This window comes from Saccopteryx bilineata, chromosome 5, assembly GCF_036850765.1.
Source record: "Saccopteryx bilineata isolate mSacBil1 chromosome 5, mSacBil1_pri_phased_curated, whole genome shotgun sequence".
NCBI classification, from domain to species: domain Eukaryota; kingdom Metazoa; phylum Chordata; class Mammalia; order Chiroptera; family Emballonuridae; genus Saccopteryx; species Saccopteryx bilineata.
The window spans coordinates 211,397,802-211,469,890 of NC_089494.1; the positions used below are offsets into that span (position 1 = coordinate 211,397,802).

Consider the following 72,089-nt stretch of genomic DNA (forward strand, 5'->3'; position numbering starts at 1 on the left):
ATATTCTCATTCAGCTCTTCACGTAGTAGTCACCCTATGTTTGGCTACTGTTTCCTTATTCGACCCAATTTTAATAAGTCTACTCAAAAGTCCCTTGAGGCTTTAGTTTAATATTGGAAAAGATATTTCATTAAATGTTCCCTGATATAGCCAATCATCTTATTACTTTATCTTTTATAAATTTGTCAAGTTATGAGGACTCATGAATAATTTTCAAACAGCAACATTGCCATTTCCGTTTACTCTCAACACTATTTATTCCTCTTCGTACCTCATATTTTCTCTAAGTAAATACTAATTGCTGTTTCCCCCTAGAGTTGGTTAACAACTTAGCTGCATATCAGACTCACCTGGGGAATTTCAAGAGGTAGTGAGGGGAGGAGGAAAGGGAAGGGAAGAGACCCAAACCCAGTGAATTTAGAATGAACTTCATGTGACAAATGATGCTGTATTCTTACCTGAGAGCCAGTTATTATTTATCTTGAAAACATCTACATAAGGGTATGAGATTTCTTTCTGTGTTTGCAAACTCTAGCAGATTGCTTATGATGGGATTGCATTCTTGTCTAATGCTTATTTAATGATACAATTGGTTTCTTTCTCTTCTACTTCTGTGGAGAGATTTTCTGGGCTGTTCATACCCTCTTCTCTAGCCCTTCTTTCATCCCGATACCAAGAACATGGATAGTGCCAATGTGCATTATGAAGGAAAGCCACACACAGCAGAGTTAAAAGATAGCATGAATTTAGACCTGACACTCAGGAGCCACAGATTATCTACAGAAATTTCAAGTGAGATAGCAACTGTTAGTTGGGATTTTCTGTCAACTGTTGCCGAACCTAATATTAACCAGAATGGGAAGAAAACTGAAGCAATAGTGTGAACAAAAGTCCTGAGGCAGTGTTTCCAGAATCAAAAGACAAGTTTGGCTAAAAAATTAGTGAACAAGGGAAGAAATACTACAGGGTGGCTATACATTGATGATCTACACTGGGGACAGAAACTGAGTCCAGAAAAGCAATGAGAAGTCCCTGAAATACAAGGTATGGGATGAAACCCAAAGTACTTTCTAGAAATTCACTCTGGTTGTCCTGTGGGAAATGAAGAGGAGGCAGGCAAGAGGGTACAGAAAGCCATTAGGAGGCTGTTGCATCAAAGAAAGAAATTACTTGTCCCAGATGAAGGTGGTGGCAAAGGATATAAAGGAGGAATGAATGGATTAGAGATAGGAAAGTTTCTCTCAGAGCCTCAAATGTTCTCTTCTACAACAGAAAAATGGAATATTAACATGCTCTTTCTCATTACATTTCTATTAGAATTAAATGAGATAATAATGCACGTAAAGTGATTAGATGCATCCTTGGCACAGAGAAAGACCTCCATAAAGTTTAGCTATTGTCATCACTATATATTGATCTTGGAAGTAGAAATGTCAAAACTTGGTAATAAATTTTTTTTAAATATCTGCTCTGTTCTGTGCTGGGCCCTGTAATCAGAGGTTGTGCCAATCTGACCAATTAGCTTCAGTCCTCAGTGGAAAAATGCCCACTAGTTTCAGAGTGCATATTCAGCTTTTTATTGACATACTTATTACATTTATTCTTTTCAACTACAGCAGCTATGAGATTTATGACTCAGCTCTCAGAGATAAAGGGAGTATATATTTCTTTATATCTTTAAATCTAATTAAATCTGTTCTGAATCTCCACACTCTTGACCAGCAAAAAATTCAGTCTCATAGCTGGAAGGAACTTCTGTAAGATAATATAAGTGCTCCTAGATATTATTTGTTCTAAAACACTCCACAAGGGCCTTTCCTCAGTCCACACTCTAAAAGCCCTATGGTCACTATAAAGCAGGGAACACCGTTTTCTCATTGGAAGGTTGGGCATCTTGGGTACCACGATCCCTGCCAGTTAGGGGAGTGAGGTCCTTGGTAAGCAGTTTTTGATTCTATCTGAGGTCCTGCTACCTCCCAGGCTGCTGCATGGAAACAGATTGCTGAATCTCACATGTCAAGTGTCCAGATCATCTGAGAACCTTTCTTAGTGTTTGAGGGGAAAGTATCTACTGATGACTCTTCCTAGCTCCCTTCCTATAGGCACTGCAATCTATTTTCCTCTCCCCCTCCTCCTCCTTACTGTTCAAAATGTGCTACTGTTCTGTTTTACTCATATTTAGCCCGGATGTAAAAAGAACAACAAACTCATAAGTGCCCAGGGACTCAGAATAATATTGTGGTGGAGAAAGTGGAGGTTTCTTGGCCATTCGCTATGTGACAAATGGCTTCACCTAAGGATGCATGGCCTTGGTAGACAGAGTGCTGGTTCTAGAAAGTTTTAGGTTCTTTCACTCCCAGGAGATTAATTATGTAACATTATCAGTTACACAGAGTTGTAGAGTTTTACACTTTGAAAATGTATAGTTGGGCTAACCATGTCAACCTAATAAATTTAAAAAAAAGAAAGAAAGAGAAAAACACAACATATTCTCCAATATTTATATAATTCACTATAGTATGGGAATACCTCCATATTTGCTCCATTTTCAGATACATTATTGAACAAATGAAGTTCACTTATCAGTGTCCCAAGTAAGTAAAAGATAAGTTGTAGCAGAAGTCATTCCTACCAAGGTGTGTATAAAACATGAAGACTGCTCACTTCTCACTGAGAAGCACTGACCAGGCTATGTCCACAAAGTTTGATGAAATACAAACCTAATTTATTTCTATTCTTCCATCCTAAGATGAGGAGAGGGGGATAGAAATGTCTATTTAGGTTCAAATCATTGAAACAATTCAAACAGTGAGACTTACAAGAGATCCCTGACAACCCAATGGAAGTGATATTGGATGTTTATTTAATGATATCTGGAACGGAAAGTAAAACACTGTTACAAACGCCTCTAACAGATGGCTCTTAGAGTTAGAACCTTTAATACAGTCTGTGCCTTATGAAAACTAAGTAGAAGGAAGCATCTCTGATGTCTGGGCGAGCATTCTTTTAAATCATGCTTTCATTTTCAAACCCCACAAGTCAGTTAATTCAGAGACTTCTAGTGGTTCTATCAGGCCGTCCTCTCCCTCACCTCCTGCTCACTCAGATTCCAGCAGCAGTCGGCCCCTGAGCCAGCGGTCACAGAAGCAGCTCTCCCCAAGGGAGATAGTTTAATCCTCCTGCATGGGCTTCACCACAAAGCTTTCTACTCTCCCCAGAGAGCAGGAAAACTGCTCAGGCCTTTGGCTCAACTCTGTAAACAATCTAACTGTTGACAGGAGAATGGATAGATAAAATACGGCATATCTATGTCATTGTTACAGAGCTGTGAAAATGAAGTAGAGTTACTGGTATGGACCTAAGTAAATCTCAGAACCATTGTTTTTGAGGGAAGAAGAGGCACGTTGCAAAGAGTAGCCTCCAGTGTTGACAGCACACAAGTATAGAAGTAAATGAATCATTTGTTTAGAATAAAATATGAAGACATTGATGAGGTGAAAAATGCAAAAGGAAAAACAAAGTGATACTGGTTGTCTCAGAATGTGATCAGCAAACAGGGCTTCCATGGTATTTCATGTGACATGTACATGGATTTTAATTAGGTGATTTTCTGTACCTTTCAACACATTTGGAATAACTCATACATTAAACAAAATTTAGGCTTCTCTTTCCTGGAGATGAGAATAAGGGAGGGGAGAGGAGATATTAGTGCTGTTATGTTTGTTCTTTTTACTACACGATTTTACTCATGGTCATTTAAACCATAACCAGCCAGAATAGGCTAGACTACGCTTCACTAACAAACCAGAAAATGTCCGTGTCATAACTGAAGTTCGATTTCACTCTTGCAAAGCAGCTGGCTTCCTTGTGGTGGCTCCACATTTCATTTGGCCTCATATCAACACAAGTTTATACAATTACCGTGACTAAAAAAGAGAGCAGGAATAATTAATTGCACAAGGGATCTCCAGTGTTCCCAAGCATGACAAATGTGTCACATAACCATGCCTCACCCCAAGGGGTCCTGTCTCAGCCTGCATATCCTCCCCTAGAAACAGCAGAACTGGAGTCAAGTGCATACCTTTAAGTAATTATTTTGTAAAGTAAACCTGGAAGCAGGAGGAGACTGGGAAGAACAGCACAAGGAGGGGGGGAAATGGCAGTCCTGGGGTTTGTTAGCAAGCCGATTGTCCCTGGGAGGCTCAGGCATGCTGGGGAGCCAAAAGGAACCATGTAAACTGTATCTCAGAATTGCCTGTCTGAGCGCATTGGAAAAACAAAACAAGTGTTTACCCACTTGCCTCCATCCTCATCAGCCAAGAGGAGCCCCATGGTAATAGTGCTCATGTTTCCTGCTTAGTGTATGCATCAGAATGGCTAAGTTCTTCTGCAGACGTTCTACACTGGTCTGTCGACAAAAGCAAGAGATAAGCAGTGCCCCTGAGGTAAGCTGCTGTTGAGTTGCATGGCTCAGCAGTGGATTGCTACTGCAGTAGTTGGAATAGAAAGGTGGACAGAGAGCCCCTGGAGTGGAGAGGGTACGGGAGTCATTCAGCACAGTTCACCACTTGCCCTGCTCAGACCTACTTGTGCCCTACATTATATTCAACATGTCACAGAGAAACAAGAGACAGTCCCCACTGTTGCAACTCAGCCACTACACATTTTAGATTTCCCTAATCCTTGGGCAGCAGTTCAGTAGTTCCTGATTTCTTGCCTAGGGAGATAATATATAGCTCCATGCAAAGCCAAAGCCTTCAGTTACTCCACTGGGGTTTAACCATGGTTACTGCAATTACCTGTCTATAGATGACCGGGCATAGGAGTACCTAGATACTTTCCTGGATGCAGGATGTACTCCTCTCATCCCCATTGTGTAATAGCTCCATAATGATTGATGATCAGAATCAATCATTCCCACCCACACAGAAACTCCTTATATGGATTCGGCAGCATTACGAGTTAATACAGTAGTTGCAGAGCTTCAGGCCATCTGACTCCTTACCTCTGGTAGAAGTATTCCCCTGAGAGGATCCAGGACCTCTATTCCAGCAGTGCCAAGAACCAGGAAGCACACATTCCAACAGAGGTCATTTGGAATAACGGTGAGAAGAGCCAATCTTCCCTTTGATTGCCATTCCTATGTGACCTAGTTATTGAAGACACAGCCCCATATATGACAGTCCATAAACCACTGTGCCACTGATGTACTGCATCCTGAAGGACAACCGCCAAACCAGGGGTATACTAGTAAGCGGGCTTCATGGCGAAGATGTCACTTGCTCTTGGCCCCATTCAAATCTAGCCAACTATCAAATCACTAATAAATGGGTCAGAGATGTATTCCTAATTACATTATGTGCCTCCCCCAAAATCCAAAGAGGCTTACCCAGCGCAGCGTCTCTTTTTCATAGGACTTCTAAACATTTTATCTATATGACAGGCCCCTGAATCTTCCTGGAGTTTATCCCTCATGCTCTGCCTCTCCTGTGTCCTGTTGGCACATCAGAGGACATGATAATTCCTATTCAATATGTCCAACTAGCCTGACATCATCAATAGACTGAAGCAGCATGATATTCTGCACAATGTCAAGAAGCTCACAGTCTTCAGACTATGCTGTTACAAAGAAGAGAGGAGTTAACATACCCTGGGACAAGACAGGGATTGTGCCACAACTGCAGGAGATACGCTCTCTGACACCCCACACAGGCTTTCGGAATCTCGCAGTGTGGTTTGAAGAGAGGAGTTAACATACCCTGGGACAAGACAGGGATTGTGCCCCGACTACAGGAGATACGCTCTCTGACACCCCACAGAGGCTTTCGGAACCTCGCAGCGTGGTTTGAAGAACTGAGCCCATCATTTTCTTTTTCAAAGTTTCTAAAGCAATTAAAAATCAGCCGATCCCACAATCATCATTGCCATGATATTATTTAGTGCTACTGCCAGTGTATAAGCCAGTGGCCTATTACCTCCTGTACCTCTTCCCAACCCCTCATCAGATTCTTACTTATACTGCTGCTACTGCATGCCAAAGCTCACGTCACCCTCCCTCCAGCAGCGGGGTCTGATCACTGTGTGACCAGTGAACCACTACTTCCAGAATCCCATGAGTTCTGTCAGAAAAACATTGCGGCGCCCACTCTCCTAGCTGGGTTTCCCCTAGAAGTGGAGACTGGCAGGGCTTGCATACATGTGCTTAATTTGTGATGTGCTCACCCACTTCAATGTTCCCTCAGAAGAACCACTTAGAACCTCCGAATTCTCTGCCTATGGAAGGAAGAGAGCAGTACTTATCTACCAACTCCATCCCCCTTTTCCAGGCCTATCTCATGGGTGAGAACTTTCATTTCCTTTCAGCTTTGAATATTCATCAGAACAACAGGTGTCTCTGTCACACGCAAGTATGGCAGAGGAGCCTCGAAGTAGAAAATGAGAGATCCCCAATGTAGCTGAAATAGGGTGCTGTCAGGTTATACCTGTTCACCCAAATTTCGACGGCAGTGGATTTTCAGGGGGCGGGGCTGAAAGGATGTGAGCTAAGGCACAAGCAGTGTCCAGCACAGGTCATGTTCCTGAAAGGGAAGGAAGTCTGAAAATACTAGTGAGCACTCAATGAGTGTACCACATACCCCATTAAATACACAGCAGAATCAGTCTGTACACTCTTTGAGGCCAAGGACAGGGTATGTTTAATCATAGTAGGTGCTCAGCAAATATCTGTTGAATTAAAGGGTAAAGAAATAAATTAGTAGGCTCTGGCCAGTTGGCTCAGTGGTAGAGCGTCGGCCTGGCGTGCAGGGGACCCGGGTTCGATTCCCGGCCAGGGCACATAGGAGAAGCACCCATTTGCTTCTCCACCCCCCCCCCTTCCTCTCTGTCTCTCTCTTCCCCTCCCGCAGCCAAGGCTCCATTGGAGCAAAGATGGACCGAGCGCTGGGGATGGCTCCTTGGCCTCTGCCCCAGGCGCTAGAGTGGCTCTGGTTGCGACAGAGTGATGCCCCGGAGGGGCAGAGCATCGCCCCCTGGTGGGCAGAGCATCGCCCCTGGTGGTCGTGCGGGTGGATCCCGGTCGGGCGCATGCGGGAGTCTGTCTGACTGTCTCTCCCCGTTTCCAGCTGCAGAAAAATACAAAAAAAAAAGAAAGAAATTAGTAAGTGAGCAATACTGCTTGTAATTGAATTCTTAATGGAATAAAATTTAAAAGTATATCATCTTACCTACTAAACACGCAGATATAAAATCTCACTATCAAATAGAAATGAGCTGAAACACTTTATCATGCTTTATGAAACACACATTATGCAAGCTGTCAATCTCTATTATGTCTCAATAGCAGACAGACATTTGAGACAAAAGGCAGACTCAAATATGGTTCAATCAACCTATATTTACAGAACAAACATGGAAAATTTAAATAATGACTCAGTGATTGTTCTTTAACACACATTAACCTGAAGTACATTTGAAATGGATTTTAAGGTAGCTCAGAAATCTTTGCAGAGGTAGTCAGTTTTTTATTCTGGTTTTGAAAACTATTATGTTCTGTTCTACCCAGTACAAAAGCAAAGTGATGCAATGCACAGGTATAGCATAATCACAAAGCTTCGTTGCTTCTCCAGATCCCTATCTAATAATGCATAGTTTTATGTACTTTGTATATGTATTTACAGAATGAATAACAGACAGACGGACAGAATGAAGGCAACCACAAAATAAGAAAATAAGTTTTCAGCTTACTCTCAACCAATTATAAAGCATTGCTCTATTACATGGAAAGATTTCAAAATTAACTCATTTCATTTACAAATGCCTGTAAGTCATCATTTGGTAAGGTAATACTAGAAGCATTAGTGAATGGCATGTAGAAAAGATTGGAATAAGAGAAATCCACTGCAGGGCATACCTTCCCCCTTGATGTAACTGTGAGACCAGCTGGTCAATATTTGCAGTTCACAAAAGAGATCAAGGGCTTACAGAAATATTCTCAGCTACTGAATTAGGTGGCGGGCGAGTGAATATGGAGTAAGCGTGTAAACGTGTGTGTACGGGTGTGTTATGAAAAGCTAAGTCAGAATGAAGTTGAACTCAGACAGGTGACGGAAAGAGGAGCCGAGTTCCAGCAGGAGACTGGAAAGAATTAGGAGTCAAGATAGCAAACGTCCACATGTCCTACTTTTCCCACTCAATTCGCAATGGGGAAGGTAAGCCACACCCTGAGTAGCTGGTAAAAGTGCTCTAATTTTCCATTCCTTTTAAGACAAAGAGCTTGCATATCTAAGATGGACAGTTATGCTGCACCTATAGCCATATAGTGTTTATTTGTTTTGTTTTTAATGAGAATAGTGCTAATTGGCTTAACTTGGAGCCAATGACCCAAAGATCAATATTGTCGACTTCTAATTTTAAGGCTCCTAAGTTTTTCAAATATGCATCCCCCTTTTTTTATTATCAAAAAGCTTATCAGCATCTCTCACCCATCATAGATGCTATTAGTTCAGTTCTTTTAAAGGAGCTTACATTTCAAAAATCAGAAGAGTATGAAATATAAATGAAAACAGTCTTATGAAAAATCTGTCACATTTACAGTCATTGCTTACTTGCTGATAGAGCACTGGTTACAAAATACTTGATTTTAAATTTAGATTCTACTTATTAAAAAGCTCAAAGGCTCAGTTTTTTTCATCTATAAAAAAGATATTACATATCTCATGTGCTATTAAAAAGATTAAATGAAGAAGTCTATAAAGTGTTAGCATAGTATACAGCATATATTAAGCTCCCACTCCATGTTAATGTGTTTAAGCAGTATATATATATATGCATCTACTGCTTAGTTACATGGCTTTGATTCTCTCTCACCCCAAAATGGGAAAAAATAGTTGCATTAATTAATCTAGACAGTCCAGGCTACTGAGCAAGGAATGAATGTTCAGACCAAAATAGCTATAGTGTAAAAACAGAGATGTTACTACTAATGTGTCTAGGCAGTATTAGAAATTTTTTGGCTAGTTCATTGGGAATTATTATTAAATGGCAACTGATTTTCTTGAAATTTGACAACCTTGGAGTAAATCTTTAAATTTTTTTTCTTTTTCTTCTGTTTCCATGTCAGAGGAGGGGAGATAGAAAGACAGACTCCCTCATGCACCCCAACCAGGATCTACCTGGCAACCCCACATCTGGGGCCAATGTTCTATCCATCTGGGTCTATTCTCACAACCAAGCTATTTTTAGCAACTGAGGCAGAGGCTCCACAGAGCCATCCTCAGCACTCAGGGCCAATGTGCTCAAACCAATTGAGCCATGATTGGAGGAGGAGAAGAGAGAGAGTGTGAGAGAGAGAAAGAAGGGGGAGGGAAGGGGTGGAGAAGCAGATGGTCACTTCTCCTGTGTGTCCTGACTGAGAATCTAACCAGGGATGTCCACATGTCAGGCCAACACTCTACTACTGAGCCAACCAGCCAGGGTTAGAGTAAATTTAATAATGACCCAAAACATGAGTTGATAATTAATGAAAAATTATTTTTGAAAATAATCCTCACTACTTCTCTGGTTATACTATAAATCAGAAAACTTCTTAGCAGGAATTCTAAATTCCTTATCTGTAAACTTTATAATGCATATATAAGAACAACAATAATCTTTCTTATAGGTAAACTTTGAAAAGCTCATTTAAATTCTTAAGCATTATATACATCTTAGGTAATATATCAAGGAGGTAATACAAGAGTTGAAAGAGCAGAAAGGTGATAACAAGGAAAAATGGTAATTGTCCTTTTTTTATTTTTAGCCAAAAACCCCACCATAAATAAATAAATAAATAAATAAATAAATAAATAAATAAATAAAAAGTTGCATCATCTAACATTTATCCACGATTATGTGGCCATTCCTATTGTTCTGCATACTGCTAAATCCATACTGTGTGCTCTTGTTTTTCTTCATTGCCCACCACTGTTCTACTTTTGAATTTTTGATTTAGAAATAATTTTATACTAGAAGAGTAAAATTAGGTACAGCAGAATCAGAAGTCTAATTTTCTTTTGTACTTGTGACTTTTTTTAAATAAAAATAGTGCAAAACTTTAAAAAACAAATTGTTTTGGGATAGGCTGCTCATTATGAAATAATTTTCCTTTGGTCAACAGTGCCTCAATTATCCTTAAAATTAAAAATTATAATAATATTAACTAGAGGATTGGTAGTGCCTGAATAAATATGCCTACACAATTTAACAGCACATGAGTTTATCAGGTTTCTCCCTGATAAAGACTTTTTTCTAAGAGCTATAAATTGATGACATATTTCTTTTGTGGCTTTGCAACAGAGTTCCAGTTATTTACAGTAAAATGACAAAAAAAAGTATATAAATAGAATAACAGACTATTTAACTGGACTCCATTTTCAGAGTGCAACCTCATAGAATTTAAATTTTAGTAACATGAATAAAGCAGAAAAGGGAGACATACTTAGTTATCTATTGATTATGCACTCACCTCCTCCACATATGAAGTAAAAATCAGGAGTAAACTATTAACAATCATTAGATTCCACTTTTTAAGGAAACTAAGTTAGAAATAGAATGAGAATAAAACTTTTTCTGTTAGCAGAAAACAACTTTTATTGTTCTTATTATCCCAACCAGATTAGAGTTTCGATATGTCCTAAAACTGAATTCATAGTATTCCTTTCTATCTTAGTCACATGTTTGAGTATTTCTAATGGCTTGACTAAACTGAGTAGAAAGTTGACTGCTATTCAATCTATTCAAAAGGATGTCTGAATAGTACTAATTATACAACAACTTGTTATGTTATAGGGAATTTAAAAAAATGAAACTATATAAAACTTTTAAGTTGTTTTCACATTGCTTATCCAGTATATAGTGAAAAAATTATTAAGTATGAAAAAAAAATCCCAAAAGTGCCACCCATAATTCAGATGAAAATAAGTCAATAAAAGCAACTCTGAGATGGCCCAGATATAGTATGGGGTAACCAAAGACTGCAAAGAAGTATTTATTAACATGGAAAAAAGATTTAAAGAATAATATGTTTGAAAAATTCAAAGCAAACACAGTCTTAATGAATAAACAATCTCATCCACAAAACAGAACTATAAAATAATATCAATTTTAGAAATTCTAAAATTGAATAATGCTAAACTTATTGAATGAGATTAGAGATAGAAGAATAATAAACTGTGGTTTAATGACAAGGAATTATCCAAACTGAATAACAAAGAGAACAAAGATTAAAGAAACTGAATAGAACCTCAGAAACATGTGAGATAACATCGAATAGTCTAACACACTATTGGGAGCATATGTAATTAAAGTCCCAATGAGAGGAGAGTGAGAATGAGGGAGAAAAGTCCTTCAAAACTAACCGCTGACTATTTTACAAATTTGGTGAAAAACACTGAATTAGATAAAAGTTCAATGAACTCTTATTAAGACAGATACAAAAAAAAATGTCCCACTATATACTGCACGTATCTATTGAAAAGCAAAAGTAAAGTGATAAAATCACAGTAAAAAAACATACCACATACAGGATAGCAATATTGTAATGCAAGGGTTTCTAAGCAGTCTTGGCAGAAAGAAAAGAATGTGATTTTAAAAAAAATCTAAAAATGAGTTTTGTTTCATGATTTTGCCTAGAACTTTCCTTGTTTAGGAAAAAAACCTAAATTTCTTCTGAAGCCAATGGCAAGATAGATAAAAAAGAAGGAGACTACTCCAAATCAGTTCTTCATGCACAAAACAATGCCTGTAAAATTCTACAGCTTAAATATTTAATGATTCTTTAAAAACCTATTTTCGTAAAATTTCTGAGGTGCTGCAACTACGGCTAAAATGGTTGTAATAGAGTGCCTAGAGATTTGACTGGGTCTTTTTTTACCCGTTTTGGTCCCCACCCCACCCCCACCCCTGAATTACTAGAGTATTAGTCATTGCAACATAAGAATTTTCATTTAGGCCAACTGAAATTTTTTTTTCCCAGTTTTAGATTCAATGTAAGCAATCAACATTTGAAAGATTAAAGAGATTTGCATAAATAAGACAGAAAAGGTTCGTGTATTTAATTATTAACATGTGAGTGCCAATTTTCAGTCAGAAAAAAGAGAATGCATGGGACAGCTAGACTAGAGATTTCTCAAGAGGACACCTAAATGAGATGTTGCAATTCTTGCTACATGTAGTTTATCATTAAACAAAAGTGCTAGATGTTGCAAAAGCAGTGGAAAGTTATAATTCTTTTTTAAGTAAAAAACAAAACAAAACAGGCTGGACTTAAACTTTTTAGCAATATCATAGGACACAATTAGCTCTGTGTGTTTGAACGAATAAACCATCAGAAGATGACCTATGTTAACTTAACCTGATTTAAGTTAAATAATAACTTTTAAAAGTGCATACATTGAATTATCTTATATAAAAATAAAAACTATAATGTGTTGACAGTTATTCTCTGACTTCTGGGTTTTTCAATTATTTTTAAACTCTGATAGTTGTTTAGAATTTGTTGCCAAATAATTTATAATAAGACTAAAACATTTTTAAAATAACTAGTTTAGCAAAAGGAAAAGTTTAGAGGATTTGTACTGGGCAAGGAGTTGATCTTTGAACAGCAAAACTATTACCCCTTTTTGTCTTTCAGCAAGATTTTCTTTGCCAGAAGGAATTCTGTTGACCTTTCAAAGATTGCTTTACTTAGTTCTCTTTTTCCAACTAAATTAACTCTATTTTCTGAATGGAACACCATGTATTTTTAAGAGAGGTGGCAGATCTGAAAAAAAATGTAACTGCTCAGTGCAATTTGTTGAGGTTTTGATAAAATCTGCCTATGTAGTTAATTCTTAGCTCCTAGGTTGACTAATCACTTAAATCGGTAATGTTTCTAAGCCTCAATATTTCCAATGATCTCAGAGATAAATTTGGAAAGCCAATGAAGAAAATGGTAATAATTAGAATAAGACTAACAGACAACATCAATGCATATTATCATGTGCTTGATGTTATGATAAATCTACACATGGATTATCTTGAATTTACAACAACCTGTGACAAAGGGACTAGGAGTTATCACCACTTTACATGTGAGAGAAATGAGGCTTAGAAAGAAAAAAAAATTTCCCAAGGTTACACAGCCAATAAAAACTGAGTAGGGATTTTACTCTAGAGCCTGTATACCCAACCATTACCTGACTGTTTTTTGAAAAGAGGGCCCCCACAAAGACCAGGAGCTGACTTCATTTCAATGAGTGATTGGACTACACCTGTGCCTCTCTGGGCAAGTCACAGAATCTATCCAGGGCTTTCTTCTCTCTTTTGTAGAACAAGAATATTGAATTCCACATTCTATACGCCTACTGTGAGCTCTCAGATTATACTATCCTAAAACATACTAGTTGTATAGTATTAGTAGAAAGAACTTTAGCTGTGGAAGTTCAAAATTCACCATAAACTTTTGTGATTTGAGGCCAGTCATTTAACCTCTTCAGTTATTATTTGCCTTGCTTCAGGGTTTTTTGTTGTTGTTTTTTTAAATATGTCAGTAGCCTTAAAATTGTAATATAGCACATAAATATAAAATACTATCCCATTATCTTCAATAAATTTTATAGCATTGAAATAATGAATTTGAGCTTTATGATAAATTCGTTTCTCACTCTTTTTTTCCTCGTTATTACTTATGACCCCTAGTCTGCAATATTTTAAGGTGATCTTTAATTGTAGTAGGTTTAAACAGAGAAGGCTAGATGGAGAGAGGGAGAGAGGGAGAGGGAGAGAAAGAGAAATAACTTCCAAGTTCCCATTTACACATGAGAAGGATACAAAATGTCCAACAATACCAACAACAAACACGCATCCCTATAAAGAAGGGGTAAAATGTACCCACCAATACATTAACTAAATTCTAGTAAGAGGCAGCAGTGGAAAATAACCTATGTATACCCTGACTCTTTTGCTGTTTGACAAAGTTAATGATTAAAATCTCCTCGATTTGTTACATTTTCCCCAGGATGTCTGTTTACCTTGATTGATATAATTTTATCTCTGTGGGCCAAGGATGACTGCCCCCTCTTCTGTATAGAGATTAATGATTGATTAGTTCATAGTCAGGAAGCTCAGTAAAAGGGAACCGATGACTTTTGGCTGCACTTTTTCCTAGGTGACTGGCAGGAAACAGGGGTGCTGCGAGACTTGCCGGCAGAAACATGAAGAGGGCTCTGGTTCTCCTGCTTGCTGTAGCGTTTGCGCATGCTCTAGAGAGAGGTAAGACCTCCAGCAGTGTGACCGCTTACAAGAACTCTTACTAGCCTAATTTCCTGTCACCGTTTTAAAAAATTATTCAAAAGGTGAAAAACAGAATAATTAGGGAATATCTTAAAGAGTGAAGAAAGATTCAAAGAGGGATTAATCTGAGCTGAACTGTCACATGTAGTTTTCAACTGGAACAGCTAAGAAATCAAGAAACTCTCATGAAAGAAAGAAAAATTATATAATTTGTCAATTATCCTTCCCTTCTTTTTTGATAACCAAGACCTGGGGAGAATGTTTTGAAATTGAAAATTTTTCAGTTGTTAGAAGATAATGTAAATGGAGGTTGTGATCCACCACTGAGAATTTTTTATTTTAGACTTCAAATTTATAGCCACTGAAAGCATAATATACCATATCAATAACACATGAGGTCCACTGAGATTTTGTTGAGTCTCTTAAAGAAATCCTGTACCTGTAACATTTGAAAATGTGTTGTAGTTTCTAGAATATCACATATAAAAGAATTTAATAATTATGAAACATGATTATTAAAAGATAATTGAGCCCTGGCCAGTTGACTCAGTGGTAGAGCACTGACCCAGCGTGTGGATGTCCTGGGTTCAATTTCTAGTTAGGGCACACAAGGGAAGTGATCTTCTTCACCCCTCCCTCTCCCCCTACTCTCACTCTCTCTCTCTTCCTCTCCCATGGCCATGGCTCAATTGGTCCAAGCACATCAGCCCCAAGCACTGAGAATGGCTCCATGGAGCCTCCACCTCAAGCACTAAAAATAGTTGGTTACAAGCATGGCCCCAGATAGATAGAACATTGGCCCCACACGTGGGTTGCCAGGTGGATCCCAGCTGGGGTGCATGCGGGAGTCTATCTCTCTATTTCCCCTCCTTTCACTTGAAAAAAAAGGGGAAAAAAAGATAATTGAGCTATGTTTTATTAAAATTATTCTTCAAATAGTGTCTTTATCTTTTAGCAATGTTTAAAAATCTTTTTAAATGAAACAAGTTGAAATTATACATAGTAAACAGATTTACGGGAATTTCCCAAGCTTAAAATTTATAATCAGTTTCTATTCACATTTCTGAATAATGTGCTAATGCTTCTAAGGGAGTCTGCGTTCATTCTGCTCTGAGAAATTATTTTCATTTAGTGTCTCCCAAGTAATACATTAGTATTCATATTAGTAAGTTATTTAACCTATGGAATAAAATGTGTATAGCCCAAGAATTATTAGTATTAAATGTGAAATGAATAATCTTACTCCTACTTTATTCTTTCTATATCCACTTTTTTTTTAATTTTACTTTTGTCATTCAAAGTATTTAAAATTTTGTCTCATTCACCAATAGATTCTTAAGTAAACTATGGATCTTTATGTAAGACTATAAAGTCTGAGCTATGTTGGGGTATAAATAAGTAAAATACATTGTATCCCTTATGAGACCTCTGAATAGGCCTCAACCCAAGAAACTCCTAAAGCTTACTCATTTGCCCAAGAATTTTTCTGGGGTAGATCTGAACCTGATCAGTCCTACTGTAGCAGGTTTCTATCGGGATGTTCAAACCAGGAAATCCAATAATGGCTTGGTACAAGAATTAAAGAATTATATGTTATAATGTGGGACATGAGTCACCCCTTTGGACTGCTGATTCAGTAAGTACACATTGCCCGCACCTCAAAAAGTTACAGTGTCCTCTGAGGAATAACAGTGCTCTGCAACCTCTACTTTAACACCCTTCAGCATTCTCTGTCTCTGACAAAATGAATGCTTAAGAAACTCCAGTGAGCTCACTTGAAGGTCTAAACTTCACAATGAACTCTAAGTTACCCAATATGTCTGATGATATTCCTTGAGCATATAAAATACCTTTGTAAGTAATAAACTTTCAGTATTTGAGAATAGTGGTCCTGACCCATCAGTCCTCTATTCTGTAATAGCTGAGTATAACCCAAATACCGAGTCAGTGATGTACCTGGAAGCAGTGCATGTGCCCTCTGGCCAGGAAGTTACAAAGTGTAGGGATTAAAGGAGTTGAGAGAACCTGGGATGGTGGGGATTGGTTAGAGCTGCAGTTCTCCCTGCCTGTTACAGTCCAGACGGCTAACAGACCACCTATAGCATTTGTCTTTTCTAAAGTATATCTCACTCAAGACTCATCTTGGAAAAGAAGGTTTTATGGCCAAACACATTTAAGATATAAGACATACATTAGTCCTTGGTTGGTTCATACAACCAACACAGTTGTTTCCCTAAAGGTTCTGAGAAGTCCTACAAAAAAGAAATCTTACTTAACCCAGAGTTTCCCAAACATATTAGTTTTTTCCTAAATTGCCTATTTACCTTATGGAAGTGTTCTTTGGACAAGGTCAAGTCTCAAATGGATACTGCTGAAGCTCAGCTGAACAGCAGCTCCAGTTGGGCCAGTCCTCTCCTGTCAAACAGCACTGGGGATATCGTTCTCAAACCCTTTAGTACATCTGGGGAGAGAATGCTAAATCTAGATGGTGCCATAAGAAAACACCCACTTTACCCATTGAAAGACAAAATGTTAGTATTTGCCAATTACCTTCACTTGGCTTCTTGCCCCAGGACTGAGATGAACAGAACAATAATCTATAATATATCTTCTTCTCTCCCCCCAAAACAGCAACAAAGGCTGATGATACAGCTATACAGTTGCCAAGAAAATAACACTAATAAGAAATAAATCATTGCAGTTTATAAGAGCCGTTGGCAAGAACAGGGTATTTACTATGAACATTTTTATTTTTGCTTTAAGCATTTCATTCAATATATATATAGTATGAATATATATATTGTAGTAATATATATAGTATTAATATATATTGTAAAAAATATATTGTAGTAATATATATATTGAATGAATATATATATCACTAATATATATACTATATAGATAAATGTATATATATTATATATATATTACTAAATACAATACCAAAAAGCAAGAAAGTCTCCTTTGGGTTTGTGAGTGAGCTAATTTTCCTTCCATTTGCCTTTCAAAACATGCCTAGACAGTGTGGGTTAACCCAGTCTCCCAAGCCACCACCAAAACACCCAGTTTCTCTTTTCTAAGAGTTGCCCACTCCTACATCAGAAACCACTTGAAATATCAAGTTGCCCTAGTTTGATTCAGGACCATAGCTATACTAATGCCAGAAAGAAGTAATTTAGAACAAGTAGATTGCCTCTCCATTTTCCAAAATACTTTTATAAACTTTCTGCAAAACCTACATAATGGTTATTGAGGAGGTGCATAGAATGTGAGAACCACATGGCAAAAAGAAGACAGCCAATGTAAAGATCTATAAGTGAGTTTCAAGCAGAAGAACCTCAGGTGCTAAAGTCCTGAGCTGGGAACAAGCATGGCTTGATCCATGTTCACAAAAAAACTGGGGTAAAAGCATGTAAGAGGCTTAGACAAGAGCCGGCAGGAAAAAGAGCTGAAGCCAGAGAGGTAGTTAACTTTACCATCAAAGACAACATTAACGTCCCTGGAAATCAATAACAATGTCACACATCATTGTTGGGAGGTGCGATGCCAGGCATGCACTCATCATCATGTGTGTGGAATAGGGGTTAGTGTGCATATTCTTTAAAAAGCCACAAGATTAATCTCTATAGGAAGGAGATGGAGAAATCCTTAAAAAGAATTGATTATGCTTTCCACCAGTATTTACAGTCACCTAACTTTATTCTGCCCACTGCTATCCTTTCTTTTCTCCAATTTTCCCCCGTTCACTGCTCCAGCCACACTGGCCACCACACTCTATGTACTCTGCACTGTGGGGCTTTGCATGAGCTCCTCCCTCCTCTTAGACCACTGCCAACATCCAATTGGCTCCCTTCTTCACTTGCTTCAGGTGTCTGCTTCAAGTTCACATATAGAGAAGGAGTCCTTACTTAATTTATCTCAAATAACACCTACTATTCCATGTTTTCTTCTATCCCCTTACTATGCTTTTATTATTTTTTTAGCATTCATCATCTTACCTTATCACAAGCTGTTCATTTGTTTTTTATAACAAATTAAAATTTAGAATGTGGCCCTGGCAGGCTGGCTCAGTGGTAGAGCATCGGCCCAGCATGTGGACGTCCCAGGTTCAATTCCCAGTCAGGGCACATAAGAGAACTGACCATCTACTTCTCCAGCCCTCCCCTTCTCCCTTCTCTCTCTCCCTTTCTCTTTCTCTCTCTTCTCCTCCCACAGCCATGGTTCAAATGCTTCAAGCAAGTTGGCCCTGGCTGCTGAGGATGGCCCCATTGAGCCTCTACCTCAAGTGCTAAAAATAGCTCCATTGCAAGCATGGCCCCAGATGGGCAGAGCATCAGCCCCAAATGGGAGTTGCTAGGTGGATTCCAGTTGGGGCATATGCAAGAGTCTGTCTCTCTATCTCCCCTACTCTCACTTGCAAAAGAAGAATAAATAAGTAATAAATAAATAAATAAATAAATAAATAAATAAATGTAGAATTTTGGCAGAACCAGAGTTTTATGCCAATGACTTAGGTTTACAAAGACAATGTTATCACTGCTTTGCTGCCTCTTTTTGAGATACCTCAAATAAGAATCTTTCACTCAAGACCAAGTATAAGAGAAATAACCAGTCACTAGCACCGATGAAGTGGGGACTGAGTGAAATTCATGCTGCCTACCATGGATTATCCATAGCTGGTCCATACACCAGTTCATTGCTATCCCACAAAAATGGCTCTATATTGTAACTTCTCTTTTTACCTGATACCATACAGATGAATCATTTATGCTCAAATATGTAGAGCACTTTTGAATTTTTAAATTTATTTTTATTATCCATATTCAATCATTTCCACATTTTATAAATTTCAACCTTGAACCAGATCAGCTTTGTGCATAGCATTCTACTGTAAAAACCTCCTCAAACCCTTTTGCTTCTCCCTTTCACCTCCTGCACATGCCTGGTGCTCCAGGACTGCGAGCACCACCTCTCAAACCTGTTTCCACTGACATTTTCATACATGGTCCTCATCCAAGCCCTGTTCCTCGTTACCTGGATATTATAATGGCTTTCTAACCTAATCCCTTTCTCCCATCTCTTGCCCAACCAATCCACATTATTAAAATACAATTTAAAAATTGAAATAATATGACAAATGGAGTCCATAAATGAATCGATTACATTTTTAAAATCAAGAGTACCCTTGTGAGATTACTGAAATGCAGGTTCAGCCTGTGCAGCTGGCTGGTGGGATTCCAGGGAGCAGGCTGTCTGATACGAATTCATCCCACTTCTAATCTGTGTTCAGAGTCACCTGATTTTGGGTGTGACCTTTGTCTTAAATATTAATGAGTGCGTGGTAGGCAGAATGAGGTTCCTCCAAAAATGTCTACATCCTAATGTCCAGAAACTATGAATAGGTTAGGACACATTGCAAAAGTGAGTTAAGGTTGCAGCTGGAATAAAGGTGGCTAATAAACTGACCATAAAGTAGAAAAATAGCCAGTTTATCTGGATGGGACCAATGTAGTCACAACAGTCTTTGAGGCGAAAGACGAAAGTGGAGGAGGGTCAGAGGGAGCAAGTTGTGACTGAAGAGAAAGGGCACAGAGAAACGTAAAGTTGCCAGCTTAGAAGATGAAAGAAGAGGCCTGGAGCCAAGGAGCGTAGGCCACTTCTAGAAGGTAAAAAAGGCAAGAAAATTGATTTTCCCTTAGAGTTCTCAGGAGGAACACAGCCTGGCTGACACATTGATTTTAGCCCATCAAGACCTGTGCCTGACTACCCAATAGAACAGTAAGGTACTAAAATCTATTTGGTTTAAGCCACTAAACTTGTTACAGTAGCAATAGAAATGTGATACAATATGTTTCTAGGTCTTGTGGCTGGCAGGGACTTCCTGAAGAAAAGGAGCATTGACACAAGGCATCTCACTGTAGACAGACAACCATTTTATCAGCCAGATCCAGGGAGAGTTGTCCAGGAGATGATGGGATTACATATCAACTAATTTCCCTGCTACCTAGAAGTTTTCTATTTTTACTTCTGTTTCAAATTCTTCTGAACAGGAATAATGTAACCCACCACCAGAGATGAAGACTGGAAGAAATAATACATCCATACCACAATGATATATAAAAATCTGATACTACATTTTATGACTGGATTTTACTATAAGAAGAGCTGTTAATATTTATTACATGTTTACCAGATGTTAGGCAGGAAATGTACTAAGAATTTTTTTATATATATTAACATATAGCACAGAACAGTCTTATTAAACCCAAGATTACTCTTCTGTGATACAGCTGTGAGCTGGTCATTCCCCTATATGAATATAGTTCAACAGATAACCCATTACCTTAAAAAATAAGAGAAAATTTGACTATCAAGTTTCTCTGAGTTTAAGTGCCGTACTCTAGTTTCTTTATTGGTCTAGTCATTATCCTCTAGATATGACTTGTGATTTTCCAACTTCAGATGTATCTTCCTGCTGTCCTTCCACTTAAAATTCCTCTCCTAATTAATTTACTCCTGTTGAAACCCTACCCATAATTCATGGTCCACTTCAAGTATAGCTCCTTTCATGAAAGCCGTCTTCCATTCTAAAATTTCATAGTGCTTTGTTTCCTTCTTTTCTACGGCAATGATCAATATTGGTGTTGTACACTTATCTCTGCTCTCAGACTTCCTTTCCTTAAGTATTTGTGCAGTGGTGGGACAAAAATAATTTAGCAACCAGTTCTCTGCCCTAATGATGCTTTTAAGTATAAAAAAAGATATACTGAGAAGTAGTTTATTATTTCATGCATATAACACTTAAATGATACACAAAACTAGATTATGTTATAGAAAGAGTTGTAAAATATTAATGAAAAAATATTAAATAATACTTGTCCAAAAACAATAAAATCGTTATTTAAGATATTTCCAATGACAACTTGTCACCCCTTGGTTGTTTGGTACTTTTTCTCTTTATGTTATATGTTTGTTTACTGAAGTAACAAATGTGAGGGAATTAAAATGTAGTATTTCATAAAAGGTATAATGAGTTTTATGAAATGAATAAATATTAGAAGCATAGTTCCATCAAATTTTTTTCACCCATGGACAGAATGAACATTACTATGGGTGCTTAGAATACACTGTTGCACAGATGAATGTTAAAAAAGAGTAAGGAATGTAAATTTGTGATTTACACATTGGGGGGCTGCCCAGGCGCCCACCTTAAAGTGAACCCTGATTACAAGTGCCACTTTAATAACTGGTTTGCTGTACTCAACAAAAAATTAGGTATTGGTTCTGCCAAACCAGTGCAAACTGGCTGAATCCCACCACTGTATCCATGGCTTTAGAGTTTTCTTTTGTATGGGACCTTGTTCCTGGCATATGGTCAATAGGAATTTATCCCATGTATATGTGCAACAATAGTCACAAACCCACTTGACTTAGCTAATAGTAATAATTGACAAATATTTGCTGTTTGCTGTGGAAGGGGCAGGCATTGTTCTAAGCATTTTACATATACTAACCAATTTAATCCTCACAACAATCATACAAGATACAATTGTATCCATTTTACAAATGAGAAGACCAAGGAGGAACAGAGAAGATAAGAAACTTGCCCTTGGTCTCACTACTAGCAGGGATTCAAAACTAAGTAGCCCGGATCCAGGATCTCATTATTAAATCATAAAACACAGCCTCCCAGGGTATGTTTTCTTTGGCCTTCATAGTTAAGGACCAGCAAAGTGCCTTTGAAGTTTAACTTCATCTGTCGTCAACATTTAAAATCTGAAGAATTCATACAAAAACCTAGATTTTTAGGTTCACCAGAGTAGATGAGACAATTGGGCCAGATTTTAACAAGGCAACAACAATGGCCTGGAGATAATTATGATTGCCCATTTTTGACTAGAACCATGGAAACAACGCTGGGCATTTTTCTTTCTTCACATGGATCAAATGTTAAGTTATGCAGTTCCTAGATCCAAGGACATGAGAGTTTGCCGTCCTTAGTGTCTTGGATATTGTCCAATAATGAGTCTTCTGTTTCTCTCTGGGACTTAGTAATTATAAAATTATATTCCATTAAGGAAAAAAGGTTGTTAGCACTTCAGCATAACAATTACGCACTAAAGAATTGTTTTGGCCTTGTAAAATGTTTATACAAATAGTATTATTAATAATACAGAAGAATGATCACTAACATTTAAAAAGAAGATTCCATTTACAAAATAATGCCATTGTGGTAAACTGTTGGACTTAAAAATGCATTTAAATGTCTTAAGAGATCTTGACAAAGATCATGTATAATAATGGAGACAGATAGTGATAAATGTATATAATACATCCTTGCCATTGGGTTAACTGTATAGATGGAAATCATGCAATTTTAATAGCCATTTTGTGTAGATTGATAGGAAAAGAAAATTATCTGTGTACAATATTTTCTGAATATTTTAATTAAGAGCTAGAGTGCATAACTAGCCAATGACACCGCTGGTGTGGTGGTATCGTGCAAGATCCCCATAACTAGCCAAGGAAGCAGAATTATCACTACTTCCTGTTTATATCACCTCAAATGTGTACACTATGGAATTAGGACTTTGCCTTTCATTATCTCTTCAGATTTTATAATAAATGTTTAATAAATTGGCTGTTTGAAAATTCATGTGTATCCTGAATTCTACCAGGCATGCAGGACCTAAAAATATGATCTTTGCACTAACAGAATTTTTATAGAAAGTAAGACAATTTTGCTTAAAAGAAACAATTAGCATTGGCCTCCTTTCTAAGCAAATGCCTAGTGGGTATGACTATATGTCCCTGTCTATATAAAGACCAAAGCACTGGACTGAGACTTTGGGCCAACCTGGTCACCTTTTGATTTGCAAGGTTTAACAATCCCTGAAAGCTTATTTTAAAAGGGGAGGGGGGATATAAAGAGGAAATAAACTTTTCCAAAACTAGTAATTATAAATTAAAATTTCAGAAGGACAGGAATAATAAAGTACCTTTCAATACCATAAACAGAATAATACTAATTCTCAAACTCAGAGACAAAATATGCTTAAAAAGTTAATGTTGTTTGCTTATTTGGAAGTTAACACAATTATTCCATAGAAACAATTTAAATGCAGAGATGAAGTTCTTAAAGTGACATACAAAATTGTGAATTAAATACTATAGTAAAAACAATGTAACTACGGATCTTATAAAATTTTTGTGATTGAGATGATATGTATTGATACAATATTTGGAATAGCACCTGCCTAGTTGTTGGTACTCAAATGTGAACCATTATCATGATATTACTTATTTTTATATTGCTTTAAAAACTAAGCCCTGCAATGCATTCTAAGCTTCCAAGTAAGGATTCAGGGGACATCACCTGCACCCATCTCAAGGGTGAAAGAAGGACACTTGCTCCCTTATTTTCACCCCTGCAAATGCACTTATTGGTGACAAAGAGTCCAATTTATGAAGGGAACAGGAGGGAATGAGATGCATGGAAGAAGACTGCCTCCTTTAGGACTTGGGTGATTGTATCGTCTCTGTAGACAACTACCCATGGCAGACCCACAGACATTAGTTTGAGTGACAACTAGGCCATTATTGCAACTGTAATTTCTGGGCATCTGACTCATTTGCCCTGTATTTCTTATTATTTAAAAAAAAATCAAGTTCTAAAAAAAAAGCCTAATTTGTTTCACTGATTGCATATTAAGAGGTCGTTTAATTTCTTCTAGATTAATTTGCAGATGTCATCTAGATCTCTAGATTTAGTATATAAAGTATTTCATTTCTTCCCATTGATGCAAACTCAGAAAATTCCACCCCTGCCTGCAAACATCAATATCCATATGAAAAACCAGATTAATGTTTCATATTAGGATTTAAAACATCAATAAAGATGAAACAAAAAAAAGCCTCAAAATAGAATAAATGTTCATTTGATTGCCACTTTTTCTTTGACAGTGTTTTCAGTGATACAGTCATAATTTTCATTATCTCCAATAATCAGGTCAGCTTCATAAACCAGCCCATCAGTGTTTAATTTCGCAAGTAAAACCATTACTCTGAAGCCACCAAAATGTAGTCTGAGTATCTGAATAAGCACTGAGACAATAATCTTAAAAGATAGTTTTTTAAAAGAAGCAAAAACAAATCTTCTGACCTTTTGTGATGTAGCTGAACCTGTCTGTGTAGGATAGAAATAAAAATGCCAAAGAAATTAAATTGCAAAAATACAAAATGCCCAACAGAGCTTTAAAACCCCAGATTCTTCAGAACACAATTGGAAAACAGTAATTTAAGACAACTACTAGCATTCTGTATAGACATGTATTCAATTCAATGTTATTTAGGGTTCATCAGTTGCTCTTGGTATACAAACAGCTTTTCTAGGGGACTGTGTTGGTATTAGAATGACAATAGTTAAAGCATTCAAAATACCTTTGTAAAGTTTGTACCAAAACAGTAAGTATCTTATTGTCTATCCCCAACAAATAGGAAGTTTCATGATGGCAGGGATGTGTCATTTTGCTCCCCATTTACATAGTCACTACTGAGCCCAAGGCCTAACACAGAGTAAGTCTTCTAGAAATGCCTGCTGCGTGTACAAATGGACACTGTCAGCTGTGTTGGGAGAGGTGAGTTACATGAAACACTAAAGGTTTTCCAAAAGTAAACCAATTGTTTTTTTAAATCCAGACCTAGATGCCACTTACCAGAATGTTTTGCAATACGGATAGAAATGAGACATGCTATTGCAAAAAGCAAAAAGTCTGTTCATGAAACTTGTAAACATTTAGTGCTCAGAGGTCACCGTGTCACTAAGATTATGCCAATATTTACTAGGGCCATGTCAAAGTCCAGATCACCCTCTTCATAACCACATGGCCCATTAAAGAACAGAGTATGTCATTTATAATGCACTCAAGATGGAATTTAATTGTATAAACCAAAGTAGGCTCAACTGGAATGAAAAAAAATGTATTAAGCAGTATTCTATGGAGAGAGAAATCAATTTATAATAATCACACTGCAAATTAACTTCAGCATTTATTGGCTGTTGGAAGGTGAGGAAATGATTATTAATACATTTGTCTAGGCTTGTAAGCTGTATATGTTCTCTTTGAATAAATGAATAAATGAATTTTTTAAAAATCAGAAAGACATTTCAAGTAGTCCATCTGCAAGTTGCACGGTGCAACAGCCTCCTCTGCAGGTCAGCTTTGCAAGCGCAGTTTTACCCTCCTATTCACATTCTGAATTTTCTCAAAGCCATCTTTTCAGTTTCTTCCTTGCTTCTGTCATGCTCAAGGTTAATTGTTCCAGTAAAAACGGTTTCAAAACCATTTTAAGTTTTACGTAGTCAATCAAGCTTTCCGTTTTTCTCTAATAACTTTGCATTCTCGCTAAAGCACTACATAACACCTGTGGATTCTAACATATCGGTGCAAACACAAGTATAGGTGTAGTTGATTTAATTAAAGCTGTTGAACAAGGGATAATCTGTAGTGGCCATTTACACTATTTCAAATGTACTCACACATTTCTGTAACACGTGGAATGAAACCACCTTTTTTGCTGAAGTGAGAAATCTGAATCTGAAAGGCTAGAAACAAATTAGTTCTTAAAATGTTCATCTGAAGTCCCTCATATGAATACACGCTTCTAACTCTGAATGTCATCGAGTAATCACCATAAACAGTATTAACAAAAATAACCTCTGCAGTTTTATAGGGAGATTTTGTTAAACAAAGTTAGCTCCTGTGTATTAAAAAGAGAAAAGGCATTTCTATTACAGCAATGTTTTGTAAACATAGTAAGCTTTGGGGAGGGGGGAGAAGGTTCTATATAATTTCTTACTACTTCTAAAAGGGATTATTTTGTAATCCTTTGGAAGTGGTCATAAAGGGTAGGGGATAGAATCTTGTACTAAAATCAGGACTCTTTCATATATATGGCTATTTAATCTCCATTTGAATATTTCCAGTGACAAAACAAATTCACTTCTCCAAGAAGCTGTTCATCATTTTAGTTAATATTTAGACAGGATGACAGTCAAGTTCTTGCATTGAACCAAGATCTCCTCCCAGCAGTTTTCCCTAGCTCTCCCTCAGGAGCAACGTAAAACACCTCCGTAGACATCCTAAGGTTACAGCTCTTTACCCCCCCCCCCCATAGTCTAATCTCCAGTCTCACAAAATACCATTAATGATTAGTGGAAATTTTCTACCTTATTTTGACCTTTTGAAACTGAGACAATATCCAATCATATAAACTAGTCAATAAATTCCAGGAAGTGTGCTAGATTTGAAAGTTCTCAGATATAACAGAGGTTTGCTGTGAGTGGTTTTTTGTACTCTACTGACTGTTAACTTTATCAGTCCTACTGTGTTTGTCCTAGTTTCCAGGATAAGGTGAGATCTGAACTCTTCTATGGGCTCTTCTTTGTAATTTTAATGGTATTTGAATTGGTCCCTTATTACAAAGTGCTGCTTAAAAATGTCTTTGCCCTTAATTCTGACTCTGCATCTTAGTGCTATACTTTGAGTTGTCTCCCTGAAAGACATAAGGTGCAGCGGCTTCCTCTACAGGTAGTTTTCCCCAGCAAAACGAACAAATCCTACTGAGGATCTATTTTATAAGAAGAAAAAATAAAGCCTCTCTAGCCTGAATCCAACCACCAGCATCCTTTACTCCAAACCACAGAACAACAATTTCTCCCCTCATTGCTGTAAAATCACTCTTCCACAGCACTGTAACTGTTAGGGAGGCGAGGGCATTTTGGGTGTTAAAAGGCATGACAGCAATTGCCACCACCTGAGATGAATTTTCTAATATTCAAAGCCAGGCAGATAAGTCACTCAAGGTTAAAACCACTTATCTCAGAACAGAAACTGAGCCATTTATATACTTCTTACATTTTTTTTTGAAAGATAGAGCACTGTACAGTGTTGGAAAATTTTCTAAACTTATTTGCATAGATGACACATGAGGGAAGAAAGAAGACTGGCTCCCTTCCGGGTGTCCAGCCCACCGCATACATAACAGGTGTCTGGAACGAGTGGGTCTCACGAGCAATAGAAAACCGCCCTCCTCCTGAGCAAACTAGCTCTTCCCAGTCTCTTGAGTGGACTGAAGAGAAAGGTCTGTGATTTTTCTGGTCACTCTCAAATTAAAGGCCTCTGGTCCCTTTGAGCCTCAAAATGACCAACTCATAACAGTCATGGGAATATCGATTTGTGTTTAACAGTCAAAAATTTGTAAATGCTCTTAAAGGTGAAGCTATTCCCCAGGATCAAGCCACATCAGTCCTGTTACCTGCGGGGTGAAAGGGAATATGTACACTTCCCTCTCTTTTTCTCTGCCCTCTCTCTTCTCCTTCCACCCTGTCTGTGGGCCCAGGGAAGGAAGAATCCTGCTGAAGGGGAAAGCGGCAGCAAAACCTAAGTTAGTGGGCAGCTTAGTGAGCTAGTGCCGTTTCCTCTGGTTTTGAAAGATGCTCAGTGCCGATTCTTTTTTAATGTGGCTTCTTTGGAGATCTCTTTCTCAGCATTCCTAGAGGTCTCTCACATCTAGCCGGCACCTTAAGGCTTTCCTCTGGCCCTCTGATTTTCACACATCCCGCCTCTGCACAGGGGCGTCCCGCTGTTGGCGGCCCACCGCCCTCTGGGGAACCGTCGCGGGTGGGGGAAGCGCGTAAGACGACTCCAGGCCAGCTGGTTCTCCTGCCTGAGCCATGGCAGGTCCACAAGCCACAGCACAGCTTCCTGTCACAGCCCTCTCCTCTGTTGCCTCAGACCACAGACCACGGAGTCCACCCCTTAACCCATTAGAATTCTCTAGTCTGAGTCAAACACCTCTCCACTGTACCCCAGACTCCAAGGGTCACCTATCAAAGTCTCTGAGTGTTTTCCTTGATGTCGCTTTCACTACACTTGAAATGAGGGGAAGTGCTCCCCCCGTTTCCCAAATCCACCACAGTGCCAATCTCCAAAACATTTTGCTTAATTTTCATCTTTTTCACCAGCTGAATTCATAGCTTTCCGATAGCGTCCAGAGATGGGTAAAAGAACAGTCCGCACACACTCCCTTTAGAGACCTGCATAAGTGGATCCAGCTCTTCACTTCACAAGGTAGACATACTTTCTGTTTAGTTTTTTGTTCTTGTTCCTTTCACGGCTTTATGTAAAACCAAGATAAAGAAATGAGGGACAAAATGTCCCATGTTAACGTTATTATAAAGGTGGGACCCAAGAGAATGACTATCACATCAACAAGGTTCTAAACCACCAGTTGGGATAGATCATTTGATTTGTTTACTTTCAGTATCAGTTCACTTTTTTTCTGCTGTCCATTAACATTTATAGCACACCATAAAATTCGGATCCATTTTTATAAAACAGCTAGGAAGGCACCAAAAAATGGAATTGCATACAGAAAATGTTAGTTTCACCATAGATAAGTCCTGTGAAGAACCCTTTATACCTGCGCCTTTAATGCAACATTCATTAAAAGATAATAGGTACAAAATTTCCTATTTATTGGTTCCTAGGCCGAGATTATGAGAAGGATAAAGTCTGCAAGGAACTCGCCAATCTCGGAACAGATGACTTCACATCTTTGTAAGTATAAGGTAGAAGCACCCTCTTGGTTACTTGACCTTGAATGATACTGCATATAAGGTAACTTCAGTTCAGCCTGAAGGGCTAAACAGATTTCTGCTAAGATTCACAGGATAGAGCCCAGGGTCAATGTAGGCAGAAGAGTCAGGCAAATGGAGGACACCCAAAGATTCTCACTGAACTATATAGTTATTTTGGTCTAAGAATTTGTTGCTGGGCCCTGGCCAGTTTGCTCAGGGGATAGAGCATTGGCTCAGTGTATGAATGTCCCAGGTTTTTCTTTTTTTAATTTTTATTTATTCATTTTAGAGAGGAGAGAGAGAGAGACAGAGAGAGAGAGAGGAGAGAGAGACAGGGGGGAGGAGCTGGAAGCATCAACTCCCATATGTGCCTTGACCAGGCAAGCCCAGGGTTTCAAACCGGCGACCTCAGCATTTCCAGGTCTACGCTTTATCCACTGCGCCACCACAGGTCAGGCTGAATGTCCCAGGTTTGATTCCCAGTCAGGGCACACAAAAGAAATGACCATCTGCTGCTCTCCCCTTCCCACTCCCTCTTCTCTCCCTCTTCCCCTCCCTCAGCCAGTGGCCCCAGGAACTGAGGATAGCTCACTTGGTCAGACACTAAAAATAACTCAGTTTATTTGAGCAATGGCCCCAGACGGTAGTTGCTGGGAGGATCACAGTTAGGGCATATACAGGAGTCTGTCTCTCTATCTCCCCTTTCCTCACTTAAAGAAAAATAATTAATTAAAAACATTTTGTTACTGGTATGTTTATTAATGAGTCAAAAGAGAATAAGCATAGTTTTCTAAGGTAAATTAAAATGCAAATAGTACATGCAAGGACTGGCAGAGGCAACAGTACAGAGCAGATTCATTTAGGGAGGAGAGGAAAGAACAGGAGGCTGGTCTGATGGAACCCTCAAGTCCAAATCTATTCTTTACCAGATCGATTTGCCTCAAGCAAAAACTAAACAGCAACCTCATATTCCTTTCATTAGTCAAGAAAACATGGGCAATATTCCTTTAAAAAAAACTAAACAGATTTTTATATTTTAAATGAACAACTATGGGAAAAGATAAATTCTAATTCATATATTGACTTTATTTCTCCTTCAGAGCAATGGTCCTATACAGCAGAAAATTTCCCAGTGGAACATTTGAACAGATCAGCCATCTTGTGAAGGAAGTTGTCTCCTTGACAAAAACCTGCTGTGCTGAAGGGGCCGACCCTGACTGCTATGACAACAGGGTAGGTTTGCGTGGCCTAGCCATGTCTACAGTGGCCCACAGAAGGAAGCCAAGATAGGCCTTCATGCCGCATCTCAGGGAAATCCGAGACAGCAACTCCACCTAGTACAATTTGGGGAGAAATGTGAAGCACATTATCCTAGAGTCCAGGTTTATTCTAGCATAACAAATCAATTTTGTCCATTAGTCCTACAGGTTCAAATGAAAAAACTGAAAAGCAGTTTTATTTATTTTTTCCTAAGTGAGAAGTGGGAGGCAGAAAGACAGATTCCAGCAAGCGCCCTGACCGGGATCCACCCAGCAAGCCCCCATGGGGTGATGCTCTGCCCATCTGGGGCCGTTGTACTATTGCTCCTCAACCAAGCTATGTTAGCGCCTGAGGCTGGGCCCTGGAGCCATCCTCAGCACCTGGGGCCATCTTGCTTCAACTGAGCCTTGGGTGCAGGAGAGGAAGAGAGAGGGATAGAAGGGAGAGGGGGAAGGGTGGAGAAGCTGATGGGTGCTTCTCCTGTGTGCCCTGACCAGAAATCAAACACAGGACATCCAAACACCATGCCAATGTTCTACCACTAAGCCAACCAGCCAGTGACTTTAAAAATAAAATTCTAATCTATTTTAGATATCTTAAAAGTTTACCTATACCTTTATCATGCCAAGCCTGGTACTGACTGACCCAGAACAATTTAGTGATGGCCTCAAATTAATTTAAAAAGTTGCCCTACACACACAGGACAAGCACTCATCTGCTTCTCCACCATTCCCTCTCTCCTTTCTCTCTCTTTTTCTTCCCCTCCTGCAGCCAAGGCTCCTTTGGAACAAAATTGGCCCTGGGAGCTGAGGATGGCTCCATGGCCTCAGCCTCAGGCACTAGAATGGCTCTGGCTGAAACAGAGCAATGCCCCAGATGGGCAGAGCATCGCCCCCTGGTGGGCTTGCCGGGTGGATCCCAGTCGGGCGCATGCAGGAGTCTGTCTCTGCCTCCCCGTTTCTCACTTCAGAAAAATACAAAAAAAAAAAAAAAAAAAAAAGACAAGGAAGGCTCTTCGCAGCCTGGCCCCACTACTCCCAATTCTCACTCTTCTCTCCCTCTAAGAGAGTATTTGCCAACCATATCAAAATTCTTTTCCTTGCATGTTTCATAGTCACCGTACTTTCACACAGGAGATTCTGTCTGATTACCATTTCTGCTTAAATGTTGTAATAGTTTCATGAAACACATTTTGATTTTGGAGATTTTAAAATGTGAAAAAGAATGCTTAGTGTTTATTATATTCCAGTTTCAGAGGTATTAAGGTCTTAGAATTGATTAAATATGCTGTGTCTGGGGGGAAAACAAAAGTTGCCCCATATACATAAAATATTAGTTTGGGGTTTTCTTTCCTGAAGTATATATGCAGAAATTGAAATGCTGAAATGACAGGGCTCAAAATATAGATGGTAGCTGAAAAAGGTGAAACCACACATTTTTAGCAATTTTCTAATGTAGTCATCAGGCCTGATGCAAACAGCATTCAGATGCATCTTGATAAAGGACTCTAAGATAAGTATTTCCCTGTTTAAGCCTGGAGCAATTAGCCTGCAGAAACATTGCTCCAAAGATCTTATTAGACCAGCGATTTTTTTCAGCTGCAAGAATTTTTAATGCCTGACTATTTAGTTAGGGGCACTGACTTCTTTGCTGTTAGACTGTTAAACTTAAAAAAAAAATGACAAAAGCTAACACAATAATAGCTGTCTGGTGTGAATGAATCAAAATTATACCTTTTTTTTTTTGTCAGATCGGCAAAAAGTGTATCTTTTGGTGTGCTGCAGAATTTTAATAATTAGTTTATGTGTGTCATGAGATAAAAAAAGGTTGAAAATCTTTGCCTTAGACTATAATCTGTATAACTATTACTCTTACCATGAATTGCTTTATGTGGCCTTTATCTATCTTTTAAGAATTTTATCATCATTTTCTCCCATCACTAAGTTCATAAACAACCATCATTTCAAGCTGACCTCCTGAACCACCTTAAGACAAACAAGCATCAAACTACCAACCATGATCAGAGTAACAGAACACATTTTATGTGACATATTGGCCAACCTCGTGCCCTGATCAGAGAGGAGCTGCAGGGTTGGACTGACAGGTCACAGGAGAACAGAGATAGCACTGACAGTTTTTTACATACCACCTTCCTCTTTCCCCGGCTTAATCGAAGCATTCTTTAGAAAATGTGTTGACTCTTTTTCTTTTTAAATTTCTTTTTTTGATAGCAAGTAAAAATAATAATAAACAACCAGGAGAGTTGACAGAGAAAGAACTGGAATGGGAGAGGAGAGTCACTGAAAAGAGAGGGTTCTTAAGGACGCCTCGGTTCTGAGTCTGACAGAGGTAGACGCAGAGAGGGTGTGAGATGCTGACTTTTACATGACTAAGTCTTCATGTTGCTTTTCTTCACTGATAGGAAAGATCTTCAAAAGTTTTCCCTTGATAAGATGACTAACCTGTAATATAAGTGTAAGGATTTCAAAATACCTTTTCCCATGTGAATCCCCCAATACTATTTTCCATGATGACCGTTTCTATGCCACATTATCATTCCCAATTCTTTCTCAAAAAAGCATTTTGTTACTGCAATTGCATTGGCGGTCCTCTTACCCTGGGCTCAGCCTGCCCACCTGTGTCAGTGTGTCGGTGTTGAGGCAGTAGGTTAAGTTGTATCAGTGGTTTTCAACTCGTGCTACACAGGAGAGTAAGTTTCAGGGATAAAAACAGGTCCAAAGGCCTCATCTCTGACCTACTGTTTCACAATTTCTGTGTCGGGCAGCCCAGGTGTTTTTTATTTTTATCTAGTGTTAGATTCTGATGCGAAAGTGGGCTCAAGAACTGCTAGGTGAGAGAATGCAAACCAGTGGAGAAGGCTGACGCAGGTAACAAGTCTGCTCACGTAACAAAGGGAGGGGAGGAAGGCAGGGGCCCTCACTCTCTATGGGGTGTTTGCAGCAGAGGTCAACTAGGAGGTCATTTCAGAGCTTTTCGAAATGGCCTCCCTTATCCTCAGAGATGTTAATATCCCCGTGGAGAAACACTGGGCCAGAGGATGAAGCATTCAGTGCCTGCAATCAAACACAGCCCATTTACTAATGAAGGTTCAGTTTGCACCCCAGTCTGAGGAAAGTCATTTACTAACATAAATAAGACTGTGGACTCATCCATAGCTGCTTGCCCTGTTGACAAATCACCTCATGGCACCTTTGGCATGAACAATTCGTCATTGAGGAGAATTTTAAATTTTAAGACTAAAGCCGTGACGCTGAATGGAGAACTACAAGCCGGGAAACGTGTACGTACTTGAGTTTAGTTGTTTTTGTTCTCTCTTTCCAGACGTCAGCATTGTCTGCTCGGTCCTGTGAAAGCGACTCTCCGTTCCCAGCACACCCCGGGACGGCCGAGTGCTGTGCCAGAGAGGGCCTCGAGCGGAAGCTCTGCATGGCCGCCCTGAAGCACCAGCCACAGGAATTTCCTACCTACGTGGAGCCCAGTAACGATGAAATCTGCGAGGCTTTCAGGAAAGATCCCAAAGAATTTGCAGACCAGTAAGTTGCTTTCATCACGAGTAGAACTTTAAGGCAGAAAATACCAGAAATGCATCTAATCTAACCCCCTGCTCGATACAGACACCTCTTCTACAGCAACCTGGACCACTTCCAATAACGAGAACTTGACTTTTGTCCAGGACAGCCCATCTCTCTCACCGTCTGTGGTAGTCAATGCCTTTCTCAGAGCTAAGAATCTCCTTCCCCAAACTCCCTCCCAGTTTGTCCTACATGGATCCCCCTGTCCTGTGATAGATTTTCAAATATTTGACAGTAGCTATCATGATTCCCCTGGAGCTAGTGATTTTTGCATAGGCCATCTGATAAAATTTTGTTGTTAAGCACATTTTTAGTACTTAATTTCCACTAAAGTATAAGAAATAAACAGTTTTTTTCTTTACATTTTAAGAAACAGTTGTGAATACAACACATGTTATACTATATAAGTAAAAATATTACTTTGATCCTCTTATTGTTTAACATTCATAAGAAGCCAGATTATACATAGATTCTTTTTTTAATAAAATGATTTTAGAGCATTGAATGGAGGCTTCTTTTTTTAACTAAATTTATTGGAGTGACACTGGTTAATAAAATTGTATGTTTCAGGTGTACTAGTCTATAACACCGCATCTGAATATTGCACTGTATGCTCACCCCCCGAAGTCAAGTCTCCTTGCATCACCATCTATCCCCCTTTACCTTCTTCTACCTCTTCTTACCCCTCTTTCCCTCCGGTAATCCCCATACTGTTGTCTGTGTCTATGAGTTTCTTTTTTTCTGTGCTTAATCCCTTCACCTTTTTCACTCAGCCCCCTACACACCTTCCCCTCTGACAGCTAGCTCTCAGTCTGTTATCTGTGTCTGTCAGGCTGTTTCTGTTATTGTTGTTAGTTTATTTTGTTCATTAGATTCCACATATAAGTGAAATCATATGGTACTAGTCTTTCTCCAACTGGCTTATTTCACTTAGCGTAATATTCTCCAGGTCCATCCATGCTGTCATGAAAGGTAAGATTCCTTCTTTTTTACTGAGTAATATTCCATTGTGTAAATGTGCCATAACTTTTTTATTTAAGTGCCCATCAGTAGATGAGTAAATAAAAAAAAGCTATGGTACATTTATATAGAGAGTCTTTTTTTCTCTCTCTCTCTCTTAAATTTAATGGGGTGGCATTGATCAATAAGAGCACATAGATTGCAAGTAAACATTTCCATATAGCATTTGAAATATTGATTATATAGAGTCTTTAGTCTTGGAAGATTATAAAAATGACAAAAATGGAGAAAATAAATTATAATGGAAAATATATATATACAAAAAGTCAAAAGCAATGGCAGTCAAATAGACTTTAAATGTATGAAATCAAGGTTACAATTTTATAATAATTGATTGACCTGCCTGTCTCTGTAAATTTTCAGAGAGGATTTTATCCAAGATTTCAGAGTCTATTTTAGGCCCATAAGGGCTTATGCTCCTAAAAATTAAAAAGACTTCAATAATGAAGTAAAATTATTTGTAAAAATCATATAGACTAGTAAACAGAGATAGATAATGAAAGGTAAATCCATAATTACATTCATTTCAATTAATTAACATTAATAAGCATCTACCATGGACCTGCAAACACTAAGTGAATAAAGCAGACGGTCCCTCCTCTCAAGCAATCCACATGGAAATTTAGGAAAGAACTTATTTTTTGTTTAAAGAAGATGTTGATTGGATGTGACTGGTATTATAACCCGTTCTGTAAATCCTTAGTGTTTTTTGGATACTAAAACTATAAACTATCTTAACATGTATTCTCCATCAAAATGCTCATAGAGATAATTTTTTTTTCTCACAAATCTTTTGACCCATGCTTTTTCCCCCACAGATTTATGTATGAATATTCTATTAATTATGGACAAGCTCCTTTGTCGCTTTTAGTCAGTTATACCAAGAGTTATCTCTCTATGGTAGGGTCCTGCTGTACCTCATCAAGCCCCACCATGTGCTTTTTGAAAGAGGTAGGTGTCATTTATTACATAGTTATGTTCTTTTCTGTTTTGTTTGTTTTGTTTTGTTTTTCTTCTTTTCCAAATGAGAGGAGGGGAGTTAGAGAAACAAACTCCCACATGTGCCTTGACAGGGATCCACGCAGCAACCCCCATCTGGGGCTGATGCTCTGCCATCTGGTCATGCTTGCAACTGAACTATTTTTAGTGCCTGAGGTGGAGGCGCCACAGAGCCATCCTCAGTGGTGCCTGGCCGATGCTTTCAAACCAATTGAGCTATGGCTGCGGGAGAGGAAGAGAAAGAAAGAGAGAGGAGAGGGAGGGGTGGAGAAGCAGATGGTCACTTCTCCTGTGTGCCCTGACTGGGAATCAAACCCAGGACATCCACACGTCAGGCGGACACTCTACCACTGAACCAACTGGCCAGGACATATATTCTTTTTTGTTTCTTTTATTAACGCTATCCCTTCTTTTTAAATGGTAGAAGTTCAGATTCTGAAATCAGTACAAGGTTCTAACATGCCTCTTTTGCATTTTGTTCATTGGAAAAAACAAACATACCACTACTTCTGGAAAAGAAATATCAATAAGTTTCTTCGGTCAGAATTCAGTTTTGTAGTTATCAAAAAAAAAGTCATGATATTGATAGTCTCTTCTTTCATTCCTGCAGACTACTTTCAATGTACCTTAACTGTTTAATGAGATTCTTTCATTTATTTTCTAGAGACTGCAGATTAAACATTTATCACTTCTCACCAGCATGTCAAATAGAATCTGTTCACAATATGCTGCTTATGGCAAGGAGAAATCAAGACTCAGGTAAAGGTTAAGCACCATCAGTTTGCTAAGCTGTTTGATTCTGAACTACTCATAATATTAGGATTCTCTAAGATAGTGTTTGTGTTAGAAGATATGAACTATATATAGTCTTAGCTCCAATAATCCTCAAAAGTTTGGTCCAGTTCTTTTTTTCTACGCAGGATATGAACAATAAGAAACAAAGCTATGTTGTGAAACATGAGATTTGCTTTTTATCAACCTTTTCCATATATTCATGCGGGAAAACTGGGAGACTACTAGAATTTTTTTTTTCACCATGCATATTAGCATGCACTATAAATACAAAAGCAAAAACAAAAAAATTTTAAATAAACTATTATTTTCTTTGCTCATTTTTTTCTTGGGATGAGACATTGTATTTTATTTGTTATGTGAAGCTTTGTGCTGTATAATACGTCTCTCTTAAGTTTTATGAATTTACACTAATTACTTAGTTACTTTATTTGTAACCTTTACTGGGATTTTTATGTTAACTTAATTTTTCAGTTTTGACTTTTCCTGTGTTTAAACTTCTCTCATATCTCCTCGATGTACAGATTTGCTACTCTATTTTATCATTTCAGCATTTACAATCTCTTTAATTCCTTCTACTCTGATCCACAGACTTTTTTTTCTTTAATGAAAATAAAAGTATTTATCTTGTATTGGCATCAGATCAGAGTCCCTGGGAATAGAAACTGCTTTCATTAATTCTTTAAAAGTAATTTTCCATTAGAACCACTCAAATACTAAATGGCATATTCTCTAGACTTTCACTTTAGTTTTCCTTCTGCATTAAGATTAGGTAGTTGGCAAGTAGAGCACAGAAATTTATAATATAAACTACCTATATGATATATCTATCTTAATCATTAATTTATACTTGCATTAGTGTCTAGGAAGTTATCCCCAGGAAAGAGCATTGAATGTGAACAAAGATTTAGCTACAGAGATTGCAATCTCATTTTTTAAATTTGAAAAATACAGAGACTTTTTAAATGTCCCTGGAGTAGAGACGTAGTTAAACCAGTTATAATATGACCATCTAAAAGAGGCCAAGAGTTTGTTATAGTTATATTATAGAAGAATATTAATGGAAATTACAAAACATTACTAAAAGAAATTGAAGATGATACAAAATATATAGGAAGACATCCCATGCTCATGGATTGGAAGAGCTAATACGTTAAAAAATGTCCATACTATCCAAAGCTATCTATAGATTTAATACAATTTCTATCAAACTCTCAATATCAACTTTTTTCAGAAATAGAAAAAAAAGACATCTTAAATTTAAATGGAGTCCTAAGAGACTCCATACAAAAAAAAAAAAAAAACAACCCTGAAAAAGTAAAACAAACTTGGAGTCTTCATATTTTCTGATTTCAAAACATATGAGAAAGCAACAATAATCAAGACGCAGCACTACTAGCACATAGGATATATAGACCAACAGAAGAGAACAGAGAACAAACCCTTATGTATTTGGACAAATGATTTTTGACAAGGGAGCCAAGAGTACAGACAGATAAAGGACAGTCTCTTCAACAAATACTGCTGGAAAGATGGGATATCCACTTGCAAAAGAATGAAGGTGAACCCCTACCTTTTACCATATGTTAAAATTAACTTAAAATGAATTAAAGACCTAAACATAATAACTAAAACTATAAAAGTCCTAGAAAAAAATAATGGAGGAAAACTTCAGGATATTGGATTTGAAAATAATTTCTTGGAATTAACTCTTAAACATAGTCAACAAAAGCAAAAATAGACAAATGAGATTACATCAAACAAACTCCTGAGCACTAAAGTAAATAATAAACAGAGTAAATAGGCAAGCTATAGAATGGGAAAAAATATTTCCAAATCATATATCTAAAAAGGGTTTAATATCTAGTATGCATAAGAAACTGCTACAACCCGACAACAAAATACCAAATAACCCAATTAAAAAGAACTGAATAGAGAATTCTCCAAAGGAGATATAAAAGTGGCCAGCTAGTATATGAAAAGATGCTCAACATCACTAATCATAGGAGAAACACAAAGCAAAACCACAATGCTGCTTCGCACCCATTATGATTGTCACTACCAAAAGAACAAAAAGTGTCAGGAGGAATGTGAGAAAATTGGAATTATTGTGTACTGTTGGTAGAACACTAAATTGTGCAGTCATGGAAAACAATGCAGTTTCCTCAAAAAAATTAATAGAATTACCATATGATCCAGTAATCCCACTTCTGCAAACATGGTGGAACAAAAGTAGTTTACAGTTGTTCAGATGGAAAATAAAACAATAATCAATAAATAATAATACAATAATAAATTCTGTGTTTTATGTACCAGCAACTGTAAACCTTCTTTTGCTCTATCTTGTTTATATTCCTGAGAATTCAAAGCAGGATCTCAAGAGATATTTGCATATTCGTGTTTATTACAGCATTATTCACAATCGCCAAGAGGCAAAAGCAATCCAATGTCCTCTGACAGGTGAATGGATAAAGAATGTGGTACTGGATTTACATACAATGAAATATTATGCTGCCTTTAAAAATCCTGTCACATGCTATATAATATGTACGAATAAACCTTGAGGACATTATGCGAAGCAAAATAAGCAGTCACAGAGCCACAAATACTGTATGACTCCACTCATATGGAGTACCTAAAGTATTCAAAATTGTAAAATCCTGGTTACCAAGGGAGTAAGAGTGCAATCAATGTTTAATGAATACAGAGGTTCAGTTTTACAAGACAAAAATGTTCTAGAGATCTGTTACAACAAAGTAAACTTACTAAACATTATTGAACTATACACTTAGAAAATGGTTAAGGTGGAGGCCCTGGCTGTATAGGTCAGTTGGTTAGAGCAGTGGTACCCATCCCCAGGCCGCAGACCTGTACCAATCCATAGGCCATTTGGTACTGGTTCGCAGAGAAAGAATAAATAACTTACATTATTTCCATTTTATTTATATTTAACTCTGAATAATGTTTTATTTTTTAAAAATGACCACATTCCCTCTGTTACATCTGTCTAAGACTCACTCTTGACGCTTGTCTTGGTCACGTGATACATTTATCCGTTCCACCCTAAATGCCGGTCCATGAAAATATTTTCTGACATTAAACCGGTCCGTGGCCCAAAAAAGGTTGGGGACCACTGGGTTAGAGCATCATCCAGATATGCAGAGGTTACTGCTTCAATCCTCAATCAGGGCACATACAGAAACAGGTTGTTTCTGTCTGCCTCTCTCTCTCTCTCTCTCTCTCCCTTCTTCTCTCTCTAAAATCAATACATAAAAATTAAAAAAATAGTTAAGGTAGAAAAGTAAATGCTATGCTTTTTTAATACAATGAAAAATATTTAACGGTATAGAATATATTCCTGACCCATTAAGTGAAAAGGTAAATTTGTCAATAATATAGCATAATCACTTAAAAAATAATTAACACCCTGTAAACCTTATAAAATACTTAAGGGTTTCATGCCAAAACATCAACATCTATTAACCCTGTGGTATAGGGCTACAGGTCCTCATTACTTCATTTGTACTATAGTTTGTAAGCAAATATATATATATATATATATATCAAAACACTTAAGAAGATTGTGAGGAGCCCCCATAATACCACATTGGTATATATACCAAAACATTTAAGAAGATTGTGAGGAGCCCCCATAATACCACATTGGTCTTACGAATAGAGAGATGTTAGTGCTCTCTGTATTGCCACTATAGATTTCACATTTTAAAGACATCCCTCAGCTATGTAGATCTGGCCAAAAGAGAAGCCGAATGTGAGTAATGAAAATTTGAAAAGCTTCACTGGGATGACGGAATGCTGAGTAGTAACCTCAGCACACAGGAACCATTGCACAGCAGATGTGTTCCACGCAGCTGTTGAACACAAGAGTTGAAACTATGATATTATTTTTCCAGTGTGTGTGTTCAGAATGAAACCAAAGAAACTGAGGTATGGAGTAAGCTAACAAATTCTTCTAAAACTGTTTAGCCATCTCATAAAATTAGCCCAAAAAGCACCAATGGCTGCTTTGGAGGATGTTGTGCCACTCGCTGGAGATGTTACCACAATCCTCTCCAAGTGTTGTGAGTCTATCTCTGAGGACTGCATGGCCAAGGAGGTAAGAGAAGCATCATCATCATCATCATGTGCCACACACTAAACTGCTTTTTACATGCATCATCCCAATGATCCTCACATGCATGCTATGAAACTCAAATACATTAATTCCATTTTGCAGATGAGAAAAAGTATAAGAAAGGGTTAAAAATTAAAGTCACACAACTAGTAAATAGCAAAGTCCACACACAAAGACAAGGTTGTCTGATTCCCAAGAACTTAGTACACTTGCAGAACCCAGTATAGTAGCCACAGGCCACATATGGTTAGTTAAGTTAAATATAACTAAACATAAATGAAATTTAAACTTCAGTTTTTAAATCATACAAGCCCTATTTCAAATACTCACTAGTATTTATATTAAACAGAACAGATACAGATAATTTTCCTTATCATGTAGTAAAGTCCTATTAGACAACACTGCAACCATTATACTATTGGAGGTTATGATTTTTCTGATCGTTCTGATTATACTTGTCATAATTTGATGGTCATTTCATTTTTTCCCATCATTTCTTGTTTACACAATACTTTCAAGTAGATACAAATCTGTACAGCTACTTTAGATAAAGGTCACACTCCAAGTCTGTGGATCCCTTTAGGAATAGTAACATTGTGCTGCCTGGTCTTTTTTCCATGAAGAATACATGTCTGTGTTAATAGGTATTTTTCTGTAACCACTTATAATGGCTAGTAGGACTCTTTTTCTCTCTCCATATATAATATATTATATATTTCATATATATGTATATATATAATTCCATCTATATATACATATATATATATTACTACATTGCCCTCCTAGATATACCTTATTTTATTTAACCAGTCCTCTATTACTCTATTATTGGGTTTAATAGCCTTATAGTTAAGTCTTCTCTTTACCATAATTATTTTCTGATGATAAATTCTTAGAAGTCAAATTGTATATTTTAAGGCTGTTAGCACATATTAGCAAATTTCCCTCCAAAAATATTCTACCAATTTACTTTCTAAGAGCATTCCCACTGACTTCTTTTTCCCTTCTTTTCCAAGTGAGAGGAGGGGAGATAGAGGGACAGACTCCTGCATGTGCACTGACTAGGATTCACCCAAGCAACCTCCATTTGGGGCTGATGCTCTGCCCATCTGGGGCCATGCTCATAACCAAGCTATTTTTAGCACCTGAGGTGGAGGCTTCACAGAGCCATCCTCAGTGACCATGGCCAATGTACTCAAATCAATTGAGCCATGGCTTCAGGAGAGAAAGAGAGAGAGAAGGGGGAGAGGGAGGAAGAGGAGTGGAAAAGCAGATGGTCGCTTCTCCTGTGTGCCCCTGACTGGGAATCACACCTACATACCAGGCCAATGCTCTACCACTGAGCCAATGGGCCAGGGCCCCACTGACTTTTATATATACCATGCTAGAACTGGTAAAGCTATGTAAACCTTCCTTATTTTTAATTGGACCTGCCAGAAAACTAACAACACATAAAATCGCAATTACTTTTGTAGCTGCCTGAATACACAGTAAAAATCTGTGACAACTTATCCACAAAGAATGCTAAATTTAAGGACTGTTGTCAAGAAAAAACACCCATGGACATTTTTATGTGTGCTTACTTCATGCCAGCTGCTCAACCGCTAGAGCTACCAGCCATTGAGTTGCCCACAAGTAAAGATGTGTGTGGTGCAGGAAACACCAAAGCCATGGATAAGTAAGTAGCTGATCTAATTATTATATTGACAGCATTGACATTCACTAGCATTAAATGACAAAAAAAAATAGATGGGGAAGAAATGGTAAACCTTTAACTGGTTTCACTAAGAAAAGAATTAAGATAAATACACCATGAGTTGCATACACTATGAATAGTATATGCATTCATATCATAGTCACAAAATTATTTCACAAACAGGTTGAATTTACAGCTCAGAAAATCATTTCTTAATATCAGAGAGCAGATTTAGACTGTTTACTAAAACTCTATATTTTTCTAAATACTTATTGTTTTTATGAATACATAGACAGCAATGGGATTAAGATAATCAAAGAATTTACACAAATCTATTTTCACAGAAAAGCATGCATTCATGGGTATGCCTGTGTATATGTGTCATATTTTGAAAATTGACGTCTATAACAAAGACAAAATATCCAGTTTCTGTGTCTTTAATGAAAAGTAAAAGATTTAGCTACAACAAAATCCAAATCGAAAGGTGTAGGATTGTAAACAATAATCTCATTGAAAGGCAAGTTATTAATAGTTGCTTTGAAGTTATTGTGACTAGTTAACACTGAACTAAGGCTCCAGTTTCTGTGAAACTGAACTAACTAGTGTGACTAGTTAACACTGAACTAACTAGTGTGACTAGTTAACACTGAACTCAGATTCCAGAAGTTTTTCTCAGTAAAATACTTGAGCCAACCCTGAAAAACCTTGAAGAATGCTGTGCCTCTGAAGATACTACTGCCTGCTTTAACGCTAAGGTACAATTTGCTAGATTTCTTCATCAATGTTGATTTAAAGTACCTACTTGATGCTTTATATATAGAGTTAATTGTGTTATGGTGACACAAAGGACAGTTTCAAAGCATTTGAAGTAGATGCATATATATAATATAGTGTGTAACTGGATATGTAATACAAACAGAGCCTTAGTTCAGTGTTAACTAGTCACAATAACTTCAAAGCAACTATTAATAACTTGCCTTTCAATGAGATTATTGTTTACAATCCTACACCTTTTGATTTGGATTTTGTTGTAGCTAAATCTTTTACTTTTCATTAAAGACACAGAAACTGGATGTTTTGTCTTTGTTATAGACGTCAATTTTCAAAATATGACACATATACACAGGCATACCCATGAATGCATAAGTGTATCCTTTCCTTTCTCTCTCATACCAGGTATACATTTGAACTAGCTAGGAGAACTCAGATTCCAGAAGTTTTTCTCAGTAAAATACTTGAGCCAACCCTGAAAAACCTTGAAGAATGCTGTGCCTCTGAAGATACTACTGCCTGCTTTAACGCTAAGGTACAATTTGCTAGATTTCTTCATCAATGTTGATTTAGATCAAGGGCTGGCAAACTGTAGCTTATAGGCCGCATCTGGACTGGTGCCTGTTTTTGTATGGTCTATATGCTAAAATGGCCTTACATTTTTAAATAGTTTTTTGGGTTTTTTTTTGTTTTTTTGTATTTTTCTGAAGCTGGAAACGGGGAGAGACAGTCAGACAGACTCCCGCATGCGCCCGACCGGGATCCACCCGGCACGCCCACCAGGGGCGACGCTCTGCCCACCAGGGGGCGATGCTCTGCCGCGACCAGAGCCACTCTAGCACCTGGGGCAGAGGCCAAGGAGCCATCCCCAGCGCCCGGGCCATCTTTGCTCCAATGGAGCCTTGGCTGCGGGAGGGGAAGAGAGAGACAGAGAGGAAGGGGGGGGGGTGGAGAAGCAAATGGGCGCTTCTCCTGTGTGCCCTGGCCGGGAATCAATACCGGGTCCCCCGCACGCCAGACCGACGCTCTACTGCTGAGCCAACCGGCCAGGGCCTTTAAATAGTTTTTTGAAAAAAGACTTGCATTTCATGATTTTAAAATTTGATGAAATTCAAATTTCAATGTTCATACATAAACCATGTCACTGTTCATGCATTGTTTGTGGCTGCTTTTGGGTCATAACGCAGAATTGAGCAGTTACCACAGAAACTAGCTATGGCCTACAAGCCTGAAACTTCTACTAGCTGGCCTTATACAGAAAATGTTCACCACTATGTGGTGTAGATTAAACACTCATACCAACATGTTTCATGGAATTATGAATTACTGCTTCTTGGCACGGTGTCAGGATAAATATTTTTATGTAATTATTACTTTCTTACAGGTCCCTCAGCTGAAGCCAGAGCTATCTTCTTTCATTGACAAGGGGCAAGAACTATGTGCAGATTATTCAGAAAATACCTTCACTGAGTACAAGAAAAAGTAAGGAACTTTCTCTAGCCGTGTCCTTCAAATTTATCAATATTAGTCTGGTATTATGATTTGAAATCATAGTTGAAGACTTAAGATGTGCTAAATGAGCAATAAAAAGAGTAAGTTCAATTAAAAGTTTTAAAAAGTAGTTAGAATCTGTAATCTGTATAAGAAAGAATTCTTTTTGTGGGGAAAATGGTTATGTATATTAGTTATGTGTATCAGGTTAGAACAGAGCCAAAAATATGTAAATTATAAGATCTGTAGGGACTTGATTAAGAAAACATAATTAATATATAGTTTATCCACATTCTTGTCTTAAAGCTATCTGTAGATGTAGCTATATATAATTAAGAAACTATAGCTCAGTTGGTTAGAGCATCGTCCTGATACACTGCAGCTGCAGATTCAATCCAGGGTCAGGGCACATACAAGAATCAATGAGTGCATAAATAAATGGAACAACAAATTGATGTTTCTTTCACTCTCTCTCTAAAATCAATAAAATAAACTATAAAATTTCTGGAAAATGTTATCTAAATTAAGAATATGTTGTCTAACAAAAGGACCTAAACTTTCAATTAAGTATAGTATCACCAGCTAATGTATTCACGATAAATTATAAATACAAATGTTAATTGATCACTCATATGTACAAAAGGCATTTTTCGCAACTAGGAGAAGAAGTCGTTTCTTTACAAATTGGTGTTAACAATAAAATAAGGATACATAAAAATGAAAGTAGTTTTATTGGGTTCCTGGAAAATGTCTCTGTTGAGACCATATCATTCTCAATTTCATTAAGTAGATTGCTAAAGTCTATTTCAAATCATCTTGAACAACACAGGCCTCAAGTAAGCACAAATAAAACTCCACATAAAGACCTTTCTAAAGATGTTCCCCAAAGTGGAACATCTCCTTCAATGACTTGAGTGAAATCAACCTTAGCAAAGCTGTAAAAAAAAATGAAAAATGGTGAAAGCCTTAGCTTCAAAATTATTTAACAGTTATTAGAAAGTTATATAACTAATAGAATAGTTTGAAGGTAGTATAGAATAATGTTAATAAGGTAATGCAAGACTAAATTCTCTTCCAACAGTTTTCAACTCCAGGATTGCGTGGGGCAAGTGAGTGATAATTTATATAACCTATTCCAGTTGAACACATAGTCGAATTGACATGTAAAGTCATGACATGAGAGAAGACTGAGGCCATTCAATCTAGGTATTAGAGATCCCACCCTGCTCCTGTTTTCTCCCATCCTCTGAGTTCCTTCTGGCCTCACTTGCCTCTCCTTTCAGCTGAAGTGAACTCATTTCAATAATGCTTTTAGGGGCAAACTAGTCCCCCCAACCATCTTATTTCTTCCCAGCATTCACCCTGCCAACTCCAATTCTAGATAAATTTGTATCTCTTCAACCTCCCCTTGCCTGCTACTGGGCTGGTAAGTACTCTTGGAGGAAGTCATAAAACCAGGCTGAGTTCTCCGCCATGAGGAGTTATCAAGAACGTAGACAGTTCAAACTGAGGAAGAAACAACAGAATTCAAGTGCTAGCACCACCTTGCCAGTGAGACAGAGAGCTGGTTAACACTAGAGCTAAAAACAAGAGCCAAAAGTCTCTGATCTTGTTTCAGTGTTTTCCAGCATTGCTGAGTAGGCAGGTTATACAAAATATGAGAGAAGAGAAAAAGCATTAAGCATTACAGTGGCATGAATTTCATGATCCTTTAAGGAGCTTGAAACTTACAACAGGAGCAAAGATGAAAGATTAAGGAAAACAGAAAAGGAAGTTATCCAAGATGACACAATGAGGTAAATAAAAGGGGAAAGGTTGGAATTCAATTCAACAGCAATTTGTATATTTACTTTTATGATCTTAAAAGCATAGATTTCACTTCTTAATCTCAAATTGAGTTCATAAAAATAGTTTTTCAGATATAGATAATGTTCTTTTGAAGGACAAGTATTTCCATTTTCACTTTTTTTTGTAACATCTGAAATGGCTATCTTTTGCGTTTAAAATGTTTCTAGAAACATCCAGTAAAATCTTACAAAAACATGGTCTTTCAGACTGGCAGAGCGATTAAGGGTGAAATTGCCTGATGCCACAGCCACCGAACTTGAAGAGCTGGTTGCCAAGCGCTCAGACTTTGCCTCCAAGTGCTGCTCCATTAACTCACCGCCTCTCTACTGTGACTCTGAGGTGAGGATAATCCATTTATCGCCACACAGCATTTTAAAGACTTATGCACTCAGATTTGCTTATTTCTTTTTGTTATTGAAATGTTATTATGGCCTTAGTTGGGTATCTCAGTTGGTTAGAACGCCATTCCCTGATATGCCAAGGTCTTATGTTCGATCCCCAGTCAGGGCACATGCAAGAATCAACCAATGAATGCATAAATAAGTGAAACAACAAATTGATGATTCTCTCTCTCTCTCTCTCAAATTAATAAATAAAAATTTAAAAATGAATAAATAAATAAAAGAAATGACATTATGTCCTTTCCTGGTGCTATATTTGTTGTCTTTACAATGCAAGTTAGAAAAATTACTGTTTTCATGGTATACTAATTTAAAAGCAAATTGAGGCAACTGTAAACGTTAGGAAATTTTACTTTTAAAGAAAACAGGGAATACAGGCAGCAAAGTATAGTACAGTGTTTTTCAAATTGTAGGTTGTACCTAATTAACAGCTTTTTTAAATGAAAGCAGAGAAAAAAAGACAGAAATATAGTCCATCTAACAGAGTGTGGTTACATATTTTGTGAAAATTTTATTTCACATATATGTATATATACGCATATATATGTATACGCATAGGTATCAGTAGGTAGATGGATTTAAAAAAGAGCCACTTTTAGGGAAAAAAAAAAAATTATACCATACCTCCTCTTAACTATAAAATTTTATTTTTAATGTAACAATAAAAAGAAATACAGTTTAATTACTAAAGGTTACATAAATATTTATTTACCAATAGTTATTTTCTAAAAATTAAAAAATACATTAATATTAAAATATTGGATTCATTTTTAACCACAAGTTTTTTTTTAAACACCATCAGTTGGTTTCCAACTGAATGATAAAGACATTTGATATCATATTTTCTCATTTCCTTCCTCATTTCTTGGAATTTGTTCTTGGGGTCATCTTACTTTAAATGTGATTCTCCCACCTCTAGCCCCTAAATCCCGCCCCTTCCTGTCTCCCTCCTCCCTTCGCCTCCTCTCTATATTCCCTTTTCTCCCATAAATGTAGTTGCATAGTTGCCATATTTTACCTTGTGAAGTTCCAGCCAGACCTTTTATTTTCACTGATAAGTGAATTGGTGTGTCCTTTTCACTGCGTTGGAGATGATCAGTTTTCTCCTATAAAACTAATGCGAGGTTGGTATTTGGCATCTTATCTTTATATCGACTGAAGGTGTGAAGGAAGGGAGGGTAGCCCACTTTAGGCTGTGTGGACCCGTTGTTTGTAGACCTGACCTGTGTTTTCTTTAACATTTTGTTACATATCTTTCTCTAGGGTTTTCTCCACCAAGTCAGTTTTTATCCTATTCCATGAGGAAAGGTTTGTTAGCCTGTTCATATACATTCAGCCCTTTTGTTCAGAGCACCCATTTGATCTGAAACTCTCCAGCAGTCAATTCAATTAGAAGAGTCAAAAGATAAGGCCGACACTTTCTTTCCCCACTGCCATCCTGGAGATATTAGTGGCAATTCCAAGAATTCTGTTGTCTCCCCCATTCCATTTCTAGAGTATAGATTGAGGGTTAAGACTAACTCTATGTCATATCAAAATATTTGCTTCCTCTCTCTACCTCTTCTTTCTAAAGTTCATGATATTCACTTGCATCCTTTCCCCACTTGATGGTAGCTGAGATTTATTTTTTTAATGTATTTTATTATTGTTTGTCATGTGTTGGAGAAGAGCCTTTATGATACATTTTTAACTCATTTTTACACATAAAATAAGTTACCAATAATTTAAAAGTAAATACACTTGGGCTAATGATTTAATGCTAATTAGAAGTCTTTCAGGATAGGTTAAAGAATGTTTTCCCTCCAAGAAGTCATCGGAATTTTTATTCATTTATTAAAACATGAAAACAACAGCCCTGGCCGATTGGCTCAGCAGTAGAGCATCAGCCCAGTGTGTGGAGGTCCTGGTTCGATTCCTGGTCTTGGCACACAGGAGAAGCACCCATTGGCTTTTCCACCATTCCCCCTTCTTCCACTCCCACAACCATGACTCGGATGAACAAGTTGGCCCTAGGTGCTGAAGATGGCTCCATGGCCTCCCCTTAAGGGCTAAAAGAGCTTGGTTGCCAAGCAACAGAGCAGTGGCCACAAATGGGCAGAACATCAGTCCCAGACTGGGGTTGCCAGATGGATCCTGGTTGGAGCACATGCTGGAGTCTATCTCTTTGCCTCCCTGCCTCTCACCTGATTAAAAACAAACAAACAAACATGAAAGTGGCAAAGCCTGGTTTGATTTTAGTATACTATTTTTATTGTTTTTTTTATTTATTGTTCTATCAGAATATATTGAATAATCAATCCAAGAACCTAATTTTAAAAATCACAGAAGTTTAAATGTGGAAAGAAGACTATAAAGTTCATCTAGTATAATTTTCCACTTAGTAATTCCTTCCAGAGATCATTCATCCTCCATTTAAATACCTATCCCCAATTAATTTTCCCCTAGAGGTAGCCAATTTCACTGACAGCTTCACTTATGAGTATATTTTCCTACAAATAAAGCCATGATAGTCTTATCATTTCTGCTGAGCCTAGTCTGGCTTTCTCTATCAACCAGAAAAAGTCTATTCTCTGTCCTCAATAGCGGCTTTATTATAATTGAAGTGACTTTTAAAAATTAAGCTGTGTATAGGGTTTTTTAAAGTCTTGAGCTATGCATACCAATTCTCTAAATATTTTAGTGAGTTTTTGTTTTGTTATTCACTGGATAGTGCCTTACAAACTTAATCTGTTTGACAAACTGAGGTACATCATCTTGTTCATTTCTCTGTATACTCTTGAAGATTCTGATTTCTGTTCCAATTTCTATATTTATTCTCTAGCCCAAATGTAGCTGCTAATCTTATTTGTAACAATTTATAGTCAGAATTTCAAATGAGTACAGTAGAAAAAAATGCCTATTCTTTCAATACTGCTGAGAAATATATATTTAGATATATTAAAAATTCATACCAAGTAAAGTTCTAAACAAAACTAAAAGTTAGAGTGTTGGGATATTTTGGTCATTATCAACATTAGAAATTTAGCATTAAACAATGAAACTGAGCAGTTCCCTCCTTTACTACTGGTTACTACCAGTTGCCTTTTCCTAATATAACAGGTAAATTTAGGTTGCCTTCTCACAGAAAAATTTATCTTACCAGCAGAATGTGCTCTGAGGGTCTAATTCAGTTATTGAAAAAAGAGGAGAAATATAAATATCTTTTTAGATTCTATCAAATTTGGTAACTCTTCCTCAGTCCTTGTTATCTCGACCTAAGCACACCTTCCTTTTTGACATCATACAAAACAAACATCTTTATGTATAAAATTCATGCTTGCTTCCTTCCTTCAAGCGTCTTGCCCTGCATTGCTTTGAACTGCTTTTCAGTATATTTTTCTTCATAACGTATTGTTATTTAAAAACCATTTCCAACTACAATGATGAGGGAAGCAAGGTTTTGACTTTCTGTTTTCTTGCTTTATAACCGGTGAATATACAGCAGCGGTGCTGCCAGGAGCCAGTCTTTCAGTAATTGCTAAGGAGAGTGAGATGAATGGAGTTGTTGAGACACTTGGGCACATCTGATCATTTACAGCACTCGGAAATTAGACCCCCTGGTGTTTCTATTAACCTTTTTGATTATCTTTCTCCATTGCTCTCATAGTTAGGTAAACAAGATCACCTTTGCCTTCTGATTTCATGTTCAGGCAAAATCTGATAGAACAGCCATTCACTTTAAAATTCTCAATGCTTAGAATCAATATTTGTCCTACATATCCTATAACATTTGGATTATAATTTATCAGTAAATCTCTTTGACCTATATTTGTTTGACAACTTTTTCCTTAAAAGTAAAGCCCAGTCACTCCAAGTCATATCCAGAAATCCACCTCTGTCTGCCAGTCTACATAGACTCGACATAGTCACTTAACAAGTGGCACAAGGGGCTTCTGAACACAAGGGGTTTGTGTTTCTTATGTGATAATCTAGCTTTATGCTTACGCTAATCTTGAAATGACCAGGACATAGAACAACCAGTGTACTTTTCTTTTGGCTTCACCATGGCACCCTTTATTGTACCACTGAGGTCCATTGATTGTAGAAAAATGTACTATTGCAAAATTAGACTTGAAATTATTATTTTACTCTATACTATCATTCAGATAGGGTATCCCTGTGCACCCCTCTGAAAACTTATTACGATTCTGCTACAATGTCCCAACAGAGTGCTAGTGGGCATCAACTATGGTTCCCCAAGAGATTGAGAAAGCCACTGTTACATGCTGGAGTTGATCATTAAAATCTTAAAAACATAGAGACAAATGCAAATAGCCAAGAGGGTACTAGACAAAGAGGATACTACTGTCTTCTCCTCTCTCCTCCCCTTCTACCTCCCCCTCTTTCTTCCTCTCTTGTACTTCAGAAAAAGTTGACATATCCACTAGAGTTTCTTTCTCTCAGTGTAACTAGATTTTGTGATACTCAGTGTCATAGCTATCATTTAAGTCGATACTATTTGTTAAGCAGAATATATATATATATTTTAAGTGAGAGGAGGGGAGATAGTGAAACAGACTCCTGCATGTGCCCCAACCGAGATCCACCTGGCAATTCCTATCTGGGGATGATGGTTGAATCAACCAAGCTATTCTCAGTGCCTGACTCTCGGACCAATCAAACTATCCTCAGCGCCTGACTCTCAGACCAACTGAGCTATCCTCAGGATCCAGGGTGACACTCAAACCAATAGAGCCACTGGCTACAAGAGGAGAAGAGCAAGAGAAGGGGGAGAAGGAGGGGAAGAGAAGCAGATGGTCATTTCTCACATGTGTCCTGACCAGGGATTGAACCTGTGGCATCCATTCACTGGGCCAATGTTCCATCCACTGAGTAAACTGGCCAGAGTCATAAGCAGAATACTAATAGCCTTGTTAAGTAGAATATTGATAGCCTTATATGTATGTGTTTATAGAATAACCTAAAACAATTCTAAATATTAGGTACCAATTAATTTCCCTTTTACAGATAGTATGAATGAAATATACAAGATTACAAGATGTTAGGAAAATCATGTTTATTTCACATGAGCCTGTTATTCTACATGTCATCAGATTTTAGCCCTAATTTAGTTAATACTGAAAACAAAATATTGATATCCAAAGACTATCAACTTTTTAATGAAAGTTAAAAACTATTGTTAAAATAGCAAAAATGACACCAGGTCAGTAGTATCACTGAATTCCATTATTATATTCTACCTTTTATCCTTCTATGACTCTTTGCTTCTCATTCTCTGTCATATCATCCTCCTCTTCTACCCACACCTTAAATTTCTAGGTTTTCCAGAGATTTTTTTCATGGTCTTCTCCACTTCGCATGACATTACATTTCCCCCAAGTGTTCGGAAATTCCTTTCATCTCCAAATCTCTCCCTCCAGTCAGACTCTCTCCTCGCAGCACCTAGCTTTTTATTCAAATGATTAAGGACTCTACTGTTCCACAAAAAAAATAAAACTCAATATGTCCCAAACATTCCCCTTAAAAATCTCATCTGGTATTGCCTAAATTTATTACTATCATTGCCATTTATTCGTTATCCAAGATTAAACATTACCCTTAATTTCTCCTTCTTTCATATACATCCAAACAGATTCAATATCCTATCAATTCTAACTCCTCAATATCTCTAAATCTCCACCCCCAACCTTTTCTACATTGTTGATACTTAAATGTGGACAATCTTTTTTTTTTTTTACCTAAATTATAACCTCCCAATTGGTCTCTCATCTCTAGTCCATGACAACGCCTCACACCCAATCCCATTCTATACCGATGTCTAAAGAACCTTTGTGAAACACAAAATTGTAATACAGTCCTCTAATTGCTCCACATCATTCCTAAGTTGAAGTCCTTTTTCTTTTTTATTTTGTTTTGTTTTTTTAATCAAGAGAGGTTGGACCTTTGTTCTCCTCTCCAGCCGGATGTCTCACTCCTTCTTCCTCCGCCTTTGGCTCTCCCCCACTACTTGCAGCTTTCCTAAGTACATTGTACTTGCTCAAATCTCCAGGCTTTTGCATGTGAAGATATCCTGATTCTATGACCTGGAGATCTTGCATCAAGATTGAGGATTCGCCTGACCTATGGTGGCGCAGTGGATAAAGCGTCGACCTGGAAATGCTGAGGTCGCTGGTTCGAAACCCTGGGCTTGCCTGGTCAAGGCACATATGGGAGTTGATGCTTCCAGCTCCTCCCCCTTCTCTGTCTCTGTCTCTGTCTCTGTCTCTCTCTCTCTCCTCTCTAAAAATGAATAAATAAATAAATAAAATGCTATAAAAAAAAAGAATCTTAAAAAAAAAAAAAAAAAAAAAGATTGAGGATTCAAGTTAGACATCACTCTGATAACCCTTCCTTGGGCCTCACGCTCTTCTGTTGCCCTTCATACTCTGTGCACACCCAGTAACTAACACTTTTTTTCTTATATATTTTCTATACAACATTGTAAACTCTTCAGGAGCAGGGATAGTGTAAAACTAAGTAAGTGTGAAGATAGCCAATAAAATGTTTAATAAAAATTGCATTTTAATAAGAATCCTTTTATAACATCAAGGTTCAAATTTTGTTTACCTTCATGATCTAATAGTCTGCTCATGAAATGCTGTATGAATAATTAGATAACATTTTTTTCATTTCAGATTGATGCCGAAATGAAAAACATGCTGCAGTCCTGACAGGTGTGTACCATCTTAGGTAAGTATTGTTTTTAAAGGCAGCCAAAATCAAAAACCCAGTTTTGTGTACTGTATTTTTTTAAAATCATAGAATGGGAAGGAGACTCTCAAATCATTTCTTCTATTTTCTAGTCAAACTTATTTTACTGGTGAGTTTCTGGGAAAGTTAAGGAGTTTACACAAGTATACACAACTGACTTTTGGCATACTTAAACTAAAATCTGGGTCCCCAGCCTGGGGATAGCCACCATACCCTCACATCTATGATAATGACAACATGGAGACCATTTCAGGGATTATGATGCATTTAATAGAAAAATGAGCTAAAAGACAGAGTCCATCACATCTTAAAGACAACATAGTCATGTTCTTAGGAGGAAAGAGGCATTTCTCAAATTAATGCAATACTGTAGAAATATCATCACTTGCTTTTTTCAGAAATTACATTTTCACTCAAAAATACCTGAAGATATTAAGGACATAAAATAGTTTAGACAGAATTTCATACCTTAAACTAAAGATGACCTCAACTCTGCACATTTCAACAAAAGTATTTTCTGTCCAGATTTAATTATATTCACTTTAAAGAGATTACTTATAAACTTAAAATATATATATATATAAATAATGATTTTGGTTTATCTCAAATATTAATTGAGCTAAGTATTTTTTTTTTGTATTTTTCTGAAGCTGGAAACGGGGACAGACAGTCAGACAGACTACCGCATGCGCCCGACAGGGATCCACCCGGCACGCCCACCAGGGAGCGATGCTCTGCCCACCAGGGGGCGATGCTCTGCCCCTCTGGGGCGTCGCTCTGTTGCGACCAGAGCCACTCTAGCGCCTGGGGCAGAGGCCAAAGAGCCATCCCCAGCGCCCGGGCCATCCTTGCTCCAATGGAGCCTTGGCTGCGGGAGGGGAAGAGAGAGACAGAGAGGAAGGAGAGGGGGAGGGGTGGAGAAGCAGATGGGCGCTTCTCCTGTGTGCCCTGGCTGGGAATCGAACCCGGGACCCCTGCACGCCAGGTCGACGCTCTACCACTGAGCCAACCGGCCAGGGCTGAGCTAAGTATTTTTAATGATGCAAATTTTTTGTGTTGCCGATTTCCTGACAATTTACCCCCAAATGATATAGAAGCCAAAGCTACTGACTAATAAAATTAAATCATTTCATCATCTCCATGTTTCCAACTCTTAACTATTTGAATTATCTGAAACAATAAAAACAAACATACAAAAAAAAGAAAGTTAATACTCTGAGAAGCAGTACAATGGGGGTGGTGAAGAAAACTCGTTTTTGGAATTACCCAATCTGGATTACAATCCCCACCCCAACCATTTATGTTTGTGAACCAGAGCACATTATTTAAATTCTCTAAAACTTGGAGGGGAGGGTTGTATAAAAGAAAATTACAATATCTACCTCTCATCATCATAGTAATGACAGAGATGATAAAATGCCTAGAAAATAGTAGCAGTGACACCCGCAAAGTTGTTCTTCCTGCTGCTGCTGCTTCTGTGATTTCTCTTTTGCGAAAACAGGTAAGCTCTCCAGCGGCAGAAGTGGCACGTGTTGTTTGGCATGCAGCAGTTCCTAAAACTATTTTTTAATGAGGCTAAAGGCCAGGTTTCAATTTGACAAAGATGCACAATAGGTTCTTCAAAAAATAATAAGTTCCATAAAATTTTCTGGACGTAAAACTCGTATCCAGATCACTAGTCACAAAGACCAGAAGATAAAAAATGTATACAATCTACATCTAGAACAAGGTTTATTCACCTGTCTGCACTCTGCAACCATAGCCCTCCCTCTGCATCCTGCTCTCCGGAGAGAGCTTTCGCTTGTGTGGCAACGATGACCTCACACAATTCTAAGAGGAAAGCTTCTTCTCAGTTCCTAAAATTATTATACCACTCTGGTTGGCTTGGTATTTCTTTTCAGTGAAAACCTACCCCTCTTCAGAGATTTGAACAGCTGCTAGAAGCTGAAGACTTTTTCTCAAGTGTTCCCATTCTTAGATGTGCCCACAATCCATGTCTTCCGTTCAACAGTTTGATACTATTTCAGTCTTAACTAAAGTCTTATTATAAACCTGAGTGGTCATCCTGTCAATTATTGTCCCCTTTGATCAACTTTTTTTTCTTCAATCCTCAAAACTGATTGTGGCCGCATTTGTATGCCCTCTGAAGATAGAATTACTGTCTCCTAATACGTCTCACAAAACCAGTTATCTTTTTTTTTCCCTCCTCTTCGACTTTAGAAACAATTAGCATTCCCTGGGTTGCCACAGATAAAGAAGTTGGCTCACACTGCAGAATCAGGTTGAATGGGAAATACTTTAAATGCCAAAATCACGCCAGCACAGCCAGGTGCTTCCACTAGGAGAGAAACCTCACTTGAAGGTGTAAGCTCAGAACAGAGAGACGGACTACCACTCTGCGGTGCTGGTTTAGAAAGGGGGAAAATAGACAAGGGGAAAATCAAGGGGAAGACACATTTGCCTCATTACAAAGTAGGTGATTTAATAGCAACTCCCATTCTGTATTTTACTAACAGACAACTACAGCCCTGACCAGATAGCTCAGTTAATTAGAGCGTAGTCCCAAAGCACAGAGCACAAAGGTTCCAGGTCGATGCCCAGTCAGGAAACATACAAGAGCAGATTAACGTTTCTGTTTTTCTCTCTTCCCCTCCTTCCCTCCCTTCCTCTCTCAATAAAATAAATAAATAGGAATTTAAAAAAAATATAACTACTGAACTACTATCTTAATCCCGTAACTAGGAGTAGAAGGAGGGGAAGCTCATGTGCCCTTGGTCGCTGTTTTTTGCTCTGGCATTGAGTGTTCACTATCGGAAAGCAGTAAATTATATACATTGTTACAGAGAAAAGGTGTATAATGTACCTTAGTGTAAGTGATGGCTTTATATGCAGGTCTTGGCGATTTCCTCCAGTTTTTATTATGGATTCGTTCAGTGGGCCACAGTGGATCTATGGGTTGTGCTAAACAGGTTTATCTTTAAACATAAAATAACTTGACTGTTAAGCAGTAGTATAATTGTTGCTCCTTAACTCCATTTTTCTAACATTTATTTTTATTATTCTCATAGACTTGCAGCTGGAACCATCCAGGAAATGATATCTGAGGCCTAACCTAGGCAGAACCAGAGCTCCTGGGAAGACAACTAGGAACTCCCTGATGTTTATTGGCTACAGTACCTTTACAGTGATAAGTATGATGACTTGGTGTCAAAATAAATTGAAATATAATGCAGGCCAGAAAAGTTCCTGAGGATGATGTGACGATGCTGGCCTTCAGCACTGCTCCCATGATTTTCACAAAGATGCGACGATGGGCAGCCTTCGCTACACGAGCCCCTGCTGAGTTTTAGATCTCTGCTGTGTCTCCCTGAAAGATTCACAACTTTAAGCATCCACTTTACAATTCCCAACACACCAAGCTCCATTCCTTGATTGCCTCTCAGGTTTAGGTACTATTAAGGAAAATTAGCCAGCCCCCCCACCATAATTAGCCTAAGGTAGCTCACTTCCAAAACAAAATAACAAAACAGAATACCTCTTGCTCCCAGCTGCAAACTGTATGGCCTTGATTAGGTAGTATCTGCCTTGCAAAAAATCCTTGTGGTCTGAACAACTCTATTTTACTAAAGATGTCTCCTAAGCACAATTTATTGAAAGTTCTAAAAACATCTTGATTTCAATTTGATATATATATGTACACACACACACACATACATACACTGTAAGTGATATTCTATTTGCTTTCTTCTTCCACAGAAAATGAAGGTGTTCTATCTTAATATATTTTGCTTTGAAAGAAAGATATTTTCAGAATAAACAACTCTGTGAAACCAATACAAACCAAGGAAAACCTATATTTATAGCTAATTGCCTCAAGGGATTTGAGTTCATCCAATGGTAGATATAAAGTTATATGTAGAGATGAAACATTTTATAGCAAATATCACTGGAGTTACATTAACCAAAATCATCCCTGGTCACTCCTTAAAATTCTAAGTTCCTGTAGGGACCTTTTCATTAACTAAGCCGAAGTCAAATGCCCAAGACCTTAGCTGCCAGAAACAGAAATAAAATACTTGCTTCTCACAGCTTCATTAGAAGATACAGTGCTACCTCCCACAGAGACTTCAAAATATGAAAATAATCTCAAATAGGGAAGATCATCAGATGCTGTAATGCAGGAGGTCAAGGCCAGGGAGGTTCACACTGGATTCGGGCAGACGACAAAGGAACCACAGAGCTGAAAGGCGTTGGACCACTCCTGTTTATTGCATGGTAGGGACAGCAGGCGAGTGTACGATCAGGAAAACCACTCCTAGCAGTGGCAGTTGGTGAGTAAACAGGGGGAGTGCCCCAGAGAAAGTATTTGTAGCCTCATATAGGCTATGCGTGCACACACAAGTGGCTTTCTGCCAAGTGTTTCCATCACTAATTAGGCCAAGTGATTGCAGCTGGAAAACAAGAGAGCAAGCCTAACTGCAGCCTTTCCTTTACAATACACCCCTTTAGGGTTGCATGCCTCACAATCTATGCACCAGGTATCTTCCACGATGGTCCCTGTGCGAGGAATGAGGTAGATTGCATCCATATCCTACAGAAACAGTAGAGACTACAGCGACATACTACTAAGGCACAAGCTATACTGAAAATGATAATCAAGATGGTGCGCCAGCCCACCACTAAAGACGCCCATCGTTCTTGGAGGGGGTCCCTGGTTTGGGGCTCCACCTCCTGGGTCTGCTCCAAGGCCTGGCTTACAATGTCTACCGAAGTATTTGCCAGCACTAAGCTATGGACAAAAAGAGAGAGTTGTAAGCGGCACCAAGAGAGGCAAATCTTTCCCTTCTGGCAGAATACAGGCCAGAGTTTTGTCTGCAGACAGAACAGTAGTTGGTACTAAAGGCCCCCCTGAGCAGGCATACCAAACCTTATTGGCCTGTACACCAGGATCTGCTGGTTCTGTGTGCAGCAAAATGGGAGAACTCATTATGGGCCATAAAGAAATTACAAAGGTGCCCTTCATAATTCTGTCTCCCTGAGTACTCAAGGGATAATACACTTCTATCTTAGGCGGCCAGGTGCCAATGGCCGAGGGAGTTGACTGGAGGCCCACATCTAGCCCCCTACACCATGGTGCCAACAAGGCTACTCATTGTAGGTGGGGAGCCTGTATAGTTCAGGGCCATGTCCGTTGAAGCTGTTGGCATTTAGGGAGGGCTGTTGTGGCAGGCAAGAGCTCATTTGCCCTGCCGCCCAAAGCCTGGCTTGAGTAAGGTGTCCTTGGTGTGTATCTGCAACTGGATGGGAGCAGCTGTGCAGCGCAAGAGGGCCTCCGCCAGAGCTGGGACCCCCTGTTGAAGTCTCTCATTCAAAATTCAGAGTACTGTCCACAAGCAGTGTGTCCATCCAGCAAGAAAACCGATGTCCCCTTCTTGTCACAGCCCCTGTTTCAAGAGTCCATTATACTGCTCAATGATACCAGTGGCCTGTGGGTGGTAGGGAACATGGTACTTACAGTCCACACTCAGGTCTTGAGTCCATTGCTTCACCAACAAAACAGTGAAATGGGTACCACTGTCACTTTCAAGAACTAATGGCCACCCTTAGACAACACAGGGGCAGTCCAGAGCCTGTATGACTGCCCTCTGCTCTGGGTTATGAGTAGAGTAAGCAAGTGAGGCAGCAAGCAGACTGGTGGCAGTATCTACATAGGTGACCACAACACTGGTACCCCTACAACTTTGGTAAGGGTCTAATGACATCTACCTGCCACCATGCTAGCAGAACATGACCTCTCTGGATCTGTCCAGGTGACACCAGTTGTCTCAAAGGGTGCTCCTTGGAACACTGCACACGGGTTCCAAGCTGCAAGTACTTCTGCGTGGGATGCAGGCAAGTTCCACGTCTGAACTGGAGCCCGCATAGTTTTCTGCCCCACATGGAGCAGATGCCAGTGGAGCCATATCACCTGTGGGTTCAGTCTCCAACTATCACAATTTTTTAAATGTTTATTTATTGATTTTAGTGAGCAAAGAAGGGAGAGAGAGAGAGTGACAGAAACATTGATCTGTTCCTGTATGTGCCCTGACTGGAGGTCAAACCAGCAACCTCTGCACTTCGGGACAATACTCTTTAACCAGCCAAATTATCTGGCCATGGTGAACCATCACAACTTCGCCAAGGTCTCTGCTTCGTCATTCCCAGGATGAGCTAGAGAGGTGTGCCTGTGGCATAATATACCATCACCTGTTTCTGGTGTTCTACTTCCCATAAGTCCTGTCACATGGCCTGACCCCACATAGTGGACAGTCATTACCATCCACTAGTTAACATGCCAAGCAACTATCCAAAGGATCAATCCATAGTGTACAGCCCAGTTGTCTGTGCAAATCACCAAAGGTGAAGGTTCGTTACAGGCAACTATCCATACAGCTCTTAGTTCCGCCCATTGGCTGCTTTGGCCTGTGCCTATGTTCATCCAGTCTTAGCAGCCAAACGGAAGGCTCTGGCCATCCACCTGGAAGGTTGGCTGCTGCTAGAGCCATCAGTATACCAGGCATCCTCGGGGATGGGCACCTGCATCTCCTGGTATGGACTGACTTCAGTTTCTGCCTTTTGAGCCCTAATCACACCTGACTCTAGATTACGTAGGTGAAAGGATACAAGACTTCCTGCAGTTCTGCCCTAAACAGGCTGGTGCTAGGAGCACAGTGTTGTAAGTATGTACCTCACTTGGCCATGGTGGAGGTTTGGGCTGTACTGCTACGTGGTTTCATTGCCCAACCTCTCATCCATCCTGCCATGGGGTATGTTGTCCTGTCCATAACCAGAGTTGTGGTTGTAATACTCTCAGTGGCTTGGAGGGCAGCATACACAGCTGCCAACTGTTTCTCCACTAATGATTATGAACTTCATCCTCTTTCCACAACTGGGACCAAAACCCAACAGGTTGCTGTAAGCATTCTGTCCATTGCTACAAGTCCCAACCAAACCCCTCAGAGGTTACATGGATATCAAGTTCACAGGGTGTGGCGAGGTCAGATACATTCAAGGCCTGTCACCTTGACAGCTCTCTTAGCTGCTGCAAAAACACCTTGTGCCTGCTCAGTCCAATCCCAGTGAACCCCTTCCAAGTAAGGTTATATATGGGGTGCAGTAACCGAGCCAAGTGTTGTATCAATGCTCACCAATACCCCAACAGACCTAGAAATTCCTGTTAACTGCCTTAAAGTAATGGGCACAGGGAACACCTCGATCTTATCTATTACTGCCTCAGGGATAACTTTTGTCTTACCTGATCAAATAACCCTCAGGAACTTGACAGATAACCCAGGTCATTGTACTTTGCCCTCGTTGACCACCGAGCCACATGCTTTCAAATAGGACAACAGGGTAGGGACTGCTTGCTCCAATTCTGGAAGAGAATACTAGTTAGCCTAATATCATCAATGAAATGATACATACGAACCACTGCTGGCTGTTTTCATTTAGCCAGGTCAGCAGCCACACAAGGTGGGGCTATGCAAATAGCCCTGCAGTAACACTATAAAGGTCCATTGCCATCCTTCCCAAGTAAGGGCAAATTGGTTTTTATTCTTTGCAGCTATATCAATATAGAAAAAGGCATTAGCCCAATCTGCTACAAGTGGTATGTCTCCAACGCATGGCTTAGTAGCCGATCCGTCAGGTCAGCTATAGAGAGAACAGTAGTGTGAAAAGGGGGGGACAAGTTTATTAAGTTCTCTGTAATCTGTCATTCACTAGGTTCCATCTGGCTTGTGCACAGAGCACACTGGGGTGTGGTAAGTTCTGCGCACTGGCAGGATGATCCCTGTAAGGCCAGGAGCCGTCATCGTGACCATTCACATGCAGGTTCCCATTGGATTCGGGCAGGCGATAAAGAAATAGCGGAGTCAGAGGATGGGGGGCCATCCTATTTATTGGTGTCTCACCAAGACAGGCAAACCACAAAAGAAGACAAGGGAAAAGCAGAAAACCAGCTCTTCCCATGAAGGGCAAGGGATCAGAGGAGCCCCTGCAATTGTGATAGCAGGAACTGTGTGTCTGAGCTCCTGGTCTGTCCCACTTTATAGTGTAGAAAACCAAAATCCCTTAATCCAATATACAAACAAGGAAGTCTCCAATACAAAGTCACTTATCCAAGGCATAATTGTATTCCTCATGAGAGTGCACCACCCAGATCATACAATCAGTCAAGGGTGTGGGGAAAAGCTTAGTCCCAAAACCAAACCCCAGGCTACAACGACCTGGCCTGCTTATAGCCTGTCCCCCACACCCATTATAAGTCACAAGCGAGCAAACATATATATCATGTTTACAAACTTATTTGACCAACATTCCACCCCTTTTGCTCGCTTTACAATCTAAACCACAGGCATCTTCCACGATGGTCACTGTGCAAAGAGTAGGATACATTGCATAAACAGAAATAGTACCAACTACAGCAATAGGATTAACAGATCAAAAACTATGGGCGAAATGAGAGAGCTGTCAGTGGCACCAAGAGAGGCAAATCTTTTCCCTCTGGCAGAATACAGGCCAGAGTTTTATCTGCAGACAGCACTGTAGCTGGCACCAGAGGCCGCCCTGAGCGGGCGTACCAAACCTTATTGGCCAATACACCAGCATCTGCTGGTTCTATGTGTAGTAAAATAGGGGAACTCATTATTGGCCATAAAGAAATCACAAAGGTGCCCTTCAAAATGCTGTCCCCTTGAGCACTCAAGGGATAATACACTTCTACCTTAGGTGGCCAGGTGCTGGTTGCCCAAGGAGTTAACTGGAGGTCCACCTCTAACCCCTTTCCCCATGGTGCCAACAAGGCCACCCATCTCAGATGGGGGGCCTGTACAGTCCAGGGCCAAGTCCATTGAAGCCGTTGTCCTTTCAGGAGGGCTGTTGGAGCAGGTAAGAGCACGTTGCCCTGCTGTCTGAAACCTGGCTTGAGTAAAATGTCCTTAGTGCGTATCTGCAACTGAATAGGGGCAGCTGTCCGATGCAGGAGGGCCTCTACTGGAGCTGGGCTTCCCCGTCGAGGTCGCTCATTCAAAATCCGAAGTACTGTCCATAAGCGGCGTGTCCATCCAGTAAGAGAGCCGGTGCCCCCCTCCTGTCGCAGTCCCTGCTTTAAGAGTCCATTATAACGCTCAATGATGCCAGCAGCCTGGGGGTGGTAGGGAACATGGTACTTCCAGTCCACCCCCAGCTTTTGAGCCCATTGCCTCACCGTTGAAACAGTAAAGTGGGTACCATTGTCACTTTCAAGGACCAGCGGTCGCCCGTATGCAGCACTCAGGCGGTCCAGAGCCTGTATGACTGCCCTCTGGTCAGGGTTACGAGCGGGGTAAGCAGCAAGCAGCCCGGTGGCAGTATCTACACAAGTGACTGCATACTGGTACCCTTCTGACTTTGGTAAGGGTCCAATGATGTCTATCTGCCATCGTGTCAGTGGGACATGACCCCTCTGGATCTGTCCAGGTGACACCAGTGGTCTCCGAGGGTGTTCCTTGGAACATACTGCACATTGCTCACAGGCTGCAAGTACCTCTGCATAGGACACAGGCAAGTTCCAAGCCTTAACCGTAGCCCACATAGTTTTCTGTCCTGCATGGAGCAGGCGCCGGTGGAGCCACTGTGCCACATCACCTGCAGGTGCAGTCTCCAACCATCGCACCCTTGCCAACGTATCTGCCTCATCATTCCCAGGATGGGCTAGAGGGGCATGCCCTGTGACATGATATACTGTCACCTGCTTCTGGTGTCCTATTTCCCATAAGTCCTGCCAAATGGCCTGACCCCATAATGGACGGTGCATTACCATCCACTGGTTAATGTGCCAAGTAGCAATCCAAAGGGTCAGTCCACGATAGACAGCCCAACTGTCAGTACAGATCACCAGAGGGGAAGGTTCATTATGGGCAACTAGCCAAACAGCTCTTAATTCTGCCCATTGGCTGCTTTGGCCTGTACCCGTGTCCATCCAAATAGTCTCAGTGGCCGGATGGAAGGCGATAGCCGTCCATTTGGCAGGTTGGCCCCTGCTGGAACCATCAGTATACCAGGCATCTTCGGGGATGGGCACCTGCCCCTCCTGGTAAGGACTGACCTCAGGTTCTGCCTCCTGAGCCCCAGTTGCACCTGACTCTAAGGTCGCATAGGTGACTGGACCCAAGACCTCCTGCAGTTCTGCCCTCAATGGGCTGGTGCTAAGAGCACAGCGTTGTTGCAGATAGGCACCCCACTTGGCCAGGGTAGACATTTGGGCCATACCACTACGTGGTTTAGTTGCCCAATCTCTCACCCATCCAGCTATAGGATATGTTGTTTTGACTGTAACTGGTGTTGTGGTTGTAATACTCTCAGTTGCCAGGAGGGCAGCATACACAGCTGCCAGCTGCTTCTCTACTAATGAGTAACGAACTTCAGCACCTTTCCACAATTGGGACCAAAATCCAATAGGTTGCCGTAGGTGCTCTGTCCGCTGCCACAAGCCCCATCCAAACCCCTCCGAGGTTACATGAACATCCAGCTCACAGGGCCTGGCAGGATCAAACACATTCAAGGCCTGTGCCACCTTGACAGCTCTCTTAGCAGCTGCAAATGAACCTTGCGCCTGCTCAGTCCAATCCCAGCGAACCCCCTTTCGAATAAGGTTGTACAAGGGGCGTAGTAACTGGGCCAAATGCGGTATAAATGCTCGCCAATACCCCAACAAACCTAAGAATTCCTATAACTGTTTTACCGTAGTGGGCACGGGGTATGCTTGAATCTTATCTATAACTGCGTCAGGGATAACTTTTGTCTTACCCGACCAGACAACTCCCAAGAATTTAACAGATAACCCAGGTCCTTGTAATTTGTTCTCGTTAACTGCCCAGCCACATGCTTTCAAATGGGATAGCAGGGTAGGGACTGCTTGCTCCAATTCTGAAAGAGAATCACTAGTTAGCATAATATCATCAATATAATGGTACATGCGGACTACCTCTGGCTGTTTCCATTTAGCCAGGTCAGCAGCCACCAGCCCATGGAACAAGGTGGGGCTATGCAAATAGCCCTGGGGTAACACTGTAAAGGTCCATTGTCTCCCTTCCCAACTGAAGGCAAATTGGTCTTGACTCTCTGCGGCTATATCAATAGAGAAAAAAGCATTGGCCAAGTCTGCCACAAAGTGGTATGTCCCCAACTCATGGCTTAGCCGATCCATCATGTTAGCTATCGAGGGAACAGCAGCGTGCAAAGGGGGAACAACTTTATTAAGTTCCCTGTAATCTACTGTCATTCTCCAGGTTCCATCCGCTTTGCGCACAGGCCATACTGGGGAGTTGTAAGGACTGTGTGCTGGCCGGATGATCCCCACCTTTTCTAGTTCAAGGATTGTCCCTGTGACTTCTTCATAACCACCTGGCAGGCGGTACTGCTTGGTGTTAGTCACACGCCGAGGGATGGGTAATTGCAAAGGGGAATGTGATGCATGTCCCCGCAATACTGCCTTCACAACCCTGATCCGCAGCCGGAACTCCCCAGCTGTAGTTTCCAACCACAGTCCTTGCAAGACATCTACCCCCAAAATATATTCAGGAATAGGAGATACATACAACTTATATGGCTTAGGAGGCAGTCTCCCTATCCCCAATGGAATAGTTATTGGCTTCACTTGGACAGTTTGGCCCCCATAACCGTCAATGGCCACTGGGGTCCCAGCAAACCGCTCTGGGTTTCCATAGAGAAGGGAACATTCTGCACCTGTATCCACCAAGGCCAACACCTGTTGTACGTTGGAAGGGGACCAGTGGATAGCCAGTTCCACATGTGGCCTCCGGTCCCCGCCCATCCCCGTTAGACGGGTCCCTCGGCCTTTTTCCTATTCAAACTGGTACAATGGGTCTTGGGAGTTCCCCTCTCCCTCGGCTGTCTCTATCATATAATCTTGTAACCGAGCTGTGCGCGCACCAAACGTTTTATTGGTAGCTGCTGGGGCCTTTCGTCTCAGTGGCTGGAACTTCTGTTCTGGTTTAAGCTGCCGCCAAAGCTCCAAAAGAATTTTATTAGACTGGCCATCCAATTTCCCCTTATCTGCTCCAGCCGCAATCAAGTCTACCCACATCTGCGTTCGGGTAACCTTTACAGGCCCGTTTCCCTTGTTAGTTGGGGGGGAAACATAGGCAGCAGCCCTCACTGCTTTATGATCCTGAGCGACCTCCAGCTCTCCCAAATCTGCTACCATCTGTGTAACTGCATTGATGGGCTGCCCCACATAGGGGCCCAAGATAGCCACAAGTGACCCAAAAAGGGCTGACGGGGCACTAGCAAGGACAAATTCCCTCATTTTGGCCGTAAACACTTCTTCGTCTGGCCCACGAGACCCAGGGTTGAAAACAGCATTCTTCATACCTAGTTCTCGAAGGACCTTTACTAACTCACCGTAGCACTGCCACCGACTCATTGCCCCCGGCAGTTCTCCAGCATTCTGCCAGACCATACGAATGGCAGCCATCACCCATTCTAATAGGGTATGGTCTCCTGGGTTGCCATGGCAGTTCTGAAGACGCTGCCTCAAGGAAGAGTGTGTGGTAATGGCGGCCAATTTCTCCATCTCTGTTCCGGAGAGCATGATGCCATCCACCCCTATATCCCATAATCGTAGTAACCAGGCTACCAGGGATTCAGTAGGTTTCTGCCTAAATTGTGCCCCCAACTCCATCAGCTCTGCCTGGGTATAGAGCCGGACCACAGAGTGTTCCATTACCTGGGCAGGAGGCTGTGGCTGCCCCTGAGGGACTCTTTGTTGCTGGGTTTTTACCTTCTTGGCGACAACTGGTCGGGCTCTCAGTGTGCGTATGGCAGCTTCAGCCTGAGCCTTCTCATCCTCAGAAGAGGAGTCGCAAGCGCCTGCTCCTGCTGACTCAAAGCCAATCCACCGGCACGGATGCTGCTGCTCCTTTGGTGACCGTTTAGGCTCCTGTGGCTGCTGGCTTTTGGCCAGAAGCTGAGACTCGAGCTCTTGAATCCGGAGTTGTTTCTCCAACAACTGCCGGTGAAGACGTTCAGCTTCCAGGGTAAACTGCAACTCTCGAACCCGTAATTCCTTCTCCAGTGCTCGCTCCAGTTCCAGCCTTTTCTGCCGTTCTGTTTGCAATTCATGCTGAAGCTTTTGACCTCAGGCAGTTTCCTCTTGAGTAAAAAACATGTAGCCCATGGCCCCTAAAAGGACAGCCATGGGGAGCCAGAGCAGCAACCAGTACTCTATCCCACCCATCAAGGGTGGTGGCTCCATACCAATCTCTGAATCCTGCCGGAAACTACGCCAGTTGTAAGGCCAGGAGCCGTCATCGTGACCATTCACATGCAGGTTCCCATTGGATTCGGGCAGGCGATAAAGAAATGGCGGAGTCAGAGGATGGGGGGCCATCCTATTTATTGGTGTCTCACCAAGACAGGCAAACCACAAAAGAAGACAAGGGAAAAGCAGAAAACCAGCTCTTCCCATGAAGGGCAAGGGATCAGGGGAGCCCCTGCAATTGTGATAGCAGGAACTGTGTGTCTGAGCTCCTGGTCTGTCCCACTTTATAGTGTAGAAAACCAAAATCCCTTAATCCAATATACAAACAAGGAAGTCTCCAATACAAAGTCACTTATCCAAGGCATAATTGTATTCCTCATGAGAGTGCACCACCCAGATCATACAATCAGTCAAGGGTGTGGGGAAAAGCTTAGTCCCAAAACCAAATCTCAGGCTACAGCAACCTGGCCTGCTTATAGCCTGTCCCCCACACCCATTATAAGTCACAAGCGAGCAAACATATATATCATGTTTACAAACTTATTTGACCAACAATCCCCTTTTCTAGTTTAAGAATCGTCCTTGTGATTTCTTCATGACAGTCTGGCAGGCAGTACTACTTTGCGTTAGTCATGTGCCAGGAAATGGGTAGTTGCAAAGGGGGATGTGCTGTGTACCCTACCACACCACCTTCCCAACCTGGATCTGCAGGGAGAACTCCCTGGTTGTGGTTTTCAACCACAGTCCTTATAAGGCATCTATCCCCAAACTATACTGCTCACAACAATTAGGGAATATTACAAAATGAATATGAAGCAATCAAATATTCCCTACTTTTTGTGAGCAGTATATATTAAGGGATAGGGAGTACATATATCTTATCTAGCTTAGGAAGCAGTCTTCCTCCCCCAGTGGAATAGTTATTGACTTCACCTGAATCGTGTGGCCCCCACTAACTGTCAATGGCCACCGGGTTCCAGGGAACCACTCTGGGATCCCACAGAGTAGGGAACATTCTGCACCTGTATCTACTAAGGTCAACATCTGCTGCATATTAGAAGGTGACCAATGAATTGCCAATTCCACATGGGGCCTCCAATCCCTGCTCATTCCTGTTAGATGGGTCCCTCAACCTCCCCCTATTCAAACTGGAACAATGGGGGTTGGGGATCCTCCTCTCCCTCAGCTTCTTCCAACATGTAATATTGCAGCCGTGTGGCATGGGCAATGACCATTTTCTTGGCGGCTGCTTCCAATATGTAATCTTGCAACCATGTGGTGCAGATGCCAACTGTTTTCTTGGCAGCTGCTGGGGCTGCTCATTTCCCTTTCTTTTTCAGCAGCTGGAACTTCTGTTCTGGCTTAATCTGCTGCCAAAGCTCTAAAAGGACTTTATTGGATTTGTCATCTAATTTTTTCTTATCTTCCCTAGCCATAATCAAATCTACCCACATCTGTGCTCAAGTAACCTTCACAGGTCTGGTTCCCTTGTTAGTTGGGGGGGGGGGGAGCACAGGCAGCAGTGCTCACACCCTTACAGTGCCACACTGCTTCTTCCTCCCCCAAATCTGCCATCATCTATGTAATAGCATTCATGGGCTGCCCCACAAAGGGGCCCAAGACAGCCACCAGTGATCTACAAAGGGCAGAAGGGGTGCTCTGAAGAATAAGGTCCCCCATCCCTGCTGTAAATACTTCCTCATTTGGCCCATGGGACCACAAGTTGAAAACAACATTCCTCATAACCAGTTCCCAGAGGACCTGCTGCAACTCAGTATATGACTGCCATCAACTCACTGCCCTTAGTAAGTCTCTGGCATTCTGCGAGACCATAAAAATGGCAGCTACCACCCATTCTAATAGGGTATGATTTCCTAGGTTGTCATGGCACTTCTGAAGATGCTACTACCTCAGGAGGAGTGCATAGTGATGGCAGCTAATTTCTTCATCTCTGCTCTGGAGAGTATGATACCATACACCTCTATATTCCACAACCATAGCAACCAAGCTGCCAGAGACTTGGTGGGTTTCTGCCTGGATTTTGTCCCTAACTCCAACAACTCTGTCTAGGTGTAGGGCCAGAACACAGAGTGCTCCACTACTTGTGGAGGGGGGTGTGCCTGCCCCGAGGCACCCTCTGCTGCTGGGTTTCACCTTCTGAGTGACCACCAATCAGGCTCTGGGTCTGCCAAAGGCAGTTTCAGCCCAAATCTCCTCATCAGAGGAGGAGGAATTGGAGATAGATGACTGCAGACTCAGTGCTACTCCACTGGCACAAATGTAGCTTCTCTTCCAGTACCATTTGGCATCCTCCAGCACCTGCTGCTGGTGGGGCTTGGTTTCCAGCTCACACCGGAGCCCTCAGACTAATAGCTCCTCCTCCAGCAACCATTTGTTTTCCTCCAATACCTGTCCCTGTTGATGCCCAGCTTCCAGCTAGCACTGGAGCTCTTGGACTCAGGCAGCCTCTCACACAGAGCTTTCGGTTTCTGCTCACAGGGTTACAGAAAACATTCACCTCACAATCCCTAACAGGGTAGCCACAAGGAACCACATGCTTAAGAATGACCACCCCTCTATCCCGCACTCCAAGGGTGCTGATGGCTCCATATCAGGCTGAACCAAATCCTGCCAACTATGCCAGGTGTAATGCAGTAGGTCAAGGCCAGGGAGGTTTACAGTGGAATTTGGCAGACCACAGAAGAACCACAGAGCTGAAAAACATTGAGCCATTCCTGATTACTGAATTCTCATGGTGGCAGGCAAGTGAACAGGAGAAAATCCAAGGGAAGCACCCATAGCCTTATATAAGCCACACACACAAAAGTGGGTTTCTGCCAAGTGCTTATATCACCAATTATGTAAAGCAATTACAGCTGGAAAACAAGAGAGCAAGCCCAACTGCAGCCTTTTCCTCTACAAATGACATGATATAACAAAAGCAACAAGCTCTCTGCTACGTATGTAGGCAGCATTTTTTTTTTAAATTTTTTTTACTTCCAAAATTACCTTGCTGAAGCTTCAAAACCAATTCTGAGACATAGGTATCATTGATAAAATATAAGAATGAGACTCCATAAAGGCAAATGAAGGTACTGAAGTTAGTGAAAAACAAAACAAAACAACAACAAAAAAAACAGGCTTACAGCTTTCGATTACATAATGAAATGCAAGGTCAGTGGCAGTACTTGAAGAATGTGTTCTCTGATCAAACTGGTGTTGGAAACACACATAGTATATCTCCCATATGAGTCACAATTTACTGTATAAAATTTAGTATTTTCTAAATTTAAACATTGACCCCTTTCCTTTAAATATCACTCAGAATTATTGTTCCGAGAAATTAATTTTGGAAAATGCTGCTGTTTTTGAGAAATTACATTTATAAATTATTCATTAACTACTAAAAGCTATTCTATTTTTTTTTAGTTCTTTTTTGGTTTCATATAAATTTTGGAATATATTTTCTATATCTTTGAAGTATGTCATTGGTATTTTAATTGGTATTCCATTTAATTTAATACCAATTAAATTGCCTGGTTTTAGAATCAGAATTATGCTCACCTCATAAAAAGAGCTTAGAAGTCTTCCTTCCTCTTGAATTTTTTGAAATAGCTTGAGAAGGATAGGAGTTAGTTCTTTGAATATTTGGTAGAATTCACCTGTGAAGCCATCTGGCCCAGGACTTTTGTTTGTTGGGAGTTTTTGATAACTGTTTTGATCTCATTTGTTGTAATTGGTCTGTTTAGATTTAATATAGACATTTTAATGATGTTTATTCTTTCTATTCATGAACACGGTATATGCTTCCACTTGTTTGTATCTTCCTTGATTTCTTTAATCAATGTATTATAATTTTCTGGGTACAAGTCTTTAATCTCCTTGCTTAAATTTACACCTAGGTACTTTATTTTTTTGTTGTTGCAATAGTGAAGGGGACTGTTTCCTTAATTTCTCTTTCTGACAGTTCATTGTTGGTGTATAAAAATGCCTCTGATTTCTGGGTATTAATTTTATATCCTGCCACCTTACTGAATTCATTTATCAGGTCCAGTATTTTTTTGACTGAGACTTTAGGGTTTTCTATATACAATATCATATCATCTGCAAATAATGATAGTTTTACTTTTTCTTTTCCAACTTGAATGCCTTTCATTTCTTCTTCTTGTCTGATTGCTGTGGCTAGGACTTCCAGAAATATGTTAAATAAGAGTGGTGAAAGGGAGCACCCCTGCCTTGTTCCTGATCTTAAGGGGATTGCTTTTAATTTTTTCCCATTGAGTATGATGTTGGCTGCGGGTTTGTCATAGATGGCCTTTATCATGTTGAGGTATGTTCCCTGTATTCCCACTTTGCTGAGAGTTTTGATCATGAATGGGTACTGGATTTTATCAAATGCTTTTTCTGCATCTATTAAAATTATCATGTTGTTTTTCTCCTTCCTTTTGTTTATGTGATGAATCACAGTAATTGATTTACAAATATTGTACCATCCTTGTCTCCCCGGAATAAATCCCATTGATCATGATGTCTGATCTTTTTCATGTATTGCTGGATTAGGTTTGCTAATATTTTGTTGAGGATTTTAGCATCTAAATTCATCAGGGATATTGGCCTATAATTTTCTTTCTTTGTGTTGTCTTTGCCTGGTTTTAGAATCAGAATTATGCTCACCTCATAAAAAGAGCTTAGAAGTCTTCCTTCCTCTTTGATTTTTTGAAATAGCTTGAGAAGGATAGGAGTTAGTTCTTCTTTGAATATTTGGTAGAATTCACCTGTGAAGCCATCTGGCCCAGGACTTTTGTTTGTTGGAAGTTTTTGATAACTGTTTTGATCTCATTTATTGTAATCGGTCTGTTTAGATTTAAAAATATAACAAAGGAAAAGCATTTCTACTTTGTCATTTAATGCAGTAGCAATACACTCTAATGAAGCAAGAATTTAACCAACTATGGTTTACCCAATCTGGAGATAGTTAAAAACAAAGAAGAACTTAGAATGTTGTCCTTTAATGCCTCTGGTCTCCCCTTTGTGCACTTCCCCCTACCACATAAGTCTCCCCTGCACTCGACTTCTACACTA

At 39.6% G+C, this 72,089-nt stretch overlaps 1 protein-coding gene across 1 annotated transcript; it reads left to right on the forward strand.

Annotated features, from left to right (window-relative positions):
* The first annotated feature begins 14,126 nt into the window (after nt 1-14,126).
* Nucleotides 14,127-56,936, forward strand: GC (GC vitamin D binding protein). Its single transcript, XM_066280768.1, has 13 exons — nt 14,127-14,286; nt 28,859-28,928; nt 30,049-30,181; nt 33,551-33,762; nt 35,640-35,772; nt 36,485-36,579; nt 40,600-40,729; nt 42,223-42,425; nt 43,620-43,749; nt 44,599-44,696; nt 46,760-46,892; nt 53,629-53,683; nt 56,773-56,936. The coding sequence occupies exons 1-12, from the start codon at nt 14,229-14,231 to the stop codon at nt 53,662-53,664; spliced, it is 1,431 nt and encodes a 476-aa protein (XP_066136865.1). The 5' UTR covers nt 14,127-14,228; the 3' UTR covers nt 53,665-53,683; nt 56,773-56,936.
* Nucleotides 56,937-72,089: the final 15,153 nt, after the last annotated feature.

Coding starts and splice junctions, on each gene's coding strand:
- GC (XM_066280768.1), top strand. CDS start 14,229: ATGAAGAGGGCTCTGGTTCTCCTGCTTGCTGTAGCGTTTGCGCATGCT. Junction 44,697..46,759: donor TTCACTGAGTACAAGAAAAA/GTAAGGAACTTT, acceptor ATGGTCTTTCAG/ACTGGCAGAGCGATTAAGGG. Junction 46,893..53,628: donor CTCTCTACTGTGACTCTGAG/GTGAGGATAATC, acceptor TTTTCATTTCAG/ATTGATGCCGAAATGAAAAA.